The 71,299-nt window shown below is 43.1% G+C and overlaps 3 protein-coding genes across 5 annotated transcripts; all 3 read left to right on the top strand.

Annotated features, from left to right (window-relative positions):
• Positions 1-9,028: 9,028 nt before the first annotated feature.
• Positions 9,029-13,762, top strand: LOC121635312 (caspase-4-like). Its single transcript, XM_041978455.1, has 5 exons — positions 9,029-9,361; positions 12,792-13,051; positions 13,134-13,216; positions 13,332-13,511; positions 13,598-13,762. The coding sequence occupies exons 2-5, from the start codon at positions 12,799-12,801 to the stop codon at positions 13,628-13,630; spliced, it is 549 nt and encodes a 182-aa protein (XP_041834389.1). The 5' UTR covers positions 9,029-9,361; positions 12,792-12,798; the 3' UTR covers positions 13,631-13,762.
• Positions 13,763-17,816: 4,054 nt separating this feature from the next.
• Positions 17,817-29,775, top strand: LOC121635265 (NACHT, LRR and PYD domains-containing protein 12-like). Of its 3 annotated transcripts, none has more exons than XM_041978386.1 (5): positions 17,817-19,528; positions 20,716-20,889; positions 21,482-21,652; positions 27,886-28,378; positions 28,409-29,775. In XM_041978386.1, exons 1-5 carry the CDS (start codon positions 17,919-17,921, stop codon positions 28,640-28,642), a joined length of 2,682 nt encoding a protein of 893 aa, XP_041834320.1. In that variant the 5' UTR covers positions 17,817-17,918; the 3' UTR covers positions 28,643-29,775. The 3 variants fall into 3 exon arrangements, with proteins under 3 accessions (XP_041834320.1, XP_041834321.1, XP_041834319.1); XM_041978387.1 differs by having other exon boundaries at positions 27,886-27,932; positions 28,026-29,775; XM_041978385.1 differs by having other exon boundaries at positions 27,886-29,775.
• Positions 29,776-33,226: 3,451 nt separating this feature from the next.
• On the top strand, positions 33,227-47,822 carry LOC121635926. The gene is made up of 16 exons (XM_041979344.1): positions 33,227-33,301; positions 33,796-33,912; positions 34,016-34,120; positions 35,488-35,576; positions 35,607-35,844; positions 37,603-37,608; positions 37,736-37,814; positions 38,746-38,980; positions 39,080-39,139; positions 40,117-40,480; positions 41,982-42,051; positions 46,237-46,868; positions 46,949-47,122; positions 47,311-47,472; positions 47,672-47,718; positions 47,804-47,822. Exons 2-15 carry the CDS (start codon positions 33,839-33,841, stop codon positions 47,700-47,702), a joined length of 2,319 nt encoding a protein of 772 aa, XP_041835278.1. The 5' UTR covers positions 33,227-33,301; positions 33,796-33,838; the 3' UTR covers positions 47,703-47,718; positions 47,804-47,822.
• Positions 47,823-71,299: the final 23,477 nt, after the last annotated feature.

The raw sequence follows: 71,299 nt of genomic DNA on the forward strand, positions 1-71,299 counted from the left end.
GGAGGCTGCCGCTTGTAAAGAACTATGTTCCAGTTTCGAACCGCCAGGGAGGGTCAAAGATGTCTCAGTACATTTCCTCACTGAGCCAACGGTTCAACGCAGCCATGAAGAGAAAACAGCAGCAGCAAGAACAGCAGCCAAGCTCCTCCAGAAACCAGTGGTGCTGAAATAAATGATTACCAGCAGTTACATTCTGCACTTCATCAGTGTCCATGTGCATCATTTGAAGATGAGAAAAATTAGGTGTCTGTGCAGTTTGTCATGGATAGGCGTTGCGTATCATATACAGGTTTGTTTTGGCCATCCTGACAGCAATTATGGCACTTGTGTTGCAGTCAAGATAATAAAGCTACGGGACCAGAATCAAGGTTGAAGGCGAGTACTGAAATAAACTGGAAGATCAGAGACAAGTGCTTAAAATCAGATCAGTACAGACACACGAGAAACAAATATAAACAGTACAAATCAGAAATTCCCTCTGTCAAATTATTTGGGGTGAAAGGCTCAAGTATGTATTTCGTTGTCTCTGGTGATGGGTCTTTTATGTCTCGGTAGATAATTAGATTAGATTACAGAACTTAGTTTTTTGGACATTATAAGAACAGATTTAAGTTTGAAACAAATAGTAAGGTCTTGACACAGTCACTGTAGCCTACAAAAGCAGGTTTCAGGTTCTCCTTTAAAAAACAAAGGCCTTCCAATTTCACCCAAGAGTCCTGAACTGTTTGTGAAGCCATTTTGGACTTATCTACACTGACAGAGGCTGTCCAGTAAACAAAACGTCTTAAACAGTAAACAAGCAGCAGGCTGCTGATCCTCTAATGACGGGATGCTGCCATCTGCTGGTTGTTTTTGGAATAACAGTCCGCTGCTCAGCTCAACTGTGTTTGTTGGTGATAGAAATGGGTTTACTGAGCTGGTAGCTGAGATTCTGGACTTTCTGTGGATACCACACATGTTTATAGTTACATCTACAGACCTGACGCTACACCCGGAAACGAGATGTTAACCCTTAACTCCCGGTAGCGGAGGCTGCAGGTGCAGAGGTGAAGCTAAACAGTCAAGCTAAGAATGAAAGTTTAGAGAATTTATATCCAGAAATGTGGATAATGAAGCAGTGAAGGTGCATGGATGGAAGTTATTGTGCATATTGTGAATATTTCTCTCTCCTCACCATCTAGAAGCTGTGAGATTCTCATCCTGCTTTCTGTCTGTTCACCTGATGCTGATATTCATCACATATTGTTCCTTCTGTGTTTAGAAGGAAGCAGCTTCACAGCTTTAAATTCATCCTGCTGACTTTTTACCTTTTAGTTAGTAACTGCTGAACATTTCATCCTTCTTTCTCATAAATATTTGATTACATAAATATGTATGAATATGAATATATGAGGCATTGTGGAAGGTCCAGAGCTGCAGGTTGGAGACCCCTGATGTTTGTAAACCACAATTTACTGCATTTTCTTTATAAAGCTGTAGCCCTTCTTTAAAAAGGAAAGAGACATTTTGCGATTAATCGCGGTTAAAAATGTTAATAGTTGCTCAGCACCAATAATAATAATGAACTGATGACACTGCAGCAGGTGATGGTGTTACAGCTGCAACCCCACGATTTACAATGAAATGGCTTCACCCAGAGTCCTCAGCCAATGGGAGCGATTCAGCAAAGATTCACCATGAATTCAGACCTTTTCTAGGTGAAGGCATTCTGAGCGCGTTCAGAACACGTCGTGAACGCGCTCAAAACACATCGTGGGATCAGAGGAGCATCACATTTTTGGCTGAAACGGCTTTCACACCCAGATCTATACCAAAATGTGCAGCCCTACTCTCCAGCCAGCAGTTCGTCCTGCAACCGCCGGGACAGACTCCATACCAAGCAAGTCTGATTGAAATTCTACTTTTCTGCTGTTAGTCATAGGATATTATTTTGCTTACATGTACACTTTTAGCTCGTTATTATCAGCTGATTGTGTAAACAGGCCATTTATCCCTCATTTGGTGTCCACATTTCAGGCTCGTTCAGTCTTCAAACTCTTTATCCAGTTGGCCTGCTACAATTTTCAAACCCCAGCAGCTAATGAGCGATGCACCCGCACAGACACGCGCCACGAGCAGAGCTGTCAGTTAGGACTTGTGTGCACGTGTATTTGTGTACTTTAGTCCTAACTGACAGCAATGTTATGTCATCTCTACACATACAAACAGCTGTACAGCAGTAATCTGAATACACCTCCACGACTGTTGACACAGCTATTGCTTAAGAGCTGGAAATGCTCTTAAAAAAATATATTTTGGAAAAGAAAAAACGCTACATGGTCATGTCACCTTTGGTCTGCTTGCACACACACCTGTCTCTACCACGAAGACTGGTGACAAGCAATACCGTTTATTGAGCACCGGTGTGTAGCCCCGCCCACAAACAAATTAGGTCAATTAAGAACAGATACAATCAATACACAATAACAACAACACCCCCACTTGTTCTTAGATTGACAGTGTACAACACAGTGCATCACATACATTCACAATAATTCATTTACATACCAAATAGAAAATACATAAATTTATCCATTCTGATTTTTGTTACAGATTTAGTTAAAATGTCTGCTACCATGTCAACTGTAGGACAGTAATAAAGTGTTACCTTACCATCCCTGAGCACAGATCGGACAAAATGATATTTAATATCAATGTGTTTACACCTTTGACGACATACAGGGTTCTTTGAAAGAGCAATGACACCCTGATTGTCCTCAAAGACTGTCACTGGTGCACAATCAAGTGCATTGTCCATTCTATTTATCAAATATACGAGATAGATACTTTCTTGTACAGTGGCAGACAAAGCCATGTATTCAGCTTCACATGTAGACAAAGCAGTTTGTTGTTTTTTGGACTTCCAAGGAATAACAGGTCCACTCTCAGACAAACTGAAACAATAACCAGTAAAACTACGCCTGTCATTCAGGTCTGCCGCTCAGACAAACTGAAACAATAACCAGTAAAACTACGCCTGTCATTCAGGTCTGCCGCTCAGACAAACTGAAACAATAACCAGTAATACTACGCCTGTCATTCAGGTCTGCCGCTCAGACAAACTGAAACAATAACCAGTAAAACTACGCCTGTCATTCAGGTCTGCCGCCCAGACAAACTGAAACAATAACCAGTAAAACTACGCCTGTCATTCAGGTCTGCTGCCCAGACAAACTGAAACAATAACCAGTAAAACTACGCCTGTCATTCAGGTCTGCCGCTCAGACAAACTGAAACAATAACCAGTAAAACTACGCCTGTCATTCAGGTCTGCCGCTCAGACAAACTGAAACAATAACCAGTAAAACTACGCCTGTCATTCAGGTCTGCCGCTCAGACAAACTGAAACAATAACCAGTAAAACTACGCCTGTCATTCAGGTCTGCCGCTCAGACAAACTGAAACAATAACCAGTAAAACTACGCCTGTCATTCAGGTCTGCCGCTCAGACAAACTGAAACAATAACCAGTAAAACTACGCCTGTCATTCAGGTCTGCTGCCCAGACAAACTGAAACAACAACCAGTAAAACTACGCCTGTCATTCAGGTCTGCCGCCCAGACAAACTGAAACAATAACCAGTAAAACTACGCCTGTCATTCAGGTCTGCTGCCCAGACAAACTGAAACAATAACCAGTAAAACTACGCCTGTCATTCAGGTCTGCTGCTCAGACAAACTGAAACAATAACCAGTAAAACTACGCCTGTCATTCAGGTCTGCTGCCCAGACAAACTGAAACAACAACCAGTAAAACTACGCCTGTCATTCAGGTCTGCCGCCCAGACAAACTGAAACAATAACCAGTAAAACTACGCCTGTCATTCAGGTCTGCCGCTCAGACAAACTGAAACAATAACCAGTAAAACTACGCCTGTCATTCAGGTCTGCCGCTCAGACAAACTGAAACAATAACCAGTAAAACTACGCCTGTCATTCAGGTCTGCCGCTCAGACAAACTGAAACAATAACCAGTAAAACTACGCCTGTCATTCAGGTCTGCTGCCCAGACAAACTGAAACAATAACCAGTAAAACTACGCCTGTCATTCAGGTCTGCTGCCCCGTCTGCATCACTGTAAGCCACAAGTTTAAGATTTACATCATTTTTCTTGAAACACAATTGTAGGTCTGTAGTGTCTTTCAGATATCTCAGCACATGTTTAGCTGCGACCCAATGTTGTTCTTTCGGTTCGGATAGATACTGTGACAGTTTACTGACAATGAAACTCAAGTCTGGACGAGTAGCTGTCATTACATAAATTAAACTGCCAATCAATCCACGGTACCTTTTTGGATCAACAAGTTCACCATCTTTATCAAATTTCATTTTCATTTCACATGGGGTCGACCTTGGTTTACAGCGAGTCATTTCAAATCTCTTCAGAATCTTTGTGATGCACCTTCTCTGATTCATTTTTATTTCATTCTTTTGTATGAAATCGATGCCCAGCAAATGTCTAAGTCTTCCTAGATCTTTAATTTTGAATTTAGCACCAAGCTTTTCCTTCACACTTTTTAGTATCTGACCATCAATCGCTGCAATGATAAGGTCATCCACCCACACAATATGATCATTTCTTTGTCAGTTTGTTTACTGTAGACACAATAGTCAGCTATATTTTGAACAAAACCATTTTCAGTTAGGAAGTCATGTAGCATTTTGTTCCAGTTTCGCCCTGACTGTTTCAGTCCATACAGTGACTTATTAAGTCTACACACCAACTTTTCTCCTGTTTTTGATTTGACTTCAAACCCTTCAGGCTGTTCCATATAAATTTCACAATCTATCGGGGCATGCAGATATGCAGTCTTAACATCCATCTGATGCAGCTCTAAGTCATGCTGTGCTGCGAGCTGCATTAGGACGCGTACAGATGTCATATCCGCAGTAGGTGAAAATGTCTCATTATAATCGATACCAGTCATTTGACTATAACCTTTTGCCACATATCTTGCCTTATGAATTGTTCCAAAAGGATTTTCTTTTACAGTATAAACCCATCTACCCCCCACTGCATGTTTACCTTCAGGTAAAGATGTTAATGTGAAGGTATTGTTCTCAGAGAGTCCATCTCTTCCTTCATAGCTTTTTCCCACTGCTCTGATTCTGAAGAGCTCAAAGCTTCCTTCAGTGTCTGGGGGACATCACATGCAACACGATAATAGTCAATATTCATCATCTCTTGATCCTCATCACATTTAGCCTCATAATTACAGTCTGTATAGTACTGAGGGGGTCTCCTTTCTCTGGTTGGATATCGAGCACTTTGGCTGCACTGACCTTCACTTTTCGAGTTACAGCCTCTACTTTTATTTCTTGAGGGGTTACTTTGGGCAGATCAGGTTTTGACAGCTGAGTCTCAACTCTCTTCCTGTGTTCAAAGTGTTCATAAATGTCCTCATCTGTCTGAGTGTCACCTTCACTGGTACTCTTTGTGACTAACTTCACCAGCCTGTTTTAAGTACTTTCCCTGTGTGTGGATAGAAAACAAGGTATGCTGGACTGTTTTTATCATAACCAATGAAAATCCCTTTTTCACATTGCGTGTCTAACTTTTTCTTGTCATATTTGTATGAATAACATTCTGATCCAAATGGTCTCATCTTGGACCGGTCAGGCTTCTTCCCAGTTATCAGATAATATGGGGTCTGACCGAGATGTCTGTTGTAACATCTATTTCTGATTACAGAAGCAGTTTGTACCGCATATGTCCACAACTCTTTTGGTAGTTTGCTATCAATTAACATACATCTTAGCGTTTCAAACAAGGTTCTCCAGGTTCTTTCAGCTGTCCCATCCTGATGGGGAGAATAAGGAGCTGAGGTTTCATGTCTGATGGCATTTTTACTGAGCAGTGACTGAAAAACAGAAGATGTAAACTCTGTTCCATTATCTGACCTTATACATTTTATTTTACCATAAGGTGCCACATCAGCACTGAACCTCTCTGCAGCTTTAACAGTGTCACTCTTAGTTTTCAGAAAATAGGTGAACACGGCTCCTGAAAAATCATCGGTGAATGCCAAAGCAAATCTGAACCCATCTTTTCCTGCTGGCTCTACAGGTCCAGCCAGATCTGTATGGACAAGTTCGAATACAGCTTTAGCTCTGAGCAAATTTACCTTTTACACACACTTCACATGTCAGATTGGACTTGTCAGCTTTACTTTTGATTTTCATTCCTTCTGTAACATTCTCCAACTTTAACAAATCATCATAGTTACAGTGACCCAATATTTCATGCCACGTCTGAAGGTCATAGCATGCTTTACAGTCAACATCATTTGTAACAGTATTTAAATAAAATAGTCTATCATAGGCATGGATATCAAAAGTCGTACCGTTTTTATGGATGAGTCGGTTCTGTCCTTCTTTAAAGATGACTGTCGCCCCCTGCGCAATAGCTGCTTTGACAGAAAAGATGTCTTGAGAAAAGGATGGCACATAAAGCGCCTCTGTCAGCATCATGTCCACAACACGGCCCTTGCTGTCGCTCAAGCGCACTTTTGCGGTGCCCTTCTTCAGCGCAATCCCGCTGGCCCGCAGTCCATCAGCCAACTCCAGAACATGGCTCTGAGGTTTAAAATCCGGATCGAAATCTTCAAATTTCCCGAGGTCTGTGATGATGTGTTTCAGTGTCGTCTCTGCATTTGGGGCCAGTAGGGCCTGGCCCCACCAGATGTCGCTATGGAGCAGCCCTTATAGAGTAATAATCTACTAAAAATATCTAATCAAAAATAATAATACTCTATAAAGACTAATTATCTTATAAAGACTATTTTTATATAAACATTCATACATTATCAAGAGCTTTGCCCACGAATGCCGACAGTAGCCTACTTTCTATAAACGCACAGAGAATGGGGCCGGCCCATCAGCGCCTGTTTAAATTGATGAACAACTAAAATGATGGTGCGCATGTCCAAAACTGTTCTTAGTAGACAGCCGTGGGGCACAACTATCGTGGCCCCAAGCCGATGTCATCCAATTAAAATACTGGGATGACATACGTCAAGACGTCAATAAACTGTGCAGTTTTCATGGATTGTGGGTACTACGCATCAAGCTAGGTTGATTTTCAGTGTTAGCGACTAGGCGAAAGAGATGAAAAATGAATGAAGTTGATTCATTAATAAAAGCTAAATTTAACACTTTGCCACTTGAGCAAAAACTAGAAATTAAACGTTTGGGACCTCACCACCCGGTGGATTTTAACATCGTTCAAGCGGGAAAGGACAAAACCCGTTCCTTCAACCCAGAATGGTTCTATAGGTTATTGACAAGTTTGCTCAGATGAAAGATCGACGTGCATCCTTTCTATTCAAGAAATGAACTGCAATGGTGAGTGATTTTTTTTCCATGAGCCTTCATTTGTAATTATATGTATGAAATATGTTGTGTTCTTGAACTGAAATCGAATTTTATGTGTATGTTTTGTCATTTTTGGGGGGTCATTTAATACAGATCAATCTCAGGTTCTAATGTATATCCATCACAGAAGTATCAGATGGTGCATACAGGTGTAGACTCTGTTGTGCCCCACTCAACTTTTCATGCCAGAGACGCCACTGATGTGTTTAGTTTCTCCGGAGTCTATCATGAGGCCCTTCTCCTTCACTCCACTGACCAGGACCTCGGCCACCTGCTCCACCTTGAATGCAAACGTGTGGTCCTCCTTCTCGTCCACCGCCCGCTTCACCTTGTCCCGTTTTCTCCGCCGACAGTGTGCGTCTTTGTGCGTGGAGCTTTTGCAGAAGCTGCACCACCGCCTCTGCTCCTTGTGTTCCCCAGCAGCCGACGTACACTCTGCAGCTTTGTGGCCTTTCAGGCCGCAATTATAACAGGTGAGTTTCATCCTCCAGTTGTCTCGTCCTTTAATTTTCATCACAGTGTCCTCCTCCGAATTAACAACACCAAATCTTTCTGTGCTCTCATAGCTTCTCAGTTTTGTTTTAAAATCCGCAAAGGTTAATTTATCATCACTCTGTGTAACATAAACAGCAAATGGCTTGAATGCTTCCGGCAGGCCCTTTAAGATCATTGCAGTCAATAAACCGTCACTCAAACTTTCTCCTGCATTCCGAAGTGCTGTGATCGCTGTCTCTGCGCGAATAATATAGTCCGTGACGCTCTCGTTTACACCTTTCTGGAGGGACGTCAGCTCCGTGTACAAACTTATCACTCGTGGCTTCCCTTTACCGGCGTAATGGTCCCTCAGGATCTGGAGCGCTTTCCTGCCATCATCGGCGGCGTCTCTCATTACAAGGGACAAACTTTTGTCGTCTAACACCTGGAGTAGGACTGCGTACGCTTCTTCATTTTTACTGGCGTCGTCTTCTGCATCCTCGTCATCCGTGGCGGGGGCTTCACCCAGTATAGTGGTTTTTAAGCTCAGCAGACGCAGATGTGCCAGAAGCTTTGTTTCCCACAGTTCGTAATTCTTTTCATCGCCATCAAAACACAATCGGTTCCATCGGCTCCCAAACTCTTTACTGGGCCCATAACCTGTTGACGCAGCCTTTGCTTAAGAGCTGGAAATGCCGGTATATTTTGGAAAAGAAAAAACGCTACATGGATGGTCCTGTCACCTTTGGTCTGCTTGCACACACACCTGTCTCTACCACGAAGACTGGTGACAAGCAATACCGTTTATTGAGCACCGGTGTGTAGCCCCACCCACAAACAAATTAGGTAAATTAAGAACAGATACAATCAATATACAACAACAACGACTGTTTGATAACTTTATCTTTCTCTAGAAAACAAACGGTGCACTCGTTCAAACAACACACACTTCCGCTCCCTTTCAAAAGAAGAGCAGGTCACACAGCAGGTAAGCTAAACAGATATGGCGCGTGTCTGCAGGTAAACATGAAATGACCAGTTTAAAATGTTTATAAAATAAGTATTTGTAGTTTAATAAATAATTTAATATTTTTTTTTACATAAATACTATTTATGTACTTTAATGTAATATTGCAGGTACAAAGCAAAACAAATGCAGTTACTTTGATAAACTTTATAGTGAAAATCTGCCTCTTTCCTCACTTCCTCTCCGGTCAACGTCACGACTTTTCCTTGTTTCCCAGGAAGCGGCTCATCTGTTTGACAGTCTGGGATTAAAGTTTTCTCCAGTTCTCTGAAAGCTTCAACTTTACTTGTTTCTGCTCTGCGAAGCTTAGAAACATGTTCTCTTCTCACTTTGATAGAAACAAAACGTTTGTTTGGCCTCACACCAAATACTGTGAGCACAGGATTGTGTGACTGCAGGAGGAGCGTCAACATTCAGCCTTAAAGAAGATCACCTGCACGAAAATAAGGTCAGTTATAGAAACACGAGGACGTAGAAAGGGTTATTCAACGCATCGCGTCAAGAACTCGTTTTAATCAAACCCAAAGGAGGGAGGTTGAAAAATAGAAAAATAACTATTTTATTTAATTTATTTTTCTCATTCGTCTGTGGTTTCATTAGAAAGTGATTTCATACACACAAAACAAAGTTTTTTTTCTTATTTAGGACAAAATGACTTTGCTTTTCGTGGAATCAGTCATACTACTCCAGCTTAAATGTGCCTGCAGAGTACCAGCGGTGAAATCAATTTTAGGGTGGATGTTCCGTTAGGGACCATCAACAAATGACAGGCTTTCCTTAAAACGGAAATTCCCATTAAGGAGGTAAAACAATATTTTCAATAAACTGTCCGTATGACCCAGTTTCCCAAAAGAAATGTGGAATTCTGACGTAAATAGAGATAAATAACTTTTTTTGTTTTCATATAGAGTGCAAAATCTTTTGGATTTCTTCATATTTTAATTGAAATGTAATAATTTATTTGAAGGAACAACAAAACCAGTAGCTTCCAAATAAGGCACAAGTCTTTGTTTTTTCTTTCACCTTTTTTCATATTTTGTATGAATAGTGTTATTAAAATAATCAATAATTGCTATTGGGAGTCTGTTTATTTAGTAGTTTCTAGCTTCCAGGACCTCATTTCTCAAACTGTACGTAGCAAAGCAAACTACAGGCGGCGTCTGAGGCACGAAAAGGAATCGCTGCACTTCTACTTTAAGATTTATCAAAGCGTGCGCACGCACATCCTACGCCTGTTTCCGTTTGTAAACCAGAATCAACTCTAAAGCAGGCGCATGTGAGGGAACGCCTTGTCCCGCCAACATGGTGGCTGTAAAAGGTCAGGTGGACGCCTGTAGCACATATTCATCACTTCATTTCCATGATGGCTCGGGAGGGAAAAAGAGGGAAGAAAGGGAATTTTTCAGGGTGTGAGACAGAGATCCTGATGGACCACGTTGGAAAAGGTAAAAATGTTTACTTGGTGGACACGGCGTGGACGTTACTGGTGTCAGAAAGACAGAATAGTGGCAGCAGGTGGAGATGCTGTCATCACAGTGTCAGAAGGGAAGAAACACCAGAGGCATTGGAACGTCCGGCTGGATATCTCAGTCTGTCATGCGGGAGATCGAAGTTCAAATTCCACAGGGGTGAATCGATTTGAAGAAAAGCATCTGCTAAATGACAGTATTGATGCCGGTAATTTGTTTTATTTTATAAAATAAATATGTACAGCTACAGCCTGGGTAGGCTGGGTGGTGTCAAATCTCAGGGTCCTCTACCAGAGTCCTGGAAGCTTGAGGGTCCTACGCAGTATCAGAGCTCACAGCTGCTCTTCTGGGAGGAGATGTCTGATGGTTCTCCAGGTATCTGTTGGAACCACTTCTCCAGTGTGGGGGCGATGACCACTGGTACTACTGCTGCCTTCACCTTTCAGGTTTTCTCCAGTTCTGTCTCGGGTTCTTGGCATTTCTACAGTGTCTTCCTTTTTCCTGATCTTTCTCTCGCAGCATCGATCACTACAGCTTTCCTTTGCTGCTTATCCATGATCACTATGTCTGGGTGGTTGTCCACCATTTTATCGGTCTGTCTGGAAGTCTCACAGCATCACAGCCCTCTCATTCTCCACCACCTTGGGAGGTGTTTTTTCATTGTGACCTAGGCGTCTCCAGCCCATACACAGATGTTTCTGTACACTATGCTGGCTACTTGGTTATGGCATTCCATGTATTCTTTGCCTGCCAGTATCTTGCACCCTGCTGTGAGGTGCTGGATTGTTTTCAGGAGCCCCTTTGCTCAGCCTGCACCTGGAGTCCTACCTGGTGGTAGACCTGGGCCTCCATTGCCCTGGTACTCAAGGTCTGCTCCTGTGCTGCCATGATTAGCACCTCTGTTGTCCTTCTCTCCCGTACCTCTCTAGCTATTGATAGGACTTCTGACACTTCAGCTATCTGTCGGTGGTACATCCCATGCAAGGGTTTGCCCTCCATGATGGTTCCTCCATTTCATTCTCCTCCAGGTTCCACAGCCTGAGGTGCTTCATCCCTTGGAGCCATCTTCCTGATGTATTCATGGAGCTTGGATGTTTCATCTTGGAAAGTGGCCCTGATGCTCACTAGTCCTCGGCCTCCCTGCTCTTTGTGTGTGTGTATATATGTATATGTATGTAAACAGAGATAGGGTGAGAAGCTCGGTGATCCAGGAGGGGCTCAGAGGAGAGTCACTGCTCCTCCACATCGAGAGGATCCAGATGAGGTGGCTCGGACATCTGGGCAGGATGCCTCCTGGACGCCTCCCTGGTGAAGTGTTCTGGGCACGTGCTATCGGAAAGAGGCCCCAGGGAAGACCCAGGACATGCTGGAAGGACTACATCTCTCGGCTGGCCTGGGAACGCCTCGAGATCCCCCCGAACGAGCTGGCGAATGTGGCCGGGGAGAGGGAGGCCTGGGTTCCCTGCCTAGGCAGCTGCCCCCATGACCCAACTCCGGATAAGTGGCAAAAAAATGGATGGATGAAAATTTTGTGCTTCCTCTGCTGAAGTGTGCATGAGTTGATTTGAATCTATCAGCATGGACAGAGACGAGGGAATCTCTTCCTCTAAAACCAGTCTGTGAGAGGAGCATGAGATCCAGAGCAACTCTCAGAAGTGATAGTCCCCATGTCAAATCTCAGCCCTCACATCATCAGATGAACCTGGAGCATAAAAATACCAATAAAGGATGTTGTCATTTATTTAAATACCAGCATTTTCCCAGCAGAGGATAATTAAAGCCAAAGAATAGTATTATTTTGAAGGTTAAAAAGTTCTCCGTTCTATTTTCTAATGTTTAAAAGGTCTGTATTTATATGCGCTATTCTGTACCTGGAATGATATCCAAAGCGCTTTCCATTATACATCATATTCACCCATACACATATTCACGCACTGATGGTGGAAGATGCCATGCAAGGCGCTCAACCACGACCCATCAGAAGCAATTTGGGGTTCGGTGTCTTGCTCAGGGACCCCTCGACCTGAGCTCGACCAGCCGAGGATCGAACCAGCAACCCTCGGGTTACAAGACTATCGCTCTACCCACCGAGCCACTCCTCCCGTTTAGAGTTTTAGAACTACAGTACCATCACACACTGGACTTCCATCAGCTAACATGTCCTGATAGAGGACGACTGTTATGTTGTTAAAGTGCATCAATAACAATTTCAGTTCAGCTTTTCAGCCTGAAGGTTTCATTTTCTGAGCAGGAGTCAGACATATTCATGTTGGTTGTTCCAGGTAGTGCCCAGGTTGGTCCAGGGCACTACTGCAGGTATCACCGGGTAGACTGGTCTTCATGTAGAATCAGGTCTGGAGTTTTAGTTCATTTTGTGGCTGAAAATGAGCTGTGATGTTTTTTTTCTAGAACAAACATGGAGACACCTTTAAAGCAACAGCTGCTAGAAACGCTGGAGGATTTGGGAGATGAAGAGCTGAAACTTTTCCACTGGTACCTTCAGAATCCTGAGTTACTGGATGGTTTCTCAGCCATGAAAAAGTCCCGTCTGCAGAAGGCAGACCGACCAGATACGGTGGATTTGATGGTTAACACATATACTCCAGAAAGTGTGATGGAGGTGATGAGTTTGATATTAAAGAGGATGAAGAAGAATCACAACCAGTCAGGTGAAGAGAGAAATATCAAATATGTTTTACACAATACTTTAATCAGCTTAAGCTGTGCTAGTTTTAATGTTGTTGTTTCCAGAAGAAACTTTTCCAAAGGAGCAGAAACCTTTGCCCAAGCTCATCCCCAACGCAGATGACGTACAGACGGATCGGGATAAAGACGTATGTCATATGAAATGATGGAAACTGGAAAAGCTGCTGTCTACTCACCAGTGATTGAGCTGTTTAAAGATGAAGTGATGGTTTGTTAAACTGACGTGATTAAATCATCTTTCAGATCTACCCTGTGACTGAAGAGTCCGTACGGAGTCGTGTGGCCCTGCTGATCAATAATATGCATTTCCCTGGGAGCTTTCTGCCGACTAGAAAAGGATCTGAGAAAGACGAGCTGGCCATGCAAAATTTGCTCACAGGTTTCGGATACGAGGTGTTGAAATATAAAGACTTATCTACACAGGTAGTTTTAAAGAAGTAAAACATTTTCTCACTAATTAAAAGCTAATTAAAAGTTCCAGCAGTTGAAGCCTGACTCTGTCCTTACAGGAGATGGACGACGCTCTGGTTCGGTTCTGTTAACCTCCAAAACTCAACCACACAGACAGTGTGATTGTGGTTGTCCTTTCTCATGGAGAAATGGGAGTTATTTATGGCAGTGAAAGTAGGGGTTATCTTATTGATCGACTTTATGAGCACTTAAGCCCAAAGAATTGTCCTTCACTGGTGGACAAACCAAAGATCATCATCATTGCGGCCTGCAGAGGAGGTGGTTGTCTTCTCATGTACACAGTAAACATCTGTGTACATGCCATCTTTTCTGTTAAGATAAATACAATGTATGAACAATAATCCAGATATATAACCAAACACTTCTGCGTAAACTCTCATGTACGTATCGTTTCAGCTCACCGGGGATCAGTGTATTTATGTGATGAAAGACAATCTCTGCCTTTGGATGATACGATACAGACAGACTCACCAATGTTTGCTGGGAAAGTCAAACTCTCAAGAGACAATTTGGTACACAAAGAAAAAGACTTTATCTCTCTTCTGGCCTCCACCCCCAGTAAGTACTCCGTCTTTTAACAACTACTCACTGATAAAAGTCAGAGACTGACACTGAAATTTATGGATGTGCAAATACACGGCCACGAGAAAAGTCACCACCTGGATTTAATTTAGCAAACAGGTAGGAGCTTCCTTTAGGAAGATTACTGCACAGTGATTATTTTTCAGCTGCTACAAGTTATTTAATCCCAACTAATAAGATGAGCAGCTTCCCATTTCTTAAACAACCATGTGGAAAGATAAATCCCCTGGCCGTGGAAAAAAATGCTGGTCTGTTTCAGAAGGGTCAGATCGTTGGCATCAAGCAGAGAAAACATCTAAGGAGATACAGAAACTACTAGAACTGGGTTCAGAACTGTCCAACACAATATTAAAAACTGGAAGGAGGGTGGGAACCATTGTTTTCCAGGAAGAAATGTGGTCAGAACAACATCCTGAACGATGGTGAGCAGTTAAACGTTTGGTGGAACCAGATGGAAGAAAAACAGCAGTAGAGCTCAGGACCATGTTTAATAGTGAAAGTTAGAACATTTCCACATGAACAATGTGAAGGAACTTAAGGGACTGAACAGCTGTGGAGCCAGAAGAAAACCACTTACCAGTGAGGCTAACTGGAGAAAAAGGCTTCAGGTTGCTAGGGAGCATAAAGACTGGACTCTGGAGCCATGGAAGAAGGTCATGTGGTCTGATGAGTCCAGGTCTACCCTGGTCCAGAGTGGTGGAGCATCAGGGTAAGAAGAGAGGAGGATGAAGGGATGCAGCCATCATGTCTAGTGCTACTGTACAAGCCTGTGGGGGCAGTCTATGATCTGGAGTTACTGCAGTTGGTCAGGTCTAGGTTCAGCAAAGAATGAGGTCAGCTGATACCTAAATATCCTGAGTGAGCAGGTCATTCCATCTTCCCTAATGGCACGGTGCCATATTCCAAGATGACAACACCAGGATTCATAGGGGTCAGACTGTGAAAGAGAGGTTCAGGGAACAGGAGACATCATTTTCACACATGGATCGGCCACCACAGAGTCCAGACCTGAACCCCATGGAGAATCTTTGGGATGTGCTGGAGAAGACTCTGCAGTGGTCGGACTCTCCATAATCAATACAAGATCTTGGAGAGAAATTAACGCAACACTAGATGGAAACAGTAATTTAAAGTATCCTTAGTTCAGGTTGCTTGATATTTAATAAATAAATATGACAAACAGGGTTTTCAGCTGTTACCTAAACTATGACTATGAGTCCAGAATTTTACATCAGTAGATCCTGACAGAGAATGGTGTTGATCTTTTTTAATTACTTGCAGACACTGTGTCATGGAGAAACACAGAAACAGGAAGCTATCTCATCCTGTACGTCACTGAGGTTTTCAGCACATGGGCCTATAAGGATGACATTGAGGAACTCTTCAGAAAAGTAAGTAAACTGGTTTTAAACTGGAAATTAATGCATCCTTGATACTCCACATGAAATAAAATTTAAATGATCAGTACTGCAGAGACCCCAAGCTGTTATGTTTATGGCATCTTGAAAAAGTTCAATGTTACAGCTGGAGTCAGTGGAAATCTTAAGTCTGGAAAATGTTCTCATAAAAATTCTGTTTCAGTGCCCAAAGCTGTGCTTACATGTAGATGGCAGGTAAAAATGCAGAGTCTTTAATCTCTGAAACCAGGTAATGATCTGAACTTACAAGTAGCAACCTGAACCTACTGAGATGTTATTGGTTTATTTAGATGTGTGAAGTGATGCTTCATCAATCCTTTAGATCAATGGTTCCCAACCTATTTCTCTGAGGACCCCTTTCGTGCAACTACCACAAACATAAAGACAAGAAAATATAAACAGCAAAGTTTTACAAGAAAACAATAACCCTCCAAATGTCCCTCCAATTTTTGGTTTAAAACATGGAGCCAAAGACTACAACAGTAATCAGTGAAAACAAGACATCCTCTTGTGGACAGTTCTGACAATTTGCCTTGTATGAACAAAACCCTACATGCCTCACTTGATCACTGGTTGAAAGCTCTAAAGTCAGTTTTTAACAGAAAGAACAAGTAGTATAAAATAATATGTTTGAACACAGGGGACAACCAGTCAGAAAAATAGGAATAGCAAAGTTAGAACAATAAAAACATCAATGAAATCAGATAAAGTCTGCTCTAGTGGGGTTGATGAATAAGATCCATTTGTTCCAAATTTGGTAAAATCGGTCCTTCTGAATTCTTATTTGGTAGGTCAGTTTTCCCATCCTAAAGCTCTCTAAAATAATTCCAATCCACTCATCCAGGGTTGGTTGAATCGGGCTCAACCACCTCCTTGTAATTGCTTTTTTACTTGCCACCAAAAGTAGTTGAAGCAACTTGATGTCACTTCTATGTTTCAGAAAGGTGATGTGACCTAGATACAGGACCTCAAATCTCAGGGGTATTTGAATCTCAAAAACCGCACTTAGGGACACCTGTATGCCCTGCCAGAAGATCTTTAAATTGGGACAATCCCAAAAGATATGGTAATGGTTAGCGATAGTCAAGCCACATTATCTCCAGCATGCCACAAGAGCTTCCTTATAACTTTCCTGGCATGGTGTTTTAAAATATCGTATAGTATTCTTCCACTTATATTCTCTCCAGGACATGTGGTTGGACGTCGAACACTTAAAGGACCAGATGTTGCTCCACACCTTCGTAGTGATACCAGTCCCAAATTCCCTTCCCATTTAGCCTTTATATACTGGGCGTTATCAGGTCTGGCACAGGAAAGAGTTTTGTATAGATTTGAAACGAATTTGGAGGGGATCACGTCCCTTTTCAGGATATAGTAAAAATCTGACTCGACATCATAGAGGTCGGTCAGTTTACATTCACGGTTAATATACACTGCTTAAAAAAAATAAAGGGAACACTGAAATAACATTCTTGATCTGAATGAATGAAATATTCTTATTAAACACTGTTCTTTACATAGTTGAATGTGCTGACAACAAAATCACACAAAAATCATCAATGAAAATCAGATTTATTAACCCATAGAGGTCTGGATTTGGAGTCACACTCCAAATTAAAGTGGAAAAACACACTTCAGGCTGATCCAACTTTGATGTAATGTCCTTAAAAAAGTCAAAATGAGGCTCAGTAGTGTGTGTGGCCTCCACGTGCCTGTGTGACCTCCCTACGCCTGGGCATGCTCCTGATGAGGTGGCGGACCTTCCAGACCTGGACTAAAGAATCCGTCAACTCCTGGACAGTCTGTGGTCAACATGGCGTTGGTGGATGGAGACATGATGTCCCAGATGTTCTCAGTTGGATTCAGGTCTGGGGAAAGGACGGCCAGTCCATAGCATCAATGCTTCGTCTGGCAGGAACTGCTGACACACTCCAGCCACATGAGGTCTAGCATTGTCTTGCATTAGGAGGAACCAGGACCAACCGCACCAGCATCTGGTCTCACAAGGGGTCTGAGGATCTCATCTTGGTACCTAATGGCAGTCAGGCTACCTCTGGCGAGCACATGGAGGGCTGTGGGGCCCCCCAAAGAAATGCCACCCCACACCATTACTGACCCACTGCCAAACCGGTCATGCTGGAGGACATTCAGGCAGCAGAACGTTCTCCACGGCGTCTCCAGACTCTGTCACGTCTGCCACATGTGCTCAGTGTGAACCTGCTTTCATCTGTGAAGAACACAGGGCGCCAGTGGTAAAGTTGCCAATCTTGGTGTTTTCTCTGGTAAAAGCCAAACGTCCTGCACGGTGTTGGTCTGTAAACACAACCCCACCTGTGGACATCGTCCTCATACCTCCCTCATGGAGTCTGTTTCTGACCGTTTGAGCAGACACATGCACATCTGTGTCCTGCTGGAGGTCATGTTGCCTGGAAGAGATGAACCAATCAGAACAGTGATGACAAAGGGAGTGGCTGGCATTGGGAAAACTGTCTTAACACAGAAGTTCAGTCTGGACTGGGCTGAAGGCAAAGCCAACCATGGAATTAAATTCTTGTTTCCGTTCTCTTTCAAAGAGCTGAATGTGCTGAAAGAGGAAAAGTTCAGCTTGGTGGAACTTGTTCATCACTTCTTTACTGACACCAAAGAAGCAGGAATCTGCAGCTTTGATGAAGACCAGGTCGTCTTCATCTTTGACGGTCTGGATGAGTGTCGACCTTCTCTGGACTTCAAAAACACTAAAATCATAACTGACCCGTCACAACCCACATCAGTAGATGTGCTGTTTACAAACCTTGTCAGGGGGAAACTGCTTCCCTCTGCTCGCCTCTGGATAACCACAAGACCTGCAGCAGCCAATCAGATCCCTCCTGACTGTGTTGGCATGGTGACAGAGGTCAGAGGGTTCACTAACCAACAGAAAGAGGAGTACTTCAGGAAGAGGTTCATAGATGATAACCAGGCCAACAAAATAATCTCCCACATAGTGAAATCACGAAGCCTCCACATCATGTGCCACATCCCAGTCTTCTGCTGGATCACTGCTACAGTTCTGGAGAAAGTGCTAAAAACCAGAGAGGGAGGAGAGCTGCCCAAGACCCTGACTGAGATGTACATCCACTTCCTGGTGGTCCAGTTCAAGCTGAAGAAGACCAAGTATGATGGAGGAGCTGAGACAGATCCACACTGGAGTCCAGAGAACAGGAAGATGATTGAGTCTCTGGGAAAACTGGCTTTTGATCAGCCGCAGGAAGGAAACCTGATCTTCTATGAATCAGACCTGACAGAGTGTGGCATCGATGTCACAGCAGCCTCAGTTTACTCAGGAGTGTTCACACAGAACCTCAAGGAAGAGAGTGGGCTTTATCAAGAGAAGGTGTTCAGCTTCATCCATCTGAGCGTTCAGGAGTTTCTGGCTGCTCTTCATGTCCATCTCACCTTCATCAAGTCTGGAGACAATTTGCTGGAAGAAGATGAACAACCGACCTCAAAGAATTTGAAACCGAGGAAAGAGGCCAATTTCTACCAGAGAGCAGTGAACAAGGCCTTACAGAGTCCAAACGGACACCTGGACTTGTTCCTCCGCTTCCTCCTGGGTCTTTCACTGCAGACCAATCAGAGACTCCTACGAGGTCTGATGACACAGACAGGAAGTAGCTCACAGACCAATCAGGAAACAGTCCAGTACATCAAAGAAAAGATCAGTGAGAATCTGTCTGTAGAGAGAATCATCAATCTGTTCCACTGTCTGAATGAACTGAATGATTCTTCTCTAGTGGAGGAGGTCCAAGAGTCCCTGAGATCAGGAAGTCTCTCCACAGATAACCTGTCTCCTGCTCAGTGGTCGGCTCTGGCCTTCATCTTACTGTCATCAGAACAAGATCTGGATGTGTTTGACCTGAAGAAATACTCTGCTTCAGAGGAGGCTCTTCTGAGGCTGCTGCCAGTGGTCAAAGCCTCCAACAAAGCTCTGTAAGTTAACATAACTCTTGGCTTATATTCATACACTGCTCAAAAAAATAAAGGGAACACTTAAACAACACAATGTAACTCCAAGTCAATCAGACTTTGGTAAAAATAAAACTGTCAATTTAGGAAGCAACACTGATTGAAATCAGTTCCACATGCTGTTGTGTAAAAGGAACAGACAACAGGTGGAAATTATAGACAAAGACACTCCCAGTAAAGGAGGGTTCTGCAGGTGGTGACCACAGACCACGTCTCAGTTCTGCTTTCTGGATGATGTTTTGGTCACTCTTGAATGCTGGCGGTGCTTTCACTCTAGTGGTAGCATGAGACGGAGTCTACAACCCACACAAGTGGTTCAGGTAGTGCAGCTCATCCACGATGGCTCATCAATGTGAGCTGTGGCCAGAAGTTTGCTGTGTCTGTCAGCGTAGTGTCCAGAGCATGGAGGCGCTACCAGGAGACAGGCCAGTCCATCAGGAGACGTGGAGGAGGACGTAGGAGGCAACAACCCAGCAGCAGGACGCTACCTCCACCTTTGTACAAGGAGGAACAGGAGGAGCACTGCCAGAGCCCTGCAACATGACCTCCAGCAGGACACAGATGTGCATGTGTAGCTCAAACGGTCAGAAACAGACTCCATGAGGGAGGTATGAGGGCCGACGTCCACAGGTGAGCACATCTGGGACATTATGTCTCCATCTACCAAGGCCAGGTTGACCACAGACTGTACAGGAGTTGACGGATGCTTTAGTCCAGGTCTGGGAGGAGATCCCTCAGGAGACCATCCGCCACCTCATCAGGAGCATGCCCAGGCGTTGTAGCGAGGTCCTACAGGCACGTGGAGGCCACACACACACACACTACTGAGCCTCATTCTGACTTGTTTTAAGGACATTACATCAAAGTTGGATCAGCCTGTAGTTGTTTTTCCACTTTAATTTGGAGTGTGACTCCAAATCCAGACCTCTATGGGTTAATAAATCTGATTTTCATTGATGATTTTTGTTGATTTTTGTTGTCAGCACATTCTACTATGTAAAGAAAAAAGTTTAATAAGAATATTTCATTAATTCAAATCTAGGATGTTATTTTAGTGTTCCCTTTATTTTTTTGACCAGTGTGTATATATATATTTTATTTATTTATTTTTTACGAAAGGTACATCCATACTGAATTTTTGTTATCTCTAGATTCGGTGACTGTAATCTGTCAAAAAGAAGTTGTGAAGCTCTGTCCTCAGTTCTCAGCTCGCAGTTCTGTAAGCTGAGGGATCTGGACCTGAGCAACAACGACCTGCAGGATTCAGGAGTAAAGCAGCTGTGTGATGGACTGAAAAGTCAGTTTTGTAAACTGGAAATTCTCAGGTCAGTATTCTGCTTTCTATTCAGATGACGCCCAGTTTCTCTAGAATTAAAATAAAAGCTTGATTAATAAATTAGTTGATACAGCAGTTGTTAGCCATGTGCTATCGTGGTATCAATGCTAGAGAACGAGGTCACCCTCCTTCTGTGGTTTGTGATCTGAGCGTCTCTGTTCAGTCTTCTGCTTGCTAGTCTGACCATGTGTGGATGTTAGTTTACAAACACAAGGAATAACTTCCCGGATCTCTCTGTAAACGCAGTATTGAAGAGTTCCTTCTGGAATGTTTAGCTGGGGTGGACCAGCACCCACGTTTGTTAACCAAGGTTCAATACCATAATACCACAATCCACAATGATCCACGTTTCCCAGGATGAAAAGCCCTACAAGTTGGAGGGACTGTTTTAACCCAACAAATGCCTGCACTAGAAAAGCACTAAGTTTAAGTTTGGACATCCACTGGAATGATGGACGAGACAATTAAACCAGGCTGTTTACCAGAGAGTTAAATACATCTCAACTGTTTATTTTACGCTGTTCAAACTTGATGTCTACACATCTACACATTATATTCCTTTTTTCATAATATGTCTGCAGGTTGTCCGGCTGTATGATCACAGAGGAAGGCTGTGTTTCTCTGGCCTTGGCTTTAAACTCCAACCCCTCCCATCTGAAAGAGCTCGACCTGAGCTACAACCATCCTGGTGTCTCAGTAAAACTGCTCTCTGATCATCTGGAGGGTCCAAATTGGAAACTAAGCACTCTCAGGTATGGAGAGATTGATCCAACTGGACTGGACTTCCTTTCCTGAAACCAATAATCATCTCTCAGAAACGTTTATCTTTAGGAAGGAAGACCAGTTAGTGAAATCCCTGATCACTGACCTGCGATCAGGGTCAACACTGCTGAGGAGAGACAAGATGACCGCGTCATCAGCCAACTTTAAAATATGATGCTGTGTCCGTAGGGATGAAGGGAGGGGTGGGGAGGAGGGCGGCGGAGGGGGTCCTGGTGGGCAGTAGGGGGGGTTAGGGCTCATGGGGGGTGGAGTCTGCTTTCCTTCTCGCGCTCTCCCCTCCCGCCGGGGGCTCCTTCGGGGTGGATGGGGGCACAGCGCCTTGGGCCTGACCAGGATATGGTCCCCTGGTGTGGTGGCGTGGGCTGCCAGGGGTGGGTGGGCGTCCGGGGTGGACTCTGGGCTGGGCCGGGCCTTTGCCCTTCTGCCCTCTGGTGGTCCTGGGGAGACGGGGGCTCCTACAGCGGCCAGCTGAGGAGTTGGCTGCCTGAGAGAGAGATCTTTCTCCCGGTTGTGCTCCTCTCCTCCCCCACCACCCCACATCATACACACCACACTGTGGGGTGGGTGGAGGTGGTGGGGTTGGCTGGGGGGGTCCCCATTGCGGGTTCCCTTGGAGGACCCCTGCAACTGCCTGCCCCACTAGACTTTATTCACAACCTAGACATCATTATACATTTAGGACCTCAGGGTGTCGGGCACGAAGGCTGTGGGTGGGCGGACAGGAGCCACCGAGGTGGCCCTCCCTCCATCCTCTCCCTTTGTGACCTCTCTCCCCCCGATTTTATTTAGATAGAAGATAGATAGAAGATAGAAGTACTTTATTCATCCCAAGCTGGGAAATTTAGGTGTTGCAGCAATACAGTCATTTAGCAGTTGTGCTTCTTAAGGTAGCAAAAAATGAAAAACAGTATAAAAATTTCAATATTTACAAGACTTATACAAGGAGATATTTAGCTATACACAGTAAGAGTGAGAATAGCCAGCGAATAATATAGTCCAGTGCAATGATTAGTAGTGAAGATGAGGAGTTTAACTGTGCAAGGTTGATCCAGTCAGTGCAAAAATTCACCAGTTACAACAGTCACTCATATTGTTATCTCTGAGACCATGATGATGAGTTAAACAGTCTTATTGCGTGTGGCAGGAAAGATTTCCTGAAGCGGTCCTTGAGGCAGCGAAGCTGTCTGAGCCTTTTGGAAAAGGAGCTCCGCTGTCTGTCCAGCACAGGGTGGAGAGGGTGGTCCGGGTTATCCAAGATAGATAACAGTTTGTTCAGTGTCCTCCTCTCCACCACTGCTTCTAAAGTGTCCTGTCTGCAGCCAATGACAGAGCCAGCCTTCCTGATCAGTTTGTTCAGTCTGTTGGTGTCACTGGCTGCAATGCTGCCCCCCCAGCAGACCACAGATGAGAACAGGGCACCGGCCACAACAGACTGGTAAAAGATTTCCAGCATCTTGCTGCACACGTTGAACGACCGCAGCTTCCTCAGGAAGTAGAGTCTGCTGCAGGCCTTCTTGTACACAGCTGTGCTGTTGGTCTTCCAGCTCAGTCTGTTATCAATAGTCACTCCCAGGTATTTATATTCCTCAACCGTGTCCACATCACTACCCAGGATGCAGAGGGGCTGTGGAGCTGATCCTTTCTTCCTGAAGTCTAACACCATCTCTTTGGTCTTGTCCACATTAAGCAGCAGGCGATTCTTACCCGCCCACTCCACAAATCCGTCCACCAGCCCCCTGTACTCCTCCTCCCGTCCACCACTTATACACCCAACAACTGCAGAGTCGTCAGAATATTTCTGAAGGTGACATGACTCTGAGTTGTACTGAAAGTCTGTGGTGTATAAGGTGAACAGGAATGGAGAGAGCACAGTGCCCTGCGGGGCTCCTACATCACTCATCACCACATCAGACAGGACACCACCCAGCCGGACGAACTGAGGCCTGTCTGTCAGGTAATCAGCGATCCAGGAGACAGAGGACCCGCCGACACCCATCAGCCGCAGCTTCCCACTCAGTAAAGAAGGCTGGATGGTGTTGAAGGCACTGGAGAAGTCAAAGAATGTGACTCTCACAATGCCTCCACTACCATCCAGGTGCGAGTGAGCTCGCTGCAGCAGATAGATGACAGCATCATCCACCCCCACACGTGGCCGGTAGGCAAACTGCAGAGGGTCGAGAGAAGGTTTCACCAGCGGCCTCAGGTGGGCCAACACCAGCCTCTCCAGCACCTTCATCACATGTGATGTAAGGGCAACTGGACGGTAATCACTGAGGCCAGATGGAGATGACTTCTTAGGAACAGGAACCAGGCAGGAGGTCTTCCAAAGTTGTGGCACCTTCTCCAGGCTGAGGCTCAGATTGAAGAGGTGCTGGAGAACTACAGACAGCTGGCTGGCACAGGTCCTCAGTATCCTGGGGCGAATACCGTCCGGGCCAGCAGCCTTGTGTCTGTTCAGTCTCTCCAGCTGTCTCCTCACCTGCCAGGCTGTTACAGTCAAGCCAGGGGAAGGGGTTGGGGCGGGGGGAGGTGTTATCGGTTGAAGTCCAGTCTGATCCAGTGGGCTCCCTGTAGGGGGGGGAGGGGAGAGCAGTGGAGCAGTTGGAAGAGGAGGGGGGAGGTGTGGGATGGCTGGGGTAGGGGCAGAGGAGACAGGGGGAGTCTGAGAGCTAAACCTGTTGAAAAAGGTGTTAAGCTCGTTAGCTCTCTCCCTATTACCATCAGCCAGTCTGCCTCTCCCCCCACATCCTGTGATCTCCTTCATTCCAGACCACACCTCCCTCATGTTGTTCTTCTGGAGTTTGGCCTCCAGCTTCCTCTTGTAGGAGTCCTTACACTCCCTCAACTTGTCCCTCAGTTGGTGCTGCACCCTCCTCAACTCCTCCCTGTCTCCAGACCTGAAGGCTCTCTTCTTCTTGTTGAGTAGGGTCTTCAGGTCGCTAGTGATCCACGGCTTGTTGTTTGGGAAGCATCTAACAGTCCTGGAGGACATGACAGTGTCCTCACAGAATTTGATGTATTCCGTGATGCTGTCCGTCATATTGTTGATGTCCTCCCCATGAGGCAGGCAGAGTGCATCCCAGTCTGTGCAGTCAAAGCAGTCCTGCAGGGCCTCCTCAGCCTCCTGTGTCCACCTCCTCACTCTCCTTGTGGGCACAGGCTGCCGCCGGACAACAGGCACATACTTTGGTGAAAGCAGAACCAGGTTGTGATCTGACCTGCCGAGTGGGGGAAGGGCGGTTGCACTGTATGCTCCCTGGGCGTTTGCATACAGTAGGTCCAGAGTTTTATTGTCCCGAGTGGAGCAGTCCACATACTGAGTGAAGTCAGTCAGTGTTCTGTCCATGCTAGCATGATTAAAGTCCCCTGTGATTACCATGAAGGCATTTGGTTGCTGCGTCTGCAACCGGGAGACGACGGAGCTGATGACGTCAGCGGCGGCCTCCGCATCAGCTGATGGGGGAATGTAAACAGTTAACACAATGGCTGATGTAAACTCTCTGGGCAAGTAATACGGCCGTAGCCCAACAGCCAGCAGTTCCACGTTTGGGTTGCAGAGACGTTCCTTGACACGGACGTGTCCGGGATTGCACCAACGTTCATTCACATAAAGCACAACCCCTTCTTCTTACCGCTGTCTGTCACGTCTCTGTCCGCCCGCACGGTCACAAAGCCGGGTATAGCAACGCTGTGGTCCGGAATATGTGAGTGCAGCCACGACTCCGTAAAACTCAGTAAACTGCACCCACGGTACTCCCTCTGTGTTTTAATCAGCGCCGCCAGCTCGTCCATCTTGTTCGCCAGAGAGCGCACATTCCCCATTATGATGGCAGGAACAGCAGGCTTGTATCTCCACTTCCTTGCCTTCACCCTCACTCCGGCTCTGCATCCCCGGCGTCTCCTCCGTAGCTCCTTCGGGATATCGTGCCTGACCCCCGGCGACAGTACAGGTTTACTCAGCGCTAACAGCTGGTCGCGAGAGTAAACAATGGGCCTGCCACTGTGAGCGTTGCTCTCGGTTACGAGGAGTAACGAGAGTAGCAATAAAAGTGAAAAGAAGAACTTGGAGCATACAAAAACCATTGCTGTTCCGTTGCAATAAATAATAAACACAGCGAAAAACCAAAGGAAAAATAAAATAAATACTAAATAAATACTAAATAACAGTAAAAGCACCCGCAGAACTGGAGCTGCTGCAACAGGCGTCCGACCAGGACGGAGGCGCCAATAATACTTTACTTTACCCGTCAGACACCACATTTAACAGTACTGCACTACACACATAACACACACACTCACACACTGAGGGAGCCCTGAGGGGGTCCTGCTGCTTGGCAGCAGTAGGACCCACCACCATCTCATGGCTCCTTCCAGTTTTTAATTGCAGTATAAATAGCCCACACTCATGCACACACAACTCAAGTGGGGGGGCAGGGGTCTTCCTATGGGGTTGGGATTTTGGTACTGGCGGGAAGTCCTGTGCGGGCTGCTGGGCGGTGTTTGCCCTGGGGGCCGCCCTCGGTGCCACATCTGGGGGCTGGTGAGACCTCAGGGAGAATGTATGTGGTCATGTGAGTGTGTATGTGGAGAGGGTCGGGTCTGGGGCCCGCCTTCCCCTAGCCGCTCTGGGCTGCCCCAGGTGGTGGATGGGTGGATGGGGAGACCTGCGGACATGTCCTTGTCCCTGGGGGCGTTTGGGTTCCAGGGGGGGATGGGTGGCCCTTGGAGCTGTGGGGTGCCTGCAGATATCTGCTGCGCCTCCATCGCCCGGTGCCCGCTGGGCCTACTCACCGTCACCCTATGCTGCCCGGTGCCTCTGCCCCGTCACTTCGGGGGGCTCCGGTCTGGGGGCCCCTCTGCTCTGGTCTGAGTGGCCGCTGCTCTATTTGCTTTGGCCGTCCTGGGCTTGGTGCTCTGTGGACCTGCCGGGCCTTTGGGGCCTCGGGCTACCCCCGTCCCCCACTGATGCTTCATGGTGCGACGTGGTCACAGACCCCTTGAAAGCACACGTTTCATCCATGTTGCATAGTCACACGTGCATGTTCACGTTCACACGTGCATGCTCACAAACGTGCTCGTCTCTCCATCTGCTTCTACCAGATGTTGCTGATGTTTGTGTGTTGGTACGTTTCTCTGCAGGTACGTTTGATGACTACTGTACTTTTTCATATCATTATCCTATTTTACTTTATGTATCATGTAGTACTGCGGTAGTTTACATGTTTTTTAGGTGTGTTTTAGGCAGCCTAGACAACTGTTATTTCCACATTTAAATCCTGTCCTTTTCTCCCCTTTTTTTCCCTCTTCCTCTATCTTCCTGTCAGGTTCGGCACTGACATATAAAGACTAAAGAAAATAAGAGTCTTTTAAATAACATGTCTCCCTTGGTAGAGCAAATCTGTCGAGCAAAATATGGCACATAGACCACCGTTCTGTATGTTAGGATGCTGGACAGGACAGGGTAAAAAAAAAAAGAAAAAGATGCTGTGGGTTCCAGCTGCGACAATCATAAATATATAAAATAAATAAAAGGGGCCAAAACACATCCTTGGAGAGAAATGGTAGAGGAGAGGAGGACATCAGAAATAAACCCCATAGACCCCCCTCACTCGCTGAGGCCGCTGAGTTAAAGCCTGTCAGCCAACCTATGAGGCCAGAGTCCGTACCATAAAAACATGGGGTAGAATACAGTTAAACGCAGATGAGAAAGCAATAAAAAGCTATTTTGAAAAAGTTTTGGTACCTTCTAGAAGCCTCAGAATCATGTTTAAAACAGCTGCTGTTGCTGGTTCCACGCCTGCCTGACCTGTAGGCAAAGTGAAGGGGAAGAAGAGATGAAAACAGTTTCTCTGTCTCTTTCTTGCTTTATGCTGAATATGAGTGTTGTATGAACAGTTACACTTGAAGGAGCCCATCCTTTCGTTATCGATAAATTCTTGTTGAAAATAAAGATTATTTGTCAACAGGGATGTTCAAATACATCCTTTTGTTTGTGTGTGTGAAGGAGATGATGTTATACACTGGTTTTATTATGTGAAGCACTTTGTGTTGCTGGTTGCATGAAAAGCTCTTTATAAATAAAGATTACTTTGATTCAAAACTTACACCATCCTGGTTTTGAAGATTAAAAATGTTAATCAGCTCTGGTAGCTTCAATAAATGGAGAACTTGAGCATCACTAGAAAATGTTGCTGTCACACAGGGTGGAGCCTGCTGGAGAACGGTGGTTGAAACCTGGTCTGAAGAAGTGTAAGTGTGTTTTTAACTGGATTCAAGCAAACCGTACCGATTATACAAAAAAAAAAAAAAAACGCAGCTTGTTTCTGTTTTTCTCTCTAACAGATTCTTTAGAGCTCACAGTCGACACGAACACAGTAAACAAAAACATCAAACTGTGTGACGGGAAAAGGGAGGCGATGTACGTGAAGGAGGCGCAGTCTTATCCGGGTCATCCAGACAGATTTGACATGTGTCGACAGCTGCTGTGTACCGAGAGGCTGACTGGTCGCTGCTACTGGGAGGTGGAGGTGAGCGGAGGCGCTGACGTATCGGTGAGCTACAGAGGAATCAGCAGGAGAGGAGGCTTCAGCGACTGTGTGTTCGGGTGGAACGATCAGTCCTGGAGTCTGAACTGCTCAGAGGATGATCGTTACTCTGTCTGGCACAACTATGAAGAGACGCCCATCTCTTCCTCTTCTTTCTCCTCCTCCTCCTCCTCCTCCTCCTCCTCCTCCTCCTCCTCCTCCAGCGCTAACCGAGTAGCAGTGTATGTGGACGGACCTGCTGGCTCTCTGTCCTTCTACAGAGTCTCCTCCGACACACTGATCCTCCTCCACACCTTCAACACCACATTTACTCAACCTCTGCATCCTGGATTCGGGTTTGGGTATTGGTCCAGTTCTGGTTCCTCAGTGTCTCTGTGTTTGCTAGAAAGAAATACTCAGATTGCTGACAGTTGATGATGGACAAATCTCAGATGAATGTCTTAAATCTAAATATTTAAAACTTAATACATTCTGGATTAAGTTTTCTTTCTGATTTATTTTTATCTGTCCTGTAAATTTTTCTTTACCCTGTTGGACCTGCAGCTTGTTTGCTGCAGACGGGACAAGTTGACTGGTCTTTCAGCCAAAATGTGGATTTTCTTTATGGTCAGATGAGACAAAGACGGAGTTGTTTGACCAGGTGACTTCAGTTGTAACTTCTAAAACCTCCAGACCAAGCGCTGACTATGTTGATGACATTGTGCCTGGGACTGTTTGCTACCAGTGAAATTGATAGATGGCACAAACTGAAAAGACTAATAAAGGAGGAAAACTACCTCAGAATGGTTCAGGTAGCCTCGGATCATCAGTTTGAAGTTATTTTACATGCATGCTCTTGTAAGTCTCCATCCTGTCAAATATGTCGGTCAGTGCTGAAGCTTTCTGAAAGCAGCAAACAGGCCTCCTCTTTCTGCTGCAGACTGTACAGCAACATCACACCACCCTCCTCCTTCCAGACAGACGGCAGCAGACGGGGGGACTGATGTTCTGGGTGAAAGTAGATACAGCCAAGAGACTAAAGACGACTGCAGATGTCTCCCCAACCAAATCTAATTTTAATTGTGAACATCTTTTCACTCATGGAGCAGCACAAAACGCTTTACATGATTAAACATGTTTGCAAGTTAAAAAGAATATAACAACTATTTCAACACACACCTGATTATTCTCAGTATGGGCGTCAGGGATGTTCCACCAGCGTAGCTACAGAAAGCCAGGCTGTATGAGGAAAGCTTCGCTTGAACCAACACCAGCTCTGAATTAAGGTTCATTCGTTCCACTAACACATTCCAGCTGCATCTATTTGAGCTAGTCCAAGCGAGGCTTACATAGCCTGGCTATGTGGAGGTCCTGAGGAACGTAGGGAGCCCTGACGAGTGGATGGTGGAAAAGAGGAGCAGCAGGAAAAGAGAGCAAACCAAGAGCTTCATTTTCTCAGCAGCTGAACAAAGAAAGCTGATGGAGGTCAGAGACATGCGGTGGGTTCATGGCTGGTGAGGCACCGACTCCTCTGCAGTCACATTTACATTGTAAGAACAAAAAGAGCTTCTTATTTCACTATTCATCCACCAGCATGAAACTACGCCCCCTTGAGGTGAGACAGAGTACTGCTGCCTCACCTGCTGACTTTTCTCTGCTCTTTATTGTAGATCAGCAGGAATAATTCTCTCACACACATTAAAGATGTTACACACACAGTGAAGTCATGGTGTATAACACATATTTCTGTAACATTCATGTTGGATATGCTGAGGAACAGAAACGCGTCATGAACCCAGTTTGTTCTGGATCACCAGTCAGAGGAGGCCCAGCTCGCCACGGCCTCACCCGGGATTTCTGTCCTGGATTTGATCCAGAAATCCTCACATTCAGAGATTTTTGTGTAGAGTCACACTGAAGATGCATTTTAAACACAGATCAGTGAAAAATATTTATATTTATTTCATGTACTTTTTAAAATCTTTTTTCTTGCCTCTCCTGACCACATGTCACTGATTTTAAAAGGATTTTAAAAGTGTCCTCACCTGAAAAGGTGATACAGCTGTGATTAATAAACCAAACAGCTGCTGACAAGTTTCATCCCACTGTCATTGTTCCATGTTGATGCACCGTCCTGGTTTATTTCTGGTTCCTCTTGTTATAAATCTGTTTACATAAAGCAGCTGATTGTCTCTGTGTGTACTGGTCCTGCTCAGTTTATCAATAACCTAATAATCAAAATGCATATTTGTCATTTTTATTACACTTGTTCAATAAAGTTCTATTCTGTTCTATACATCATCATACTTTGTGACTATATTATGTGTGTGTGTGTGTGTGTGCATCTTACCAGCAAAGCGAACCTGCAGCAGGTGGAAATAAAGAACCAGAACATGTCTCAGACTGGGAGGTGTCTTTGAAGAAACGTTTGTTCTAAACGTGTCAAGCTGTAAACATGTTGCTCTGTAGATACCAAGACAACGTCAGAGACCAAGACAACGTCAGAGACCAAGACAACGTCAGAGACCATGACAACGTCAGAGACCAAGACAACGTCAGAGACCAAGACAACGTCAGAGACCAAGACAACGTCAGAGACCATGACAACGTCAGAGACCAAGACAATGTCAGAGACCAAGACAACGTCAGAGACCACTGCTACTGGTGAAGTTCACTTCAGATTCTCAGTCTAAATCTACTTCCTGGTGTCAGTGACCTACAAGTAGGGATGGTGAAACCGAGGCCTCATGAAACATTGAGCCAACTTTGACCCAAATGCATGAAAATAACTTGCTGTTCTGAATCATTTGACCAAACCAAAGAGCTCCATCTGCTGGCTGTGGGCGTCTGATGGACGGCGTTGACGCCTCACATCTGTCATCCCTGTCTTAACTTTGAATACGTGTTCAATAAACGATACGTAATCTACCATCCGAGTGAATATTTATTTGCTGTTGTTCATATAAATAACAAAGAGGAGTATTAGGTAACATTTGTTTAGGTAACAGAGTTGTGGTGTAACTTAAGTAAACAATCTGTAATGATAGTAGTTACTCAGTGGGAAGGCATGAGGGAAGGAGTGTTTGTACAACGGGTATAGTGACTGTGTTATTTTATACAGTTGTAGTAAAATTGTTAACTGTTTTATGTGTCTTATTATTTATAATATTACAAATGCGTGTTATCGTCTACCTCATGAGTTGTTTTCTTTTGTATAGCTGATCGTTGTTAAATGTGGTACAACAGTTTATAGCTCACTGCACATTTATGTACATAGATTATTTACTCAGTTTTTTGTTATATTTATGTTCTATCTAGTTTTTTTTATTGTTCATTCTTTATTTTATATTATTTTATGGCATTCAGTGTGGACAGCAAAGTAAGATTTTCATTGTTCAGGAAAACTTGTTTCCTTACTGTGGAAATGACAATAAACACTTTGAATATTGAAAAAAAAACTTTGGTAACTTTGTGATGTGTCATAGATTTTTATTTAAAAACGTATTTTCTGTCAGGCTTCAGTCTGCTCCTCTTCTAACACACCACCTCTCCAGCTTTGGAGAGGTTGCACCTGAAAGAAACACAAGAACAAAATTGTAATTAACCAAGTTTAAAATCATTAAATTCTCTGTTTATGATGATCAGAAACCAGCTTGGTGTCTAAGGTCCTGCAGGTGGTGGTTTTCCTCTGCAGCTGCAGACTGAGACGTTTCCTCTGATGCTTCTGGTTGAAGTTTATCATTAACTTTAAAGTCTGCTATTTTAAAACATCTATATAAAGAAAGGGGAATTAAGCTTACCTGTGATGTTGAAGGCACCGCCTGCTCCGTCCTTCTCTCACACTCCGAGCTCCTTCAGCAGTAACCATGGCAACGACGTCTCACGCAGACGTTTGTTTCCCAAAATCTCTAAAAGCTAAATGTGATTCAATATAAGCTCGTGCTGATGTGATGTTTCCCCTAATTTTGTTTTCTAAATGTAATGTCGCACAATCGCTACAGAATCTCCTCTAAAAACCCGCGATGCAGTGTAAAAACGTCATTAGAGATAAGCACAAAAAACTACAGAACAGAAGCTGTATAAAAAGTTTCTGTAGAAAACATGACTGCACACTGAAGCTGTGTGTTAATAATCAGTCATGATGAACCAGGACTGGGAAGAAGAATCAGAGCTCCCCTCTTTGTTACTGCTGGTTAAAGTTTTATAAAAGAACAGATTCCTATACCTTTAATGTTTCACAATTAGTTCATTTACTAATTAGAAATATTACTACGGAAGCGTGGAGCTGTCACCCAAATAAAAAAAAAATCGGACCTTGTCACGTTATAACGTGATAAGGTCCGATTTTTTTTTAATTTAGGTGACAGCTCCACGCTTCCGTATATTACTTTCTCTTTGGATTTGTTGGATAGTTTTCAGTCCACTGATAATTAACCAGGAAGGAGAGAGACTGAAGGAAAGGTGGAGCTTTGTCTGAAGCAGGAAGCAGCTTTTAGTTGGAGCTGAAATGGAGCGTGTCTGGACTGGAGAGTGTGGGGAACAAACAAACTGTAAACTCATTCCTCTTCATTAACTTTATTTCTCTTCCTACTGTGTAAAATGACATTTTCATTATTGCCATAAAAATAATCATGATGGTAAGTGAGTGATAATAAAATCAGAAAAGAAATATTTTATGGTTAACTTTTCTCTTTATTTGGTGCAGCTTCCTTTTTCCATGTAGGGTAACTTACACATTCAAGTTTCAACCTGCAGAGCACAGCACAGACGTGTGAGGCTTATAAAGAGTTCCTATCGGTTCTAAGACGCCCTCACATGCAGGCTGACATCTTGTCTGTACAGTAAGGGCATCTTACAACTATCACTGAAACCCAAGAAGTCCTTGAAGGGTCCAGTTATCTACTCCACATTTTCATCTTCTTATTTTAAACTCTGGTAGCAGTGGTCTCTGATTTCCTGTTTCTACCGCGTAAGGTCCCCGTATCTTTCTAGCTCAGTTTGCTCAACATGTTGAAATGTTTTCCCAGTGTGGACGCTTGTGTCTGCAGTAATCATAAGAACTTGTGCTTCAGCAACAAGGAAAAAAAACATTTTGTATGATGGCATGGAATACGTTTAACATAATAAGCAATGAGAATATTTTTACACTTTTGGGCGGCTATATTTAACAAACAACCCGTGATGAAATGTTTTAAACTGAAAGTTTTGCATACATCTGCCCCGTGGCTGTAACATAGTGGTGGAAAAATGTTTTCTGATTCTTACATTTTTAAAATATGTCGTTCTATAAAATTTTAAGTTTTTATGGCTTTTTTTTTTTTTTTTTTGGATTTCTTTAGTATTTTAGCTGGTGGGGATTCTTAATGCAGTAATGCAGTACAGCCTAAAGTAAAACAAAATATTTTTTTTAAAAAATTGGGCAGAACTGAGTCAGACAAGCCATATTTTTGCTTGTTTAGGAAATCTTCTGATCAAATATGTTCACAGTGTTTTTGAAGTGTCTTTGGGTCCATGCAGGGATTTTCTGTCTGTAACACCAGATTCTGCTAGTATATTCTACAGATGACTGGGTTGTGTTTCCTCTGCAGAGGAAGGTAGAAAGTGTGTGTGAGCTGAGGTGAATTCAGCAGCATGGATCAGTGTGAGGACACGGATGAGACGGCTCCTCTGCTCCGGCATCAGCAGAGTCGGAGCAAAGCTCAGAGGTGAGAAAATAATGTCCATGATCTCTCCTCCATGTCGGAGCTCATCTTATATCTCTGCATCATCAGCGTTCATACTGAGTTTTATCTGTGTGTGTTGCTACAGTGCAGCACAGCAGAGCACACAACGTTCTGCAGGACCTGAACCGGAACCCAGCAGCGAGTCCTCCAATCTGGTCTCTAGATGTCTGCAGTGGTGTTGCTCTCTCTGGTACCTTCTGTTTTTAGCTTTTCCTTCTTCTGCAGCCCTGAGACGTTTATCCACCTGACAGGAATCCTTAAACTAATTTGTGACTTCACAAAGTTTTTAAGTCAGACTTTAAAGGTCCCATATTATGCAAAATTCACTTTTTAATGGTTTTGGAACAGTCATACTGGTCCCCCCGCATGTGTAGGAGACCCGTAAGTGTGAAACTCTTTCAGGCGCTCTCTCTCCCCCCTGCTCCACCTCTAGGGAAGTAAGCGCTGAAATGAGCTTGTTTGAAAGCGTGTACGTTATGACGTCATAAGGGACAATAACCACTCCCCACAGAGCGATGGACCCGCCTACCGGCTCTCAAAGCCCGCCCTCTAAAAATCACCTAGCGACCAGTGTTTTTCCCTCTTCGGCAACCCTCGTTAGCGGACATGGCTAAGCGACAGAAGCACTGTTCTGTTTGTGGCTGCATAAATGAACACGAAAACGTTTTTTTTACTTCCATCCACTGAACCCACGAGGACTGAGTGGATTAATTTTATTTTTGGAGGAAATGTACCCGGAAAACTTCCAAAGGTTTTGCATGTCTGTGGCCAGCATTTCAAAGAGGACTGTTTCCACAACATGGGGGCATGGAAAGCAGGCTTCGCCAACCGTTTGAAGCTGAAGCCAGGTTCAATACCAACTGTCCGTGACACAGCTGGAGAGGTAAGAGCTGGCAGTTATTTTATCGTTTCGGCCTTATTAGTCTGATAGCTTGAAAATATATTAACCTGTCAATCACCTCATGACGGGCGATGCGATGGGCGGAGCCAACAGCTGAGCTGCTCCACCAGGGTTCCGCCCACCATAAACGGCACATTTCTGAAGCTGCTAAAAAGAGGGAGGTGAAGAGAAGCCGCTGCACTCAAACTGAGGGTTGATTTGTCCATACCATGGCGGAAATATTTCATTTAGATATTAATGAATGATCTCAGATTGGGAATAAAGTGTATAATATGGGACCTTTAAACTCTGATGGAGCAGTTCAGGTGGAAGTTTGGAGAAATCCACACTTAAGGACCCACTTTCAATTAGTTCTGATCTCTGAGGTCCAAGAAATCTCACCTCAGACCTGATCAGACCAGGTCCTGTTTCCACACCAGTTCTAACTCTATAATCAGAAAACTTCATTTGAAAGAGGAGTTGTGTTCAAACATGTGACCATCTGTAAGTCTTTAAGTCTTCATCAGAACACCGAGACACTAGAACCAGAACCAGAGTCCCTGTACATGCAGACCTTTTCTACCAGCAGCGTTTTAGTCCAGGTGTGGGCTCGACACAGAGCTGCAGCCAGTGTTCATCTGAACATCTTCATTGTGGTCTTCATCACTGTTTTGCAGTAATACTCAGAGACCAGACTCTCCTGAACCTGGACCTGAACCCATGCCAGAATCTCAGCCAGTATTGGGATTCGAACCAGAACCAGAACCAGAACCAGAACCAGAACCTGAACCAGAACCTGCTGAATCAGAAGCTGAGCCTACGTCTGAACCTGCTGTTTTAGAATCTGAACCGACACCTGAACTTGTGCCAGGACCGGAACCAGGATCTGAATCTGTTCCTGAACCTGTACCCGAGTCTCTACTTGTTGAATCAGAAGGTGGACCAGGACCTGGACCTGAACCCGTCTCTCAACCCGAATGTTCTCCTGTAATCTTTGAAGTTCACCTTGATGCTGCTGCACCCAGTTCTTCCAGGTATGTAGCAGGAAGATAGTTCAACATACTGCAGGTCTTTCTACAGGCCTCTGGTGGACCTGGAGTTCTGATCCCAGTTATCAGCATCCCTGTAGTGTGAGTACAGATTTAAAAACGTCTTTCTGGACAGCTGAAATAATTTAGACTGAAAGACACGGTGAGTCTGCCACTGCTGTTTGGTTCTGTAGTTTAAAGAGTCGGTGTTATCAGTCTGCTGATTGGCTGCTTGGAACAGGTAAAAGTTCACAGTAAAACTAAAGTACCGTCCAACTGGTCCAGCCAGAGAGGAGGAGGCAGCCAAATCAGCAGTCTGCAACCACATTCAGCCGTCACAACCCGACAGAGGCCCGAGACTCTGACAGAAACCTTTATTAGTCCCTCGATGGGGAAACTGGTTCAACTGTAAGCAGAAGGTGTAACAACACAATAAGTAATATGTACAGTCTGACAGGGTGAATATGTACAGTATGTAAACATGTACATAAACATGTACATAAACACGTAAACACCATTTACATGTGTTCATTGTACAGTCTGACAGGGTGAATATGTACAGTATGTAAACATGTACATAAACATGTACATAAACACGTAAACACCATTTACATGTGTTCATTGTACAGTCTGACAGGGTGAATATGTACAGTATGTAAACATGTACATAAACATGTACATAAACACGTAAACACCATTTACATGTGTTCATTGTACAGTCTGACAGGGTGAATATGTACAGTATGTAAACATGTACATAAACATGTACATAAACACGTAAACACCATTTACATGTGTTCATTGTACAGTCTGACGGCAGCACGGAGGAAATATCAGTAAAATTCGGGCCCTGTGATTTCTGAGATGCAGTAAACATGGACAGAATCACAGTGTTTGACAATGTCCAGGGATCAATAATAAAATGTGGAATCTTGTGGAGTTTGCTTATTCAACGGTGTAGATAAATGTCTCCTTACCAGACCTCTGCAGAGCTGAATGAATTCAGTCATTTGACTGAATTTGGGCATCTCTGGTGATCTGTTAATCTCCACCAGTTCACACCTTCCTCAGCCAAGAAGGAAAGAACAAGAAAAGCCAGATGAGAGTTTGAATGAATTTTGACTTCTGCAGCTCCGTCTGGTGACGTCACCTTAACCAACGGGGCTGCGGTGGACCCATCAGACCCTTTTCTTAATTTATACATACATCACTCACGCAAAACTGCTCCGGAGTGCAGAGAGCGTGGCTGTTGGGTCAGCTAGGATGGGTTTTTCTTTACCGAGGAAATTAGAGCAGTGTTGGACAGATGTGTATCTGACTGTTCAAACTGCTGAGGTGAGAAGGCATGCATTCAGGAAATAGGTTTTCAGCAGTTATTTGTGAAGAAACACCGGTGAGTAGCCAGGATTTGTTTCATCAGCTGCACAAACTGGAAGGCAATGGCTGGCACCGGTGTTACACCAAAATCTGTGACCCATCAGAATCTGTGACCGCAGGGAGGCGATAGTACATTTCTCTGTGTGTGCGTCTTTGAAGACGAGTGAAGTCTTGAAAACAGATGCTGAAGTTGCTGATGCTTTAGTAATGCATGGCCACGTCTGGTGTTAGTGATGCGTTGACACAGCTTGATAATATGTGGCTGCTGAATAACATCTTGTGGCCTTGAGAAGATTGAGTCACATAATAAGACACAAAGTTCAGGATTTGTAGGACTGTCCTCAAATAGAAATAATCTTTTCATGTTGTGCACATGTGTGTAAGTAGGACACTGTGATGGTAGGATGGAGTGTTAGGACACCAACCTGATTTTTAGCTACACAAACTACACCTTGGACCTGTCGGTGTGTCTGGGCCACATATTTAGTCAGGATTAATCATCAGCTCTGCACGTTTGCAGGATCCACAGACCCGACCATGTGAACTCTGAGGATCAGGATAAACGCTGTGAAGAGATCCACAGACTGTGGGACGATTCTGTAAGTCCATGTTCATCCACCTCCTGTTCTCTAGTGGAGCCTCGCAGTTTGTTTTCACTGTGATTCTGACCTTAATTTCCAGGAATGTTGTTGAATGTTCTCCGTGATGTTCATCTGAGGGTGGACTTACTGAAAGACTTTCTTTTTGGTCCCGTTACTTTAAACATTAGAAGGAAGCTGAACTTTCTTTTTCACGTTTTTAAGTAAATTTCTAGATGTAAATATATTAAAATAAAATAGATAAATATAAATTATGGTGAGAAGATGTCGGATGTTTGAATTATTCCATGAAAAAAACTGAAAAACTACTAAAAAAACAGAATTAGTTATTATATCTATATTTAAAAACATTAGTTCGTTCTTTAGCATTCTTAGCCGTGCATTAAGACCCATGGTGAAAAGTCCAGAGGGCCACTTGCTGCTCCGGAGCCGCAGGTTGAACACCCCTGAATTAGTGTTGGTAAAGCAAAGATTACTGTATTTTCTTCAGATAGCAATAGGCCTTATTTTAAAGGAAAAGGACATTTTGTGCCTAATAATGTGATAATTAATCGCGATAAATCGCAACATTTTATACAATTAATTACAATTAAAAAAATTGTAATTGTTTTTTAACCTGGTTCATGTTTTCTTTGTGACTAGTTTTGAATGAATAAGTTGAATTTTAACTTTTACTAAAGGTTTTGATGAAAATAGAATTGTTTCTGAGTTTTACCAAAGTCTGGTTGGTCAACAGCTTAAATTAATGAATGAATGAAGGATTGAATGAATGAATGAGCGAGCGAGCGAGCGAGCGAACGAACGAACGAACGTTTAAAAGACGTAAAAAAGAACAGAAACATCATTTAAATTCAACATGTTGAAAAAGCGGTAGGAAAAATCAGTCTGTTTAAATAATAATAATGTTAACGCTACTTATTCATTATTTCAGGAATTAAAATGTTGGCTGTTGGAAACTTTGGAAGGTTTGGACACCAGGGAGCTGAAATATTTCCACTGGTACCTGCAGAATGCCGATGAATCAGTGGACGGCTTCAGATCCATCAAAAAGAGTCGTCTGGAGCATGTGGACAGGTTGGACACAGTAGATCTGATGGTGCAGATGTACACCACCGAGGCCAGAGAGGTGGTGGAGAAGATTTTAACAAAGCTCGACAGCATTACAGGTCTGTCAGAGGGAAAGAAAACAGAAGAAATGAGATGTTGTACACAAAGCTTATGACGGTGATGTATTGTAGGAACAAATCTTTCTTGGTCTCCAACAGAAAAGTGTTTTCCTGAAGAGATGCTGCAGGATGACGCTTCCGTTCCCGCTGCTGCAGCAGGTGGGTTCAGCATCGGAAATCCAAGGAAAACTGGTTGAACTGAAGCTGGGATGTAATGATTGTTTATTTTTATTTCAACTACAGTAATATCAGATCCTTCTCAAAATCCATCCAATTGTTTTTTCCCCCATTCAGCGTATTTAATAAAGTAAAACTAACTATGATGGTCCCAAATTCAGGTGGTGGAGTTTTATTCTGATTATAAAAATGTGTCTGAATAATGAAATAAAGGTTTTTTGTTGTGTTTAACCTGCTGCAGACAGATAAGTTTGGAGGTTAAGAGGATTAGAAACGGACTGAGAGATGATATTTAAGGCTAATACTAAACTCTGAAGACAACCCCAGTTCTAAAAATGTGGAGCTTTGTGTAAAATGTCAGAAGTAGAATGATTTCTAAATCTCATGAACCCATATTTTCTTCCCAGTAGAACACAAACATCACATAGAACTACTTTTTACAGACGTGCTGCTGCTCATATTTTCCATCACATAGTAAAATTTCAGTTTTATCATCTGATGTGTTGATGATGGTCTGTTGGGAATAAAATTAAAAGTATTTTAGTAAACATATGGGCTGATAAGGTTTAGACATCACTGTATTCTGTTTTATTCACAGTTACAACATCTTCAGAGTTGAGGTTGTAGAAACACTTTGCTAGTTTGAGTTTATGTACAGAAACGACCATCAGAACAAGCGATAATTCAATATGGTGTTTAAATAAACCAGCATATCACATCATCACATCCAGTAATTATGCTGCTGCTCTGCTGGCTCATACATGCAGAATGATTAAAGACTAAAGGGTGGATGCTGTCTGTGTTGAACATGACTCTAAATGTAAATTGACCCACACATGATAGACTGAGGAAGTCATTGTGATAGTGTGACTCTGGATCTCAGCGCACCATTGTCCCTGTAAGCTGATTTCCCTGAAACAACACAGTTTGATGTATTCGTCTTCTTCCTCTTCCTGTAGATAAAGAGCTTTCTGTGATGCTGAGTGACTTCATTAAGAAGGTGTCGAAAGAAAACCTTACGCAGCTCTTGGAGTCTCTGATAACTGACAACGTTCTGACTGATCTGGAAAGGGCCTCCATACTCGAGGAGAACCACACCAGAGCAAATAAGGCCAGCTGCTTTGCTGATGTTGTGAGAGAAAAAGGAGATGAAGCCTGCAAGAGGATGATCAGACATCTTGAAATCATAAATCCTTCACTATCCTCCAAGCTGGGTTTGCCCTCTGAACACGTACCTAAATCTGAAACTAAATCACAGCCTGAACCTGTTCCTGAGCCTGAACCTGCACCTCGTCCTGAACAATATTCCCCCTCTCCTCAGAAGTAAGTTTAACTAACATATTTATCTAATGCAGGTATTATGACTGTATGTCAAACATGTTTCATCGTTATTTACAAGCCAAGGATCAGATTCATTAACTTACTGTTAAGAGCCGCATCCAGCATGTAGCAGGTGAGAGGCAGGTACACCCTGGACGGGTCACCAGTCCATCACAGAGACAAACAACCATCCACGTGTTCATCCGAGGGAGAATTTAGAGACCAGTTAACCTAACATGCATGTCTTTGGACGGTGGGAGGAAACCAGAGAACCCTCGAGGCTCGAACCAGCGACCTTCTTGTTGTGAGGACGTGGTGCTAACCACCATGCAGCCCCAGAACAGACCCGGTTAAATGAAGTCCAAAAGGAAGGAAAGGGCAGTAGATAGACAGCATTTGGAAAAAGTCCTGAAGCAGACAAGATAGATGACTGTAAATAGTAGAAAACAGAGAGAGCTGTGTTAGGTTTGTGTACTCATGTTACAAATGTACTGGACGTATTAACTGAAGTAATGATTGATACTCACCACTGAGTCAGGGATGCATTCTGCATCATCACGTTCATGTGTAGTGAGCATGCACAAAGTTTTTTTTATACTATGAGAGATGTTAGCTTTGTAAAAACATGTTCAGTGCAGGCCGTCAAAATAAATGTGGCAAAGAAGCTAAAGCCAGAGATCTTTACCTTTGTCACGTTACTTCTCCGAGCTGAACGCTGCTGATGCTGCAAAGCTTTAACTGAAAGGTGAGGTGTACGTATACGAGGTACTTTTTAACAGTGATTATAAACATGTGCTGCAGGAGACTTTTAAATTAACCACAGACATGACCCAACAAAACCCCACCTATACCCAGTTTCTGAAGGAATATGACCGACAGGTTGTTCAACATCTTAAAGAATGTTCCACAGTTACTGGCATCCCTACGGCATCGTGGAGCTGGCCCCCAAATAAAAAAGTCTGGGACCTTTTCGCATTATTACCTGATCGTTTTATTGTAAAAACATGAAACCTATTACGTTATAACATTATACATTTGTGCTTAAAAACGTGGACTATAAACCGTGTTTGTCTTTGAATGAGTAAACTGCAGTACATCAGAGAAATGTCTGTTTTACCAAACGGGATGAAGTTGTACTTCTGAGACATGGAGAGGTTAGGCAGGGGTGAGGACAGGCAGGGGTGAGGACACTGTGGTATTGTTCATGCTGCATCCTTAAACCAAGCAGGACTACGTCTTTGTGTCGGCATCTTACGTCTCCCAGTCCCAATGCATATCATTTTAATTTATATATAAAATATAAAATATATGGAGACAACTTAAAATCTATCGTAGTCAATAGAGCCTTTTGAGATTAAAAGCTCTGAAAGCCTGGCAGAAACCACCAGCAGTCAGGAGAAACTTGGCTCCAAGAAACATTTAAGGACCATCACTGTGGCCCAAAGTTCTGTAACCAAATATTAGAAGTAATTCATCAGGGTTAATCAGTACTCTGTCTTTGCAGTCCTCAGATCCACAGACCTGACAATGTGGTCTCCGAGGATCAGGATCAGCACACAGAAGACAACCATGCTGTAAGTCATCGTTCAGCAGGTTCAGCTTCCGGGTCCATGTATAAATGAGCAGCCTTTGGTTGAGTTTAACTAGTTTTAAAGTTTGTTTTGTTTATTTAATACTCTTTGATGCCACTGTTTGAGCAGTCCATGTCTTAACATTTATCACCATTTGTTTTAACATCTTCAGCGATGGCTGCAGGAAACTTTAGAGGAATTGGACATCAGTGACCTGGAATGCTTCCAGTGGTACCTGCACAATGCAAATCAATCAGAAAGTGGCTTCAAACCAACCAGTTATTTGATGCATGCAGACATATCGACTACAGTACATCTGATGGTGCAGACGTACACCACAAAGACCAGAGAAGTGGCAGAGAAGATTTTAAAGAGTCTTAAAGGTCTGTTTTAGTCAAAGAAAACATGACACCTGATATACCTCACTGTCTAATAAGGTTTGATGTTGTTAGAGTAACAGTATAAGAACATTTTTGGCCTTTTCCTTAAAAAAACTCATGTTATGGAGGTGATGTTCTCAGAACACTCCCTGAAGACTTCTTTTCTAAAGCATTTTAGGCCTCTGATCAACACAACCACTGTTATAGCCAAGCAGCTACAGACAGCTGAAGCAAGGAAAACAGATAGATAGATAGATAGATAGATAGATAGATAGATAGATAGATAGATAGATAGATAGATAGATAGATAGATAGATAGATAGATAGATAGATAGATAGATAGATAGATAGATAGATAGATAGATAGATAGATAGATAGATAGATAGATACACAAAGTTGTGGATGTTTAAATAGTGAGAAGTTGATGTGTTGTGCTACTGAAGTAAAGATTAAGAGAAAATTATGAAGGAACACGATTTATTTCAAGAGATTAAATATCTTTTTTAAACTATGTGGAATTTGCTTAACAGTAGGCAAATAATCTTATTTTGTTGTTTGGTCATTTAGTGGTTCGGAGATTAAAATCTGGTCTGAAGAAGAAGTTCCAGTGTGTGTTTGAGGGTTTTGCTAAAGCAGGAAACCCAACCTTTCTGAACCAGATCTACACAGAGCTCTACATCACAGAGGGAGGGACTGCAGAGGTCAATGAAGAACATGAGGTCAGACAGATTGAAACAGCATCCAGGAAACCAGACAGACCAGAAACAACCATCAGACAAGAAGACATCTTTAAACTCCCACCTGGAAGAGATGAACCAATCAGAACAGTGATGACAAAGGGAGTGGCTGGCATTGGGAAAACTGTCTTAACACAGAAGTTCACTCTGGACTGGGCTGAAGACAAAGCCCACCAGGACATCCAGTTCTTGTTTCCACTGACTTTCAGAGAGCTGAATGTGCTGAAAGAGGAAAAGTTCAGCTTGGTGGAACTTGTTCATCACTTCTTTACTGAAACCAAAGAAGCAGGAATTTTAACCCTCTTTTTTTTAATTGCAAACAGCACATAATATATTCCCTCACTAGTGGGGGAGGGAGGGGCGATGGGGTCTTCAAGCGCCCCTGTCTCCATGGATGGCCCGGGGGCGGGGCGGGCCCGGTGGCCTGTCGCGTTGGCCCGGGGCGTGGGCGGGCTGTCCCGGGGGGTTTGGCTGCTGGCCCTGGGGGGAAGGTGCTGTTTTGGGGGTGGGGAGTGGGGGACTGGGGCGGGGTGGGGGGGGGTGGGGGCCTGGCTCGTGTCTCCTCGCCTCCTGGCTGGGGCTGTCCCCCCGCGGCGTGGGGTGGCGGGAGGATGGTGGTGGGGGGATGGTGTTTGTGTGTGTGTGTGTGTACTTGGGGGGGGGGGGGGGGGGGGGGGGGGGGGGGGGAGAGTGGTGTGGGTGTGGGAGGATGAATGGTGGAGGGATGATGTATGTGGGGGAGGATGGGGTATGTGTGGGAGAATGTATGGTGCAGGAGGATGGATGGTGTATGGGAGGGAGGATGGTGTGTGTGTGGGGGAGTGGTGTATGTTTGGGAGAGTGGGTGATGGAGGGGTGGTGTGTGTGTGTGTGGGAGGATGGGGTACGTGAAGGTGGATGTTTGGTGTAGGAGAGGGAGGACGGTGTATGTGTAGGAGAATGATGTATGTGTGGGAGGATGGGTAGTGGAAGGATGGTGTGTGTGTGTGTGTGTGGGAGGTGTGAAGGTGGAGGATGGTGTATGTGTGGGAGGATGAGTGGTGGAGGGATGATGTGTGTGTGGGAGGATGGGGTAGGTGTGGGAGAGTGTATGGTGGAAGGATGGTGAGTGTGTGGGAGGATGGATGGTGGAAGGATGGTGTGTGTGTGGAAGGATGGATGGTGGAAGGATGGTGTGTGTGTGTGGGAGGACAGAGTATGTAAGGGTTGGATGGTGTATGTGTGGGAGGATGAATGGAGGAGTGGAAGGAGAGTGTGTGTGTTTGTGTGTGTTGGTCTGGGGGGGGGGGGGGGGGCAGGACTGGTTCTCGGGGTGTGCGGCTGGGCGCTGGGGTGTGGGGCTGGCCTCTGGCGGTGGCCGTCTGGGCGGGGCCGGGTCCCCCCGGGGTGGCGTGCTGGCCCTTGGCCGGGGGGGGGTGGGGGGTGTCCCTGCGCTCCTGGGCCCGGGCCCTCTGCCCCGTCTGTCCCGGGCGGCCGGTGGCCCGGGGGGGTCGGGGACCTGCTGGCCTCGGCCTGCCGGGGGCCGGTGCCCTGTGTCCGCGGGGCGGCTCCTGCTGGGGTCTCCTGCTGCTGCCTTCCTGGGCGGGCGAGTGGTCGTCTCTGTGGACCGGTCGGGATCTGTAGCCTACGGGGGGGCTGGTGGCCTGGGTCTCGGGACCGCTGGCCTGACTCTGGCCTCTGTTCAGGTGAGGTGGCATCTGCATGATCACTCTGCATGGTCACTCCTTCCTGAACGTCTCCACACAGTCTTTGCGTCGCCATGTGGCCGAGTTCTCCAGCATATCCACACAGGTTTCTCTGCGCGTGTTCTCGAATACAGCAGTTTCACTTATATCTATTATCATATTTTTTTTTCTTTTTTTTTTTTTTTTTTTTATTATTTCTGTTCTTATTATTATTATTATTACTCTTACTCTTATTATTATTACTACTAGTATTATTATTATTACTATTATTGTGATTATTATTATTGTTACTATTATCAACTAGTTGTGTAATGACCTACTGGCCAGGATGATCTTAGCTATATATGTTGCAAGTAGTATGGATTACATGGTTTTCTGTATAATGTTTAAGTCCCCACCCGCACTCCCCACACCCTTTCTGTCCCTCTCTCTCCCCTCCCTCTTCTCTCTACTTTCTTTTCTATCTCTCTTTCTCTCTGTCCCCTCCGGTCGAGTCCAGCATTAAGAGTCTGATTTAATAAAGTTTTTCATGTCATCAAGAGGGACTTTATACATGTAGTATAAATCCCTGCTTGATAGAGTAAAATTGCCCAGCACCAGACAGCAGCCAGACAATCATTCTGTTTGCAAAGATGCTGGACAAGACAGGTTAAAAAAAAAAAAAAAAAAAAAAAAAAAAAAACAAAGAAGCAGGAATCTGCAGCTTTGAAGAGTTCCAGGTTGTCTTCATCTTGGACAGTCTGGATGAGAGTCGACTTCCTCTGGACTTCCATAAAACTAAAGTTCTAACCGACCCTAAGAAGTCCACCTCAGTGGATGTGCTGCTGACTAACCTCATCAGGGGGAACCTGCTTCCCTCTGCTCGCCTCTGGATAACCACACGACCTGCAGCAGCCAATCAGATCCCTCCTGACTGTGTTGGCATGGTGACAGAGGTCAGAGGGTTCACTGACCCTCAGAAGGAGGAGTACTTCAGGAAGAGGTTCTTAGATGAGGAGCAGGCCAGCAGGATCATCTCCCACATGAAGACATCACAAAGCCTCCACATCATGTGCCACATCCCAGTCTTCTGCTGGATCACTGCTACAGTTCTGGAGGATGTTCTGGAAACCAGAGAGGGAGGAGAGCTGCCCAAGACCCTGACTGAGATCTACATCCGCTTCCTGGTGGTCCAGACCAAAGTCAAGAAGGTCAAGTATGATGGAGGAGCTGAGACAGATCCACACTGGAGTCCAGAGAACAGGAAGATGATTGAGTCTCTGGGAAAACTGGCTTTTGATCAGCTGCAGAAAGGAAACCTGATCTTCTATGAATCAGACCTGACAGAGTGTGGCATCGATGTCACTGCAGCCTCAGTTTACTCAGGAGTGTTCACACAGATCTTTAAAGAGGAGAGAGGACTGTACCAGGAGACGGTGTTCAGCTTCGTCCATCTGAGTGTTCAGGAGTTTCTGGCTGCTCTTCATGTCCATCAGACCTTCATCAATACTGGAGTCAATCTGATGGAAGAACAACAAACATATTTCAGGTTGTCCACATTTTTTATGAAACCAGATGTAAAACGTCTCCATCAGGGAGCTGTAGACAAGGCCTTACAGAGTCCAAATGGACACCTGGACTTGTTCCTCCGCTTCCTCCTGGGTCTTTCACTGCAGACCAATCAGAGTCTCCTACGAGGTCTGATGACACAGACAGGAAGTAGCTCACAGACCAATCAGGAAACAGTCCAGTACATCAAGAAGAAGATCAGTGAGAATGTGTCTGCAGAGAGAAGCATCAATCTGTTCCACTGTCTGAATGAACTGAATGATTCTTCTCTAGTGGAGGAGATCCATCAGTCCCTGAGATCAGGAAGTCTCTCCACAGATAACCTGTCTCCTGCTCATTGGTCGGCTCTGGCCTTCATCTTACTGTCAGAAGAACAAGATCTGGATGTGTTTGACCTGCAGAAATACTCTGCTTCAGAGGAGGCTCTTCTGAGGCTGCTGCCAGTGGTCAAAGCCTCCAACAAAGCTCTGTAAGTTAACTGTTTGATTTGGTCATAAATAATTTCAGAGCTGTCTTTTAATTGAAAGACTTGTTTTATTATCTTATCAGACTGAGTGGCTGCAACCTCTCAGAGAGAAGCTGTGAAGCTCTGTCTTCAGTTCTCAGCTCCTGGTCCTCCAATCTGAGAGAACTGGACCTGAGTAACAACAACTTGCAGGATTCAGGAGTAAAGAAGCTTTGTGGTGGGCTGAAGAGTCCACACTGTAAACTGGAAAGTCTCAGGTCAGATTTCATCAGCTTCTACAACTGATGACTATTCAGAAAGTACAGTGGGTGAAAAAGAGTTGTGCTCCCTGTTTTTAACTTCCAGTTTCCATCTTTACTGCCATTTATCTGGCCATGATTTTGCTTGGACTAATCTTTAAGTGGTACAGTGAAAGATGGGTTCTGTCATGTGTTGTTTTCTGCAGCCTGTCAGGATGTCGGATCACAGAGAAAGGTTGTGGTTTTCTGGCCTCAGCTCTGGTCTCTAACCCCTCCCATCTGAGGGAGCTGGACCTGAGATTCAACCATCCAGGAGAGGAAGGAGTGAGGAAGCTGATGGCCGCACTGAAGGATCCAAAGAAGCTCAGGTACAGAGAAGCTGCTGAAGCCACAGAAGTATTTTTCTTTTCAGCGTTAATATGAACCCAGATTGAAGAGGTGGGCTGTGATCCTCTGTTCACCCACAAGCTCAGTTACACCACAAACATGAATATGAAAGTACTTTTATTTTAGTTTTTGTGTCAAAGACAGCGTATGGTGCTCTTCTGACCCCCCTCCTTCTTTCAGGGTGGAACCTGCTGGAAAACAATGGTTGTGACCAGGTCGGCGGAAATGTGAGTGTTTTTCATTGGATCATGCTGTATCAAAGTATCAATAGATCAATAACTGCAGCTGGATTGTTTTTGTTCTCCCCATCAGAACCCTGTCCATTCACAAGGAACGAACAGAAACCCTTAAACTGTCTGACAACAACAGAACAGAAAGAACTTTATTTGTGCCCTGATCATGCGGACAGATGTGATGGCACCTGTCCTCAGCGGCTGTGTAGAAATGTTATCATTTGGTTGCTGTTCCTGAAAGGTGGAGTTAAATACACCATCCACGCAGTCACAATTCATGAGTTGTCGGTGTTCCTCAGAAATCGGCTCTGAAATATTGAACATGTTCAATAGTTCCGATTGTCAGCTACGACCAGTTTTGGAGCTGATTATCGGGACAAATCTACTCGTAACACTCCACAAACCACATGATAATTGTACAGAAACATCTTATAAGAGTCAGGATGATCAGGCGTTTGCTGTCCGGAGTCGGGAAGAGGCTAAATCAGGACAAAAACAGACAAAAATTGTTATTTGTGTACCAGGCTTAAGATTTACTTCCATTTTTAGTCTACAGCTGTGTCTGGTGTAAACCCAGCATTAGTGCAGCACTCAGAATGTCTAGCAAGACCAAATTAATGGATTTCATATTTGTTTAAACTTTTTTACTTTTCTGCTGCCATGTAACCGTGCTACACTATGTATGTGTGACAGGTTTCCACGTTACTATTTTCTGGATTGTACTATGGACACAGGATGGAAAATAAAAGCTTCATCTTAAAGAAGTTCCTGGACTGTGGAGTTTACCTTCTTTTTACCTTTTCACCAGCTCAGCCTACTACCCCACACAAACACTAACAGAGCTGAACGGAGAATGCCAACGTATTTCCACCAAAACAGACTGGGACTGCAGAAAAATACAGACAGACCGAACGCGTTGGGTGTGTAGGTGATCCATGTTCAGGTATTTATTTCATCCTGTGGGCTGGATGTGGAGGAGTGGTCGCCTAGGGGTTAGAGAGGTAGATTTGAATCTAAAGTACCCAGGTTCAAGTCACCGGGTTGGCAACGAAGGGATAAAATAAAAGTATCTATTATGCTGTCTTCTTTGATCCTTTATACCATTCTTTAAACATTTTATAAGATGTTCATGGCTACATAAACAACCCTATCCTGTCTTCATTTTACTGATGAATACATTTTATAAGTAATCATGACTTAGTCTGTAAAATCAGAATTTGTTTCATTACACACAACAACACATTTTAGAAGATCAGTGAGAGTCTAATACTTGTTTGGTCATCCTGAACCACGTGAGTCATATGAGATTAAGAGGAAGAGCAGGAATCCCAAAGATAAGAAGAAAACATGGAGGATCTCTCCCACTGCATTAGGCAGGCTCTTTATCTGTCTAAACTTCAGTGACATTTTACATGAAATGACCAGCTGCAGGAAAAAATGGCACTGCTGGTACCGGACACATGTGCTCACTGGTTCTGGACCAGTTCTAAAGGGGTGAAGGTCTTGTCAGGATGGTCTATTAAGAGGTCTAAGGTGGTATAAAACTGTTTAATGTGGTATAGGAACTTCAAGCTGGTGTAAAGATGGTTCCAAAGGGTCTGAAGGTGGTATCAAACGTGTTTAATTTGGTAGAATTTTTAGCTGATGTTCCATAGCTTCATAAGGTGATATCAAACGTGTTTAACACTAGAATCATCAGGATATTGAGTTTCTCCTGCAGTCCCCTCCCTCTACCATAGTTAATCACCCCACTTACTGACCTTTAGTTTTTCAAATAAGGTAGTCTGCATGCACCCCCACCCAGATTACAAATGCAAGAAGCACCTACCTTTCCCTTCAGTTCAGATCCGTAGAGATGATAGAATCTTTTTTCCGTTTACATTAGATAATTTTTACCACACTAGACCTTGTAGGTTTGTGCCATTATGACCTGATTTTGTGGGAATTTTATTCTAACATGTCTTTAATCTATTTAGATTTAATGCCACTGTTATAATAAGGCAAGGCAGTTTATACAGCACAATTCAAAGTGCTTCAAAGAGGCACATAACAAAGCCATTACAGATATTTAGAAAGAGCAAAAGGCATCAACACTTAATCACAATAAAACAATAAATTACATTAAAATGATTAAAAGCAAGATAAGTAAAAAAAAAAAAAGTTAACATGCAGAATTCATGCATAGGCGCATGAGAAAAGAAATGTTTTAACCTGGATTTAAAAATGTCTACATTTGGTGAAAGTTTAATGCTGCTTCTCTATGTTTAGTCTGGACTCTGGTCTGGACTCGTTGACCAGAGTCTTTGAATCTAAGAGCTCTGCTAGGTTTATATTCTCTGAACATATCACAGATGTATTCTGGGCCTAAACCATTCTGGGATTTGTAAACAATCAGAAAGGTTTTAAAATCTATTCTGTGACTGACTGGAAACCAGTGTAAAGATTTTAAAACTGGTGTGATGTGTTCAGATCTCTTAGTCCTGGTTAAAACTCTAGCAGCAGCGTTCTGGATGAGCTGCAGATGTTTAATGCTCTTTTTAGGAAGTCCTGTTAAAAGACCATTACAGTAATCCAGTCTACTGGAGATGAATGCATGGATGAGTTTCTCTTGGTCTTTCTGGGAGACTAAACTTTAAATCTGTTGTTTCTGAGCTGGTAAAAAGCTTCTTAGTGAAGCTTTGATGTGGCAGCTGAAAGTCAGGTCTGAGTCTATCAACACTCCAAGGTTACCAACTTGGTCGGTGGTTTTAAGAGTCGGTGGTTTTAAGTCATCTGGTGACAGAGACACATAAAGTTGTGTATCATCTGCATAACTGTGATCATTAATGCTATAGTTCTGTAATATTTTACCCAAAGGAAGCATACACAAGTTGAACAGAAGAGGTCCAAGGACTGACCCCTGGGGGACTCCACAAGTCATGGCCACTCGCTCGGATTCATAGCTGCCGATCGGAACTAAATAACTCCGGCCTTCTAAATAGGACCTGAACCAGTTAAGGACCGCTCCAGAAAGTCCAACCCAGTTTTCCAGCCTGTGCAACAGGATTCTGTGATCTACAGATAACTGTAAAGATCCCATGTAAAGAGAAGTTACTGTGCTATTATTCTTTTTTTTAAATATATGTTTTATATTTTTCATCACTATGCACTGAAACATATATCTGAATAAAACATTGAGTAAATAAGTTTGTTTTTTTGACAGTGGTTGTGGGTTACAATTTGTAATTTTGAGTGAGTTTAGAATAAACACAAAGTGCTAAATCAAGAGAGGATGAGTATGAAGGTAAAAATGTGCCAAAATGAACAAACTTGTAGATTTGGCGGCTTAACCAATCAAAGTGAAGGGCCAGGAGACCAACATGGGTCATCAATAGTTGAGCCAATCAGAGTGAATTGTCGTGAGAACAACGTCTCCAGAGTTTCTCTTGTCGGACCTCTTGGCAGCTATCGCTATGGCGAACCAACCTGGGGTAAGTTACCTCATTAACCATCGTTTTGACTACCCCACTGTGTGTTTTAGGAGTAAACGAACATATGCTCTAACAAAATGTATAAAGAATTACATTAAGATCAAGTGAATACGCTCTTTGGTGTGTATGAAAGGTGACTGCTGGCTAGCTGAACAAATCTAAACAGTTCTAACTTATAAATGACCAAAAACTAGCCCTGCATGGTACCCAAACTGATTTAATAGACCACGTTGGAAATGGCACTCAGTTCCGTTAAGGGGAGAGGGAGGTTACAACATTTCACATGAACCTTTTAAATTATGTTTACCCGTTCCCAGAGGTGGTGCTACGCAGCTTTTCTATTTTTTATGTCAGTGCATCTGCTAAAGTTGTCGTGGCAAGTGAGTTTGTTAGATGAACACAAGTAAACATTAATACATCCATAAGTAGATCTTTTTAATGTTTTTTTAATTAGACAGTTTTTGAAAATATGAATAAAACAGTGAAACAACTGCAGCCTGCTGTGATTACTTTATACTGGTGAAAAAGACCACAACAGGCACTCCAAAACAACAAAAATAATCATATGTAATGATATCTTTTGTGCAAATTCAAGTGTTACAACAATACAATATTTAAATGGTATACTAGTCAAATTATGACTAAACACAAAAGGTACAGAATGTATATTTATACAGTTTTTTGATGCATTGCACCTGTGAAAAACCACCCTAATAGAAATAAATGTTATAGTGCACCTGTAATAGACCCTGTAGCTAGTGTGGTCATTTGTAGACTTCTGAGGCAAATCTATTGAAATAACATTTGGAAAACTTATGATTGATAAGGTTGTGCAGATAGACTTGAGCAGAAAACTGCCAGCCCGACACGTTTACCTACAACATTAATGCTGCATTGCTACGTGTTGAGAATGAGTTATTACATTTACTGACATTACAGACCCTTTATAATTTATTTTATGTCTTGTTAGGATCAACAGAATGCAGATATTGAAACTGCTGTGAGAAATCTTCTCAGCTGTATTCGAAGACGTCCAGTGAAACAGTCCACTGTAAATGTGGGACGGCCGAACAGTTCAACAGGAGCAAGTCGATCCGTGGAAGCTGAGGCTATTACCCCCAGCACCTCTGGTCCCAGCCAGCCTGCTACACAAAACACAGCTCAGCAGGAGATGCAAACGTACGGAAGAGTGACCTGAAAGCCCTATTCCAACATTTTATGGATGAACTGTTTAAGTGAGCTATAGTCATATACATTTCCTGTCAAAGTTTGGATATACACTTGTTTATTAATTGTAATTGGAAAGTGCATCCAAACTTTTGACTGATAGTGTAACCCCCCTCCCCTCTAATTTGCTGTTATATGTACATAAAAAGTCTTTAAAAGAAGGATAAATTTAGAATTTAGACACATTTATTCATCTTTCTTTTGTCCTTATATGTTGTCTTTCTATTTTAAAGTCTTTTCCAGTAATATTTACTGGAAACCGGGCACGTTTTAAAAGAAAGTCACTTACACCACCAAGACCAACATGTTCACGTTTGCTAGAACTCCAGTTCTGCCTTTTACCAGAAAGTTCAACCAGAACTCCAAAAGATGAAGCTGTGCTCTTACAAGCTGGATTAGGAAGGAGAACTGTCACTCTTGTAGATGATGCTGATCATGCAGAGGTGAAGCAGTTTGTATAATACATAATTAATTGTGGGGAAGTAATAAAATACATTCTGTCATTCAGTTTATATTTCTCAGTGTTGTTCAGTGTTATGTTTTTGTAAGGGTCCTCACTTTTTTCTTAACATAATCTTAATAAAATGGAACAGGACAATGTTTTAGAGTCAAACCACTTTCCATGAAAACTTTATATTGGTATAATTACACAACCAGAAAAACGTTATTATAACTTAAACTCATTCAGTAATGAGCACCAGAAACGTGAACTCACATTTCACTGTCAGTAACGTGTTCATAGAATGTGGTATTATTACACAACTGAAACCAAGCCAGGTGTGTTTATTCTCGGATAACCAAGGTTCTACTTGATGAATACTCGAAAATGTGACATTTGCTGGCTTCTTCAAAAAGCCACTGGTGAGAATATGATGTCTTGTTTTTTGGATAAATAAACTGTCCACCTATGCCAATTTAATATTTACATATTTTTAGACTTTTGGAAGAATACTTGCCTTGACAAATAATAATAATTTAGCATAAATGTTTTCTTTGTAGGTGGGAGGGGCCAAAGGAAGACCACTCCGTTGCCCCAGTCCTCGATGGTCTACCACTCAAAAATACTGAAGTCCTCCTCCAACAATGGAAAGAACACCATATATATTGTCCCTTTACAAGAAAAGACAGACACAGTCCCTTTACCATATAATGCATTTCAATATGCCTAAATATGCCTAAAAATAACTGCATGACCTGTGAAATATCAGTTCCTCTGCAGCTGCTACCTTTTCACATTGAGTCCTGTCAGTGTGATGATGTGAGTGATTCAGTGTTGTGAAGGCTACATTACATGTAATATTTGAGATTCATAAGCTAAACCTGTCCCTTGAATCTAACCTTAAAATGTGTTTAGTTTAGGCTGGTTTCTGTCTGTAACTCTTTTTTAAATTTTGAGTGTACCCATGTAATCTGGTTTTGATTAAATACAATAAAACAAATTTTTGGTAAACTGCATTAAACAAGTTTCAGTCAGGTTACTATCACAACTCCTTTTTCATGATATTTATTTAACATGTCTCTAACGCATTTTCTTAATCGCCAAAATTACTTAACAATGTTAAATGTTAAATTGTGTGTTTTGCTATTTAGCCTTCCTCTGGTGGATCACCAGCTCCATTAGAGCAAAGTTCATCACTGGGGATGATTCCCATGAGCAGCAGTATCGGCGAAAGCAGCGTTGTTAGACCATCGGGGCCATCACTTGGAGTAAATGATAGAATAGAAATAGAATAGAAATACTTTATTTATCCCTTCAGAGAGCCCTCAGGGAAATTTGGGATGGTGTGTTCCATTGCTTTATTTTTATTTTTATTTCTACTTACCAAGCAACATCACAGAAATGTGACTGATTGATTGATTGATTGATGGATTGATGGATTGATTGATTGATGGATTGATTGATGGATTGATTGATGGATTGATTGATGGATTGATTGATTGATTGTCTTTCTATCACAATGTCTTAATAGGATGTAATTCTGATTTTAACCTTTTTCAGCCTGGAAAAGAGCTGAAGCTCCAGAGAGGCGTCAGTGCTGTACAGGAAGTGTTTACTGGAGCAAAAAGAAGATGAGTTAACTCTGAAAGTCAAACTTGATTTGAGAGAAGATGTTGAGGAACAGGAGGAGAGACTAAACCTTTACAAGGTCCATAAAGTAGACTGGACCAGACCAATCCATTGCAGATTGGAAAGTAACTTCCTCCAAAACCCAATCCACGTTTTCCCTGGATGTCCATTTATTTGCTTCATATTATATTAAATTATTATTATTATATTAGTTATTAAAATAATCTGTTAACTGGAGGTTGTTGTAGTAAGTACAACTTGATCTGCTATCATGCTGGTTTCTCTCTGGTGATGTAGCCTCTGGAGAGGGTGTAAAACACCATTTCTTCAGTCTAGTGATGCACAAGTTGCAAACTGGATTTTCTAAGGATTTTGGTAAGTCTTCTGAATGAAGCTCTGAATCCCCCCCATTTAAAGATTTTTTTCTTTCTTCTTTTGCTTGTTTCTGTTTTTTTTTCTCCTTCAAAACCTTGGTTTGGCAAATCCAAAGATCCTAACAAGGACTTATCAGAGACAAATTGGGAGGGTGGGGAGTTGTGGGAGTGGGCAGGTTAACACTTCATGTTAATATGACTCAGTCATTCCTTTATTTATGCCTGTTTTTTTGTTTTTGTTTTTTTCTTATAAACATCTTTAATTTCAGGTGACAAAAAATTTAATAATTTTTCTTTCTTCCGTGTTAAAAAAAATATAAAAATGGTCAAAAGAACTATTTACTGTGATTGTTGTTTTTCTTAAATATGTCACATAGGTCTAGATACATATTACTGAACAAGTATAACAAAAGGCAAAACGCAGATTTACAAATTTTCTATTAACCTGCCTAATTCTGTTGCCTAAGAAATGGATTAATTTCCACTGGTCTGTAGCCCTCATCACTGGGCTGGGCTTTTTTTATCTGTTCATGCAGGAAATAGAACAGGAACTTTATTAATTGAGGGCCAAGCTGACCCTCTCATTCCTTCCACCTCAAAAGTGCTTGTGCAGAGTGACTTGTTCAAGATGGCAGGCAGGATGATAGGTCCCTCTTTTCTCCATGGTGGTCCACCACTAACAGGGATCAGTCCTGAAGTCCTGCATGTGTTGCTAGGGGGCTTCCCTGAGACAGCACCCATCGTGTTGGAAGATGTGGCAGACATTGACGTCCGAGAGACAATAGAGCTGGTGGGTTTAAACTGTAACTTCATGTATGCTTCACGAAGAGAGATATGCATCTCCCTGTATTCAAGTTTGTGGTCTCAACTTTCTCCAATTAGCTCACAACAGATGATCAGAGAGAGGTCTTCATTCTCACAGAGGATCAAAAGGCAGCTGTGAATCACGTGGCTTTATCTTGGGACCTTCCTGTACTGACAACAAACAACCATGCCCGGCTTTTACAAAGTCTTCTTCAACATGCGGTGAAGTCAAATGAACGATAGATGGTTATTAAAAATTATACACAACAGCAATTACTTCATTTGCTCTGTCAGGTCTTCACTTGTTTAATTTTAGGATCAAAGTTGCAGCAAAACTTCTGACTGATTGAAACAGAAGAGCTCGTGTAACCACTGCTTTAAAGCTGCTTCACTGGTTCCCACCTGATTTTAGAATCCATTTTAAAATCTTGGTCCTATCAGAGCTCTTCATGGTCAGGCTCCTCGTTATACTTCTGAGCTTTAGCTTATTCATCCTGATGCAGTCTGAGGTCATCCAATCAGAATATTTTAGTGGACCCTCATACCCACTTCAGATCTCGATGGACAATCTTTCCAAGCAGTGGCTTCCAGGCTGTGGAATATTTTTAAAAATCAGCTGAGGACATTTTTAACTTTTAGTTATGTTTGGGCTCTTATGATTGGTTTTACATTTTATACTTCTATTTTATACATTTTATTTTGTGTATTTTATTAAGTTATGAATTTGATCGTCTTACTGTCCCAGTGAAGGACTTTGAGACGACTGTCAGGGAAAGGTGTTACACAAATAAACTTTACTTAAAAAGTCTTGGAAGTAAGCTACTGTATGTCAACAATGAACAAATGTAACCACAGTGTTATGCACTGTGTTGTTTTTGTTGCTCAAACCACAGTAAACATTTTCTTTTCTGTTAAGCTTATCACATAGAGACTATTTCAAAATTAAAGTCATTACTTTAAAGTAACATAGTAATTCTCATTTTTTCCCTATAAGAATAGATTATTCTATATTTATCCAGTCTTAACTCCTAGTTATAATTAAATGATGTATAAAATCTTTTTGCAGGTGCTTGGGAGAACAGCACAGCAAACACAGCAGCTGAGGCCGGCCTGCAACAGTCTTTGTTATTGTCATGGTTGGAGGCGAGGCCAGATGTTGTAGATGTGGTTTTCCCATGTCAGAAAATGGCTAAATGCAGTGCTCAGGTATTTTCTTTAGCACTCAAATTAAACCATCTCACTTTTGAATTCAGTCTTACTTTAAACATTTTATTTTTAATGAAGATGGTCCTACAAACATAATCAGGCCTGAAGAAGGGTAGGAGGATGAGGGCGGATGCTCGGTTGGTGTAAAACCCTTAGTTGCTGCCTACCTACGCTGATTTGTGGAGACTGATATATTGTGTGTTTTCCAGAATATGTGCCTTAAGGATGCTCAGGTTTATTTAGAACAAATTTTATATTTAGAGCATGATTGTAAGAATATTTACCTCAAACTGTCTAAATGACTTTAAAAGCTGCCTACAAAGGTTTCTATAAACCTCAGTAACACACAAGAACGAAATGTGTGTTGGAAAACTTTACTAATAATCGAAATATTGAATTTTTGGTCTTAATCATAATTTTGTCATTTCTTCACGTTTAGTGACGGAAAACACACGGAAGCAGTTGATAAAATTGTGGGTTGGCTGGGAGATACCCATGCAGGACATGCGGGTGGAGGTGGTACAAGCAGACCATCCAACATCTTCCGCCTGCTTCCACATCCTACGCTTGCATAGCCACTAAATACGATCAGTTCCAACACTGTCTGGAAGGCTGCATTACAACTACTGACTCTGACTTTGGACTAATATGAACTCTAAAACATGACATCACAAGCAGTTTGGCTGCATTCTTTTGTTAGGCCACTTTACACAGATTGTACAACACCAGAATTAGTTAAAAGCATCCATTTTGTTAATGGTAAGTATAGTAAGTTTTTATTAAAAAGGGTATCAAAACGAAAATGTTTTTCATGCATGCAGCGCTGGCGTTGAAGTCTGCCGTCCCACAGAGACATCAGAGTTGGTGACCCCTGACTGGAATGCAGGCACTGGGTCCTAAGGCCCACGGGGATGGAAACACTGTTCTAATCCTCATGTTCATGAAAAAAACCAGGAAATGATTTTTATGTTGTTTGTATCTTCATTCTTAATTTTCAAACCTGTTTGGTTTTCTCTAAAATTGCAAGTTAGAGTCTGTTTTACCATTTTAGACAACATTAAGAATAGAAAATATTGGGTCATTGAATTTGTGTAAAGTTTGGCAGTTTGATTGCAGTTTCTATTGTACATGGTAATAAACTTTACCAAAAACCATCTAAAGAAGCCGACTCAGTTCAGGAGAAAGATTTTTGGGACCGATTAAACCAGGGGTCTGTGACCTTTACAATCCAAAGAGCCAGTTTTCCCTCAGTCCAGCTAAATAAAACTCTTTTTAAAAAAACAACTTTTGATAAAGAGCTACTACAGGAAATTGTCATTTTTAAATAACCACATTTTTATTTCTATTTTTAGCTTTTAAAATAAACATAAAACTTTTGCAAAAATAGGATAGACAGACTTTCTTCTATGGTTTGTAGATATTTGTGGAAAATGATGCATAAGAAAAACAGCCCAGAGTTTCTGACCTTATGACACGGTACTTTTAGTGTCATTATGTTGTGGAAATTCAATGCAATTTTTCCATGAAAAAAATAAAAACAAAAATGCTAAAAACCTGCATTTATTATATCTATATTTAAAAACATAAGGCATTTCTTTAGCATGTTTAGCCATGTATTAAGAGCCATTGTGGAAGGTCCAAAGAGCCACTTGTGGCTCCGGAGCCGCAGGTTGCAGACCTCTGGATTAAACTAAAATCAACTTGTACCAGAATGGTGGGAAGAAGAAAGTATGGATCAGGCCGGGAACTAATCACATACTGTGAAAGCAACAAAGGATTTTTTTAAAGATAAAGAAGTATATTATTCTGCAATGGATGAGTCAGTCATCAGATATCAACACTACTGGCCATGAAGGTCCCTTGCTTTAGACAAAACTTAAAGCAGAAAGACCCACAAACAGCCAACAACAGAAGACAGTTGCTGTAAAGGTGGAGAAACAGATCACAGAGGAGAAAACCAAATGTTTGATTATGTCCATGGGTTCCAGACTTTATTCAGTCGTCGCTTGCAAAGGATTTTCACACATTAACAAACATTTATGGTAAAGTTGACTGATCCATTAACTTTTGAGCCCATGAACTGAGGATAATTCCCATAAAATTTCATAGCATATTTTTTTTCCAACTACTTGAATTATAATTGAAAGCCTGCACTTCAATTACATCTTGGTTGGTTCAAATCAAATCCTGTGTGGTGGCATGCAGAGCCCAAATCATGGAAATTGTTTTACGGTCCAAATATTTCAGGGCCTAACTGTGATTACTAAAATTAGCTCTAAGAGTGGTTAACACCACCACCACCAGCAGGTGGTGTATGTATGGATATACATAGATGCTTGTACATAGAACACCAGTTACTGTGGTATATAGTTTTCATTCTATTGCATTTGTATTTAATATTTGTATTTTTTTTAATCTGCTTTTCTCCCTCTTTTTTTCTGTAGTTGATTTATAGTAACACACAAATTTACCTGTTGTGGGATTAATAAGGTTTTTTCTTATCTTTTATTATGCTGTTCTTCTATAAGTACATTATACTATAGTAAATATAGTAGTATATATACTTTATTATCTATATTATTAAATATAGATGCTATTAATTTAGTGTGTCTCATTGTAATGCATAGGTTGGTGCTCAGTGTGGTTTCAGACAATAATGTATGTATGTTGACATCTGTGAAGAAAGAATTCTTTCTTTCTTTTATTTCTTTAGAAAATATAAAACAAATTTAATCTATATCTGAATCTGTATCCTGGCATATGACTGGAGATGTAAACACACCAGCAGACCACATGGTTACTGGAACAATGCAGACAATCCTTCAGCAGAGACCAGTGATGAACTGGAGGGTCTGCTCTTATTCTTTACTGATTGGATGATCACGGTTCAGTTTTACTGGCTGTACAAAAAAGGGGCTGGAATAATTATAATACAACAAAACGGCGCTTTTTATGTGCATTAAAGTGCGACAAAACTATGGAAGCCGAATGGACCAAAACGTCTATTTTGACGTTCGTGTTAAGACGAACAAAATTAACATCTAAAGATGTAAAAAATTGGGTGCTACCACTTCATCAGTTCCTGAGGGGAATTCTTACATACAATCCCTGCAAATGATAAATTGATGTTTTTTTGACAAACGCCACTAGATGACGCTGCGGTACTGCAGTTACCATTTTGGGCTAGAGACACCAATGAGACCCAATGACACAGCACAGGACCTACAGACAGAGACAACCTGAGCCAAAAAGAAAAGTTGGATAACAAATCAATCTTCAGTAAACCACTGCAAAAAAACAAAAGGACAAACACATTTTGTTTAATAGCTGTTGGCATCCAGCTTATCGGTCTTTGTCAAACACATGACCTAACTAGTCGACACACACCCCTGGGCCGTATAATTTGCATCTCGGATATAAACAAGCAACACCAGGAGCTGTACTTTAGTTACTAATACGTTTTAAAACCGTTTACTCGGTCATCAATATGGATAAAAAGAAGAATGATGAGAGGATACCGTACAGGGACAAGCTTATCAAGGAGATCGACTGGTAAATTGAGAGCTTTGCTTTTTGGCTCACCAAGAGGTGTGTAACCTCTTCAGCACAACAAACCGATGTAGAGTCAGCATCACTGCAGATGCCGCACCGATCCGCCTGTCGATCTCCCACTCCATCCTTCCCTTACTCATGAACAAGACCCCGAGATACGTGAACTCCACTTGGGGCAGGACCTCATTGCCAACCTGGAGAAGGCACTCCACCCCTTTCTAGCTGAGGACCATGGTCTCGGATTTGGAGATGCTGATTCTCATCCCAGCCGCTTCACACTTGGGAGAATCACTCCAGTGAGAGCTGAAGATCACGGCCCGATAAAGCCAACAGAACCACATCATCTGCAAAGGGCAGAGACCCAGTCCTGAGTTCACCAAACTTGATCCCCTCAACACCTTGACTGCGCTTATTAATTCTGTCTTTTGTCTTTTGAACAGAATTGATGACAAGGGGCAGCCCTGGCGGAGTCCAACCCGCACTGGAAACGATTCTAATTTACTGCCGGCAATGCGGACCAAGCTCTGACACCGGTTGTACAGGGACCGGACAGCTCTTACAAGCAAGTCCGGCACTCCATACTCCCGGAGTACCCCCCACAGGAGTCCCCGGGGAACACGGTCAAATGCCTTCTCCAAATCCACAAAACACATGTAGATTGGTTGGGCAAACTCCCATGCCCCCTCAAAGACCACAAAGAGGGTGTAGAGCTGGTCCACTGTTCCACGACCGGGACGGAAACCACACTGCTCCTCCTCAATCCGAGGTTCGACTATCCGATGGACCCTCCTCTGCAGCACCCCTGAATAGACCTTACCGGGGAGGCTGAGGAGTGTGATCCCCTGTAGTTGGAGCACACCCTCCGGTCCCCCTTTTTGAAGAAGGGGACCACCACCCCAGTCTGCCAGTCCAGGTGGACTGTCCCCGATGTCCACGCGATGCTGCAGAGGCGTGTCAATCAAGACAGCCCTACAGCATCCAGAGCCTTAAGGAACTCCGGGCGGACCTCATCCACCCCGGGGCCTTGCCACCAAGGAGATTTTTAACCACCTCAGCGACCTCAGCCCCAGAGATAAGCGAGCCAACACCAGCTACCCCAGACTCTGCTTCCTCATCAGAAGACGTGTTGGTGGGATTGAGGAGGTCTTTGAAGTACTCCCCCCACCGCCTCACAACGTCTCGAGTTGAGGTCAGCAGCCCCCCATCCCCACTGTACACAGTGTTGACGGAGCACTGCTTTCCCCTCCCGAGCCGCCGGATGGTTGACCAGAATCTCCTCGAAACCGTCCGGAAGTCATTCTCCATGGCCTCTCCAAACCCCTCCCACGCCCGAGCTTTTGCCTTAGCGACTGCCGAAGATATAGAAGCAAAGTAAAGTAACCAGTAGGGGTTTGCAATATCGTATCGTTCACAACAATATCAATTAGGGCAGGGTGATATGGCCAAAGATACTTATCATGATATAAATTTGAAAATGTGCAATAATGATATAACTGATGATATAATTTACGCTAGACAAAATACTTCAAAACTGCACTTTATGGATGCACATTCAAAATAGGAACAATTTCTTCTCAACTGAACAGGCAGGCATAACCATGTAAACGGTTAACAAAAGTAAAACAGAGTTGCTTTGCAACATAAAACTGCAGTGTGCAAAATAAAGAAGTTAAATAAGAAAATTGCAAAAGCTCTTGAGTAAACATAAAAATAACATTTAGCTGAATAATGCTACTGTGTATGGAGGTAGAAATTATCTACATTTGTTCAAGTTTTAAGATTCTTTGTCAGAAATACTAACATGTTCACAGTTGTGGGCTTAAGGGATGACCTTTGACAAGTTACTGTGTTTCCACCTGTGCTGAACAACCTTTCAGATGCAGAGCTGGTAGCTGGAATGCATAGGTACTTTCTGGATAATCTGCTGATGGGGGGAAAGTTTACTGTGTCTTTTCCACCACATAAGTGGGTCACAGTCACTGTCTACTGGTGGGTTATTCAGATAGCTGTTCAGCTCAGATAAAAACCTTTCTGCAGTTACATCTGTCTTGGCACTAACTGCTCCCTTCAAAAAGCTTCCAGGCTCGTCTTTGGCTTTTTAGCAGCACCCCGACTCATCTAATCACCTGATGATGGAGGAGGGGTTTCTGAAACACCTGGAGCTGTGCTACCCTGGTCTGACACTAGATGCTCCAGTTCACTAAGAGCTTGGACTTTGCTGGCTTCACTCACCGGGATATTCTGTGTGAAAGCGTGGATCAAGGAGAGAAGCCATGTTACAAAGCCTCTCTGTGACACTGTCTTTGTAGCTTTTGTTCATGTAGTCAAGTATTGCTATTCTTTAGTGCTGGGCAACGATTAAAATTTTTAATTGCGATTAATCGCATGACATGCTGCGATTAATTGCATTGTTACGCGCAAAATGTCTCTTTCCTTCAAAAAAAGGCCTACAGCTATAAAAAGAAAATGCAGTAAGTTTTGGTTTACAAACACGACATCAGGGGTCTCCAACCTGCAACTCTGGAGCTGCAAGTGTCTCTCTCCTTTTATAAAGGTTTTATGCTTTTCTTTGTTTTAAAACCTTAAAAATGGAAATAAAAATGTGGTTCTTCAAAAATAACAAACATCCTATGGTGGCTCTTCATTAAAAATATATATTAAGTTTCCTTTTTGAAAAGTCTGGTAACATTTGCGTCTCTAAATGAGTTTTATTTAGCTGGCTGAGGGAAAAATGTCTCTTTGGATTGGAAAGGCTGCAGACCCCTGAACTAAACACATAAACAGGTTTAGCAGCAGTTTTCTCTTTAAACAGCAACAGTTACAATTTTTCTTCATATATACAATGACATCTTTATGAGAAAGAAGGATGAAATGTTCAGGATTTACTAACTAAAAGGTAAAAAGTCAGCAGGATGAATTTAAAGCTGTGAAGCTGCTTCCTTCTAAACACAGAAGGAACAATATGTGATGAATATCAGCATCAGGTGAACAGACAGAAAGCAGGATGAGAATCTCACAGCTTCTAGATGGTGAGGAGAGCGAAATATTCACAATATGCACAAGAACTTCCGTCCATGCACCTTCACTGCTTCATTATCCACATTTCTGGCCTTTAAATTCTCTAAACTTTCATTTTTAGTTTGACTGCACCTGCAGCCTCCGCTACCCGGAGTTAAAGGGTTAACATCTCGTTTCCGGTAGCGTCATATGGCAAGCCGTTTGAGCATTTATTCCATATTCTTGATATCAAACACCAGTTTCCTTCACTAGCTTGCATTATGCACAAACTAGTTAACATGTGCTCATATTTTATGGGCATTTTTAATAGACTAGTGGAACTCAAAATCTGACTAGTAACAGTTTTTTAACAACTAGTGACACTTTTGTGCAAGTAGTTTGAACAGAAGTTGTACAAGTGAGGCCACTTGCTATAATAGTCAAATAAAATGAATATCTTGTCAGACTTTTAATGCACTAGTAGGACTTTGGACCAAACTAGTTGACTAGTATGTTTTACTTGTTAACTAGTGAACTGCACAATATCAGCATGTTAACTAGTCAACATATGGTCTTCTCCTCTAGTTAACTAGTGGCCAACAATAATCTGCACTAAATTACCAGGCGAAGCCCAAATGTTTAACTAATTATCTAGTAAAGATAAAAAAGCTTACTACTTAATTAGTAAATGCCAGTTTTGATCTTACTAGAGAACAAGTGTGACTAAAGATGGATTACTAGTTAACTAGTGAAGCCAAAATACCCTCTAGCAATACTAGTAAGTGACATACCTTCTCAGCTTGTGAACACCTGACTGACGAAATCATCACTAGTGGACTAGTTAAAATGTAGCACTCCCTAGTTCAACTAGTTAATTATATGCAAATAAATAGGTGGGGCAAAGGCTTATTGAGGCCTCCCATTGGCTCCCCAATTCAAAATTGAAAATGCCTACAAATCATATCTCCAGGATTTCATTACAGCCCACCCAGTTCATTACCATTTGAGATACTAGCTAACATGTGGTCCAGTGAACTGCAAATAGCCACCTAGTGGCTGCAAGTTGCAGCTTACACGTAAACTTGTAAAGACAAAGTGCTAACTAGTTGACTAGTTGAAGTATATTTTGATGTTACATGTTCACTAGTGAGACTAAAGACCATGGACTAATTAACAAGTGTAAAAAAAAGGCTAACATGTAAAACAAATGACTTACTAGTAGCATATACTTATCCACAAGTAACAAGAAATGAATAACTAGTTAAAGGACAGATCTAACATGTAAGAAAAATGACCAACATGTCATACCAAAGGCTTTACATGTTTGACAAATAGTCTGGCTGGTAGGAGACAACACTCTCCACTTGTTTACATGTGCAAAACAAAATAGGTGTCACTAGCTTACTAGTCACTATTTTGGTAGCTAACTAGTTCACTAGTAAAATTGTAATTGTGTTACTTGTTAAAGAGTGAAAAAACAAAAGTGGAACTCAAACAATTTGTGCCTCACAAGCTAACAAGTAAATCTTTATGTCTTACTTGTTAACTTGTAAAATAAAAAGTAAACCTTAGCTAGTCATCTAGTTGGCATTTTTGTCTTGATAAGTTGGCATGTAACCTCTTAAAACCTTATCATATTGCTAGATCAGTAAGAAAAGACCGTAGCTAGTGCAACTAGTAAGGATTTGGACCTATAGTTAACATGTAAAGAGAAATAAGCTGCCCCTAGTTAACTTGCATAATCTTAATGTCAGCAGGTTCACGTGTATATTGTATGTAAAGAGGCGGGAGAAGGATTCTGATTGGTCAGTGATCAAACTGTGTGCTTCAGAACCTTAAAGGGCCCTTTTCTAATAATGTGATAATAATAATAATAATAATATCATCATCATCATAATAATAATATCATCATCATCATGACCAGTTGTTGATTGTGTGCACAGCGACAGTGTGTGAGGGAAACTATAATAAATTTACTTTTTAAATGGCTATGTATGTATTTGTGTGAAGGTTTGTTTTATTTTAATATGCAGACTCCTCCCACTGCTGCAGACTCCTCCCACAGCCGCTTTAGTTTTATTCAGAACGAGTTGCAGACACCTGGACACACGTCGCTCCTTCTCCATCATTTTCTATGTAAACTTGCGTGAGGAAGTGAAAATCGCTGCCCTCCTCCAGCCAAGCGACAGGCGACAGTCGTGCATGTAAAATGTTGCGTTCGTGCACGCAGACGTGCACACGGGGGCTTGCGACGCAACACAAAAAAATAGAAAAATTTTCAATTTTTGTAAGTCGCGACTAAATAATCCACCAGCTCCCAGAGTCACAGAGAGACAAACGTTATAAACAAACAGAACTTTTTTCTCTATTAACACAGTGAACAATCCGGGATTTAAGAACCTCATCAACACTTTGGACAAACGGCATCACTGCCGTCTCACCACCATGTTAGTGGACTGTCTCTTTCTTCCCTGTATGACGAGTGTAGTGAGGATGGTGTGAAAGACGTGGTGACAGTCCGATGTTTCTCCACCGCTACGGACCTGTGGTAAAGCCGCACCAGAGCCGTATAGAAATGTCGCGCTACATTTTATTGACGTGGATTTCAACGTGAAAACGAAATGTCTCCAGACTATTTTTTTCCAGATCAGACCAAGCGGAACAAAGCTGCTGGTCTGAGACAAACAATATCTATGGGGACCTGGTGGAAACAAACTAGTCGGCATTACCACAGTAAACACTTCAAATGCCCCCCCCCCCCAAAACCTCTTATCTATAATCGTGTTAAATAATCGAGATCTCAATTTCAGTCAAAATAATCGTGATGATCATTTTTCCCATAATCGAGCAGCCCTAGTGCATACAGTCCTTGTAAGTAAAATTGTACACATGAAGTAATGCTCTGTGTTCTTCTTGTGTTGAAAGGTTTACGTTGCAGTGCTTCTGTTGGGCAGAATTTCCCAAACAGCAGACGTCTCAGTTTTAGTCTTCAGGACGAAAATACTTTAGTTTTAGTCACATTTTAGTCATGACTAAGTTTGATAGTTTTAGTCCAGTTTTAGTCCAATGAAAAATGTATTAGTCTTTTAACAAATGAATTTAGGTCAATAATATGTATTAAAAAGTGGAATAAAGGTCGACAGGTTATAACAAGTAATTCATAAAACAAGTTAACCTTAAAGCTTTTACATAATAACCAGGTCCTTTACCAGACTGAAAGCTTTAGCCGAGACTTTCCCATCAACAGGGAAGAAATGCTGCCGCGTTTTACTTAAAATGCTGTTGGACAGAAACCTTTAATTTCTATATTTCAGCTTTTTTCATGAATTGATGCTTCATCATACAAACATGTCACACAAGAAAACAGCAGATCTATAAGTTTAACATACAGCAACACATTGTGTTTGGTTATTTTCATCAATAATTAGAAAATTAAAGGAAGGTTTTTAGACTTAGAAGGTTTCCAACCAACAGCAGATACTTTCTGATCTACTTCGGGTGATGCTTTGTACAGATAAAGTTCTAACTGTGGAATCAATTACTCCAAAAAAGCAAAGAGCAACAACATCCTGACTTTGGTAACTGTGGCTTTATTTCTGAGAATTTTCTGAAGTGTAAAACTCCACCCTGAAGACACACATGTCCACAATATGAGCAAAGGATGAGGAACACATGCTCAACGTGACCTGGTCTGCCAGTGAAATTATGATGGATTATAGTTAAAATATGTCCATGTATCGTTTCATCGCTTCCACCAAACCCCTTCAATTTAATGAAGACAAGACAGATTATTCTGTTTGGTAGCAAAGAGAAGAGGGTCAGCATGTTCAGAGATTATAAACCTAGCAGAGCTCTTAGATCCAAAGACTCTGGTCAACTAGTCCAGACCAGAGTCCAGACTAAACATGGAGAAGCAGAATTTAGCTGTTATGCTGCAAAGAAGTGGAACAAACTGCCAATGTCGACATTTTTAGATCCAGGTTAAAAATATTTCTTTTCTCATGCGCCCATGCATGAATTCTGAACAGTAACATTATAACTTAACGTTAACATTAGCAGCTAACATGAGGGCCTGCAGTTTTAGCGTTAGCAGCTAACATGAGAGCATACGGTTTTAGCGTAAGCTGGTAACGTGAGAGCCTGCGGTTTTAGTGTTAGCTGCTAACGTGAGAGCCTGCGGTTTTAGCGTTAGCTGCTAACGTGAGAGCCTGCGGTTTTAGCGTTCGCTGCTAACGTGGGAGCCTGCGGTTTTAGCGTTCGCTGCTAACGTGGGAGTCTGCGGTTTTAGCGTTCGCTGCTAACGTGAGAGCCTGCGGTTTTAGTGTTAGCTGCTAACGTGAGAGCCTGCGGTTTTAGCGTTAGCTGCTAACGTGAGAGCCTGCGGTTTTAGTGTTAGCTGCTAACGTGAGAGCCTGCGGTTTTAGCGTTAGCTGCTAACATGAGAGCCTGCGGATTTAGCTTTAGCTGCTAACATGAGAGCCTGCTGTTTTAGCGCTAGCTGCTAACGTGAGAGCCTGCGGTTTTAGCGTTCGCTGCTAACGTGAGACCCTGCGGTTTTAGCGTTAGCTGCTAACGTGAGAGCCTGCGGTTTTAGCGTTAGCTGCTAATGTGAGCATCTGCGGTTTTACCGTTAGCTGCTAAAGTGAGAGTCTGTGGTTTTAGCGTTAGCTGCTAACGTGAGAGCCTGCGGTTTTAGCGGTGGCAGCTAACGTGAGAGCCTGCGGTTTTAGCGTTCGCTGCTAACGTGGGAGCCGGCGGTTTTAGCGTTCGCTGCTAACGTGAGAGCCTGCGGTTTTAGCGTTCGCTGCTAACGTGGGAGCCTGCGGTTTTAGTGTTAGCTGCTAACGTGAGAGCCTGCGGTTTTAGCGTTAGCTGCTAATGTGAGCATCTGCGGTTTTACCGTTAGCTGCTAACGTGAGAGTCTGCGGTTTTAGCGTTAGCTGCTAACGTGAGAGCCTGCGGTTTTAGCGGTGGCAGCTAACGTGAGAGCCTGCGGTTTTAGCGTTCGCTGCTAACGTGGGAGCCTGCGGTTTTAGCGTTCGCTGCTAACGTGAGGGCCTGCGGTTTTAGCGTTCGCTGCTAACGTGGGAGCCTGCGGTTTTAGTGTTAGCTGCTAACGTGAGAGCCTGCGGTTTTAGCGTTAGCTGCTAACGTGAGAGCCTGCGGTTTTAGCGTTAGCTGCTAACGTGAGAGCCTGCGGTTTTAGCGTTAGCTGCTAACGTGAGAGCCTGCGGTTTTAGGGTTAGCTGCTAACGTGAGAGCCTGCTGTTTTAGCGCTAGCTGCTAACGTGAGAGCCTGCTGTTTTAGCGCTAGCTGCTAACGTGAGAGCCTGCGGTTTTAGCGTTCGCTGCTAACGTGAGAGCCTGCGGTTTTAGCGTTAGCTGCTAACGTGAGAGCCTGCGGTTTTAGCGTTAGCTGCTAATTTGAGCATCTGCGGTTTTACCGTTAGCTGCTAACGTGAGAGTCTGCGGTTTTAGCGTTAGCTGCTAACGTGAGAGCCTGCGGTTTTAACGGTGGCAGCTAACGTGAGAGCCTGCGGTTTTAGCGTTCTCTGCTAACGTGGGAGCCTGCGGTTTCAGCGTTCGCTGCTAACGTGAGAGCCTGCGGTTTTAGCGTTCGCTGCTAACGTGGGAGCCTGCGGTTTTAGCGTTCGCTGCTAACGTGAGAGCCTGCGGTTTTAGCGTTCGCTGCTAACGTGAGAGCCTGCGGTTTTAGCGTTCGCTGCTAACGTGAGAGCCTGCGGTTTTAGCGTTCGCTGCTATCGTGAGAGCCTGCGGTTTTAGCGTTCGCTGCTAACGTGGGAGCCTGCGGTTTTAGCGTTCGCTGCTAACGTGAGAGCCTGCGGTTTTAGCGTTCGCTGCTAACGTGAGAGCCTGCGGTTTTAGCGTTAGCTGCTAACGTGAGAGCCTGCGGTTTTAGCGTTAGCTGCTAACGTGAGAGCCTGCGGTTTTAGCGTTAGCTGCTAATGTGAGCATCTGCGGTTTTACCGTTAGCTGCTAACGTGAGAGTCTGCGGTTTTAGCGTTAGCTGCTAACGTGAGAGCCTGCGGTTTTAGCGGTGGCAGCTAACGTGAGAGCCTGCGGTTTTAGCGTTCGCTGCTAACGTGGGAGCCTGCGGTTTTAGCGTTCGCTGCTAACGTGAGGGCCTGCGGTTTTAGCGTTCGCTGCTAACGTGGGAGCCTGCGGTTTTAGTGTTAGCTGCTAACGTGAGAGCCTGCGGTTTTAGCGTTAGCTGCTAACGTGAGAGCCTGCGGTTTTAGCGTTAGCTGCTAACGTGAGAGCCTGCGGTTTTAGCGTTAGCTGCTAACGTGAGAGCCTGCGGTTTTAGCGTTAGCTGCTAACGTGAGAGCCTGCTGTTTTAGCGCTAGCTGCTAACGTGAGAGCCTGCTGTTTTAGCGCTAGCTGCTAACGTGAGAGCCTGCGGTTTTAGCGTTCGCTGCTAACGTGAGAGCCTGCGGTTTTAGCGTTAGCTGCTAACGTGAGAGCCTGCGGTTTTAGCGTTAGCTGCTAATTTGAGCATCTGCGGTTTTACCGTTAGCTGCTAACGTGAGAGTCTGCGGTTTTAGCGTTAGCTGCTAACGTGAGAGCCTGCGGTTTTAACGGTGGCAGCTAACGTGAGAGCCTGCGGTTTTAGCGTTCTCTGCTAACGTGGGAGCCTGCGGTTTTAGCGTTCGCTGCTAACGTGAGAGCCTGCGGTTTTAGCGTTCGCTGCTAACGTGGGAGCCTGCGGTTTTAGCGTTCGCTGCTAACGTGAGAGCCTGCGGTTTTAGCGTTCGCTGCTAACGTGAGAGCCTGCGGTTTTAGCGTTCGCTGCTAACGTGAGAGCCTGCGGTTTTAGCGTTCGCTGCTATCGTGAGAGCCTGCGGTTTTAGCGTTCGCTGCTAACGTGGGAGCCTGCGGTTTTAGCGTTCGCTGCTAACGTGAGAGCCTGCGGTTTTAGCGTTCGCTGCTAACGTGAGAGCCTGCGGTTTTAGCGTTAGCTGCTAACGTGAGAGCCTGCGGTTTTAGCGTTAGCTGCTAATGTGAGAGCCTGTGGTTTTAGCGTTCGCTGCTAACGTGAGAGCCTGCGGTTTTAGCGTTAGCTGCTAACGTGAGAGCCTGTGGTTTTAGCGTTAGCTGCTAATGTGAGCAGCAACACACTGTAATAGTTTACAGGAGAACGTAATCCACATTGGTGAATGAAAACATCTGAGTTTGACATCATCTTGACAAGAGTAGCTGATTTTGGACGGAGGAGACACAGGAAACCAGTGCAGAGTCTCAATAAGTCACATGAAAGTAAGCTCACGTCACTGGAAACGGACGTAATAACCCATAAGAGTCCCACATGACATGTTTGTCACATACAGATTGTGAGACATTTTGCTTCAATTTATGGTATGAACTTTGCTTAAATTCCTGTTGAACACAATCTGATACTTGTATTTTGTCCCCTAATAGATACCCAGAAGCAGAAAACCACATTATAATATGTTTAAACTATCACATGGTAATAAATGGTAGATTAATGGATTTAATATTCTTAGTAGATTTTATTAACTTTAACACGTTATCTGAGACCTGAACTTTAAGAATATGTAGAGTGACTCCACAGAATGAAACAGTTTTATCAGGATAAAACTTTGTGTTAAATATGAGATGAACCACAAACCGCTAGTTGAAAGATGAAGAAGAGCAACAACAAAGTAGGGCTGGACGATTAAACGCATTTTAATCTCAATTACGATCTGGGTTTTCAACGATCATAAAAATGAAATGATTATTTTCTCAGTTTCCTCTTTTGCTGTTTTCAGCTGTAAATCGAGCGGCGCTGGCATCGCAGCGCTCTGCTGCAGACTCCTCCCACCGCCCCAACCGCTTTGCTTTAATTCAACTCC

The sequence above is a fragment of the Melanotaenia boesemani genome, chromosome 24 (assembly GCF_017639745.1).
Source record: "Melanotaenia boesemani isolate fMelBoe1 chromosome 24, fMelBoe1.pri, whole genome shotgun sequence".
NCBI lineage: Eukaryota > Metazoa > Chordata > Actinopteri > Atheriniformes > Melanotaeniidae > Melanotaenia > Melanotaenia boesemani.

What these genes read in the sequence shown, in the direction of transcription:
- LOC121635312 (XM_041978455.1), top strand. Translation starts at nt 12,799, where the DNA reads ATGGAGACACCTTTAAAGCAACAGCTGCTAGAAACGCTGGAGGATTTG. An exon ending in GAAGAATCACAACCAGTCAG is followed by an intron (nt 13,052 to 13,133) that starts GTGAAGAGAGAA and finishes TGTTGTTTCCAG; the next exon opens with AAGAAACTTTTCCAAAGGAG. An exon ending in ATAAAGACTTATCTACACAG is followed by an intron (nt 13,512 to 13,597) that starts GTAGTTTTAAAG and finishes CTGTCCTTACAG; the next exon opens with GAGATGGACGACGCTCTGGT.
- LOC121635265 (XM_041978385.1), top strand. Translation starts at nt 17,919, where the DNA reads ATGGAGTCTGTTTCTGACCGTTTGAGCAGACACATGCACATCTGTGTC. An exon ending in TGTAAACTGGAAATTCTCAG is followed by an intron (nt 20,890 to 21,481) that starts GTCAGTATTCTG and finishes ATATGTCTGCAG; the next exon opens with GTTGTCCGGCTGTATGATCA. An exon ending in TGGAAACTAAGCACTCTCAG is followed by an intron (nt 21,653 to 27,885) that starts GTATGGAGAGAT and finishes GCTGTCACACAG; the next exon opens with GGTGGAGCCTGCTGGAGAAC.
- LOC121635926 (XM_041979344.1), top strand. Translation starts at nt 33,839, where the DNA reads ATGGATCAGTGTGAGGACACGGATGAGACGGCTCCTCTGCTCCGGCAT. An exon ending in AGTCGGAGCAAAGCTCAGAG is followed by an intron (nt 33,913 to 34,015) that starts GTGAGAAAATAA and finishes GTGTTGCTACAG; the next exon opens with TGCAGCACAGCAGAGCACAC. An exon ending in TATTCCCCCTCTCCTCAGAA is followed by an intron (nt 40,481 to 41,981) that starts GTAAGTTTAACT and finishes CTGTCTTTGCAG; the next exon opens with TCCTCAGATCCACAGACCTG.